This window comes from Xenopus laevis, chromosome 6L (genome assembly GCF_017654675.1).
Source record: "Xenopus laevis strain J_2021 chromosome 6L, Xenopus_laevis_v10.1, whole genome shotgun sequence".
NCBI classification, from domain to species: domain Eukaryota; kingdom Metazoa; phylum Chordata; class Amphibia; order Anura; family Pipidae; genus Xenopus; species Xenopus laevis.
Window position 1 is genome coordinate 32,778,148 of NC_054381.1, and position 55,168 is coordinate 32,833,315.

The following is a 55,168-nucleotide window of genomic DNA, read 5'->3' on the forward strand; positions in this document are numbered from 1 at the left end:
TGTGCATGTGTGTGTGGCTGTGTGTTCGTATGTTCATTTGTGGGACTATGTGTTATGTGTACATGCGTGTGTGGCTGTGTGTTAGTATGTACATTTGAGGGGCTGTGCGTTCGAGTGTGTACATGTGTGTGTGGCTGTGTGTTCGTATGTTCATTTGTGGGACTGTGTGTTATGTGTACATGTGTGTGTGGCTGTGTGTTTGTATGTACATTTGTGGGGCTGTGCATTCGAGTGTGTACATGTGTGTGTGGCTGTGTGTTTGTATGTACATTTGTGGGCCTGTGCGTTCGAGTGTGTACATGTGTGTGTGGCTGTGTGTTGGTATGTACATGTGTGGGGTGTGTAGGGCTGTGTGTTTGAATGTAAACTTTTGGGGCTGTGTATATATATATACATGTGTGGGGTGTGTGGGCTGTGTGTTGGTATGTATGTGTGGGGCAATGTGTTTATATGTACCTGTGCATGTGTGGGGCTGCCTTAGTTGGTGTAAGGAGAGGTAGACAGTGGGGTTGCCACCTTTTCTAGAAAAACATGTCTTCTATGCCTCCTTATATTCGTCCTCCTTATAAATAACATTGGCATCAAGCAGCATTTTTACAGGCCAGGGTGATACAATAGCTGTCAGGTGTAACTCAACAAGACAGGTAACCTGCAGCAGGTAGGACCCAGATAACTCCAGCAATGAGCCCACCAGCACCACCCCAAGCACAGCAATGTAGCTTGGGGAGAACCACTTTGGGAAGGGGGGAAAGAGACAGTTATTTTTTTGACTGGTGTCCACGTCTTCAGAAGAATGGAACTAATTTAACAACAGCGCTTCGTCATCACTTCCCTTGTCCTGCCAGCATCAAGCTGAGGAGATGGGGAGAACAAGACCTCCCGCCAAGGGTGCGGGTGGGCGGAGCTGCGGGCGAATGCGCTCTGCCATTGGCTGGGAGGCTCCCGATGACTCGCTGCAGAGGGAACCTCCTGCCGAATAAATGGGTGCAGACTGTTTCATGCGATTAGAGTCGCGGGCGGCGGGTTTGCTGAAGTTTGGAATTACCCGTTAAGAAGTGTATGAAAGCACAGCGCAAGCCTTAAGAACCACAAGGAGTCTGCATGACTAGCCGCTAGCCATGCTCAGCTTTGTGGATATGCGGACTGTGCTGCTACTCGCAGTCACCCTATACCTAGCAACATGCCAATGTAAGTGCCCGCTGTATGTATGTATGTATGTATGTATATGTATGTATTAATGTATGTATATTTATGTATGTATGTATATGTATGTATTAATGTATGTTGCCTATACAATAATGTATCCCAAATAATTACTCGCTAAAGTGCTGTCTGGGTGTCCAGCTGCACCTCCCACCAGTGTTTTCTGGGAGTTATAGTCCAACATTAGCTAATAAAACCCATTAGTGGGTAGGGGAGTAGGTGGGTGTATGGCCCTAGTTTGGGCAGTAGGGTGTCAGCTCAGGGCAGTGGGAGATGCAGCTGGGACGTTATTGATGTCAAACCCCAGGGATGCACAGAACAAAAGTTTTTGGTACTTGGCTCCTCTTGGAAGTCAGGGCGTTGCACTTGCATTGTCTCTGCCTCAAGCCATAGAGCGGGCGCCCTCTTGTGTCTCTTACACGACACTGCACTGGGACCTTGCGCTGATGCTTCTTGTTCCATATATGGACACATCAGAGTGGCTTTTCTTTTTTTAATATCGGATGTTTGATCAAATGACTCCACTGAGACTTCTTTTTCTATAATAACACACGTACATGGATGGCCTTGATTCGTGTGTTTTTTTTTTACATATCCCTGCAAAATACAAACAAGATACAAGGAAAAACAGAAATGATTGGCAGAGAGAGAGAGAAAAAAAGTAGTAGAGATGTTTAGAGAGGCTGCTGGGTAGAAAAGCTAACAGCCCAGAATGATTTTTCTATTAAATTACTATATTTATAATATATAACCCCCATGGATTCCAAATGTTTTTCAACTTAACTTAACTTAAATCACTATATTTATAATATATAATATGTTTTTGAAATGTTTTTCAACTTAACATAACTTAACTGTCAGTGTTAAGTTATCATATCTGTGCCATTAGATGGGACCTCTGCTACTCCCCCCCCAATTTTCTGCCTTGTTCTTTTATAGAGGCTTATGTCCTCTTTTATAGAGGTCTGTGTCCAGTCTCACCCACTATGTAATATACAGAAATTTACATTATACTTAGAGTGTCTTTAAATGACAATGTACAGGGACAACCCAATGCTGTAGCTCTTAATGGGCATTTTGCCAGACATATCTTTACCCCCTGCTAAACTGCCAGGTGGGCTAGCGTTGCAATGACCATGGAGATTGGCTGCGCCCACTGGTGGCCAAATCTCATAATAACATTGAGTTTTCCTTAAAGGGGGTTGTTCACCTACAAATAACTAGTTGTTTTCAAATAGATCACCAGAAATAACGACTTTTTCTAATTACTTTCTATTTTCTATGTGTCACCGTTTTTCTAATTTTGAATTGTAAAGTGTCATTTTTCCCCTTCTAAAGCAGCTCTGGCAAAGGGAGTCGCCGACCCTGTAAACTGTTCTTAACTGATACATTTAGTGGATACATTTCTTGTCTTTGTCCCTGCTGAGCAGAATCTCTGGGTTTCATTACAGAATTGATACAATAGTGGCAAATACTCCAGAGATGCTGCTGAGAAATGTATCAACTACATGTTGCCAAATTGTAACAGTTCAGAGTCTGCACCTGAATTACTGAGCTGCCAGATTCAAACACCAGAGACAGGAACATTCAACTTTAAACTTACATTTTGGAAAAACAGTAAAAAATAAATAATGGGAAGTAATTGAAAAAAGTCTTTATTTCTGGGGAACAATCTGAAAACAACTGAACTAAAAAAAAAGTGTTTGGAAGGTGAACAACCTCTTTAATAATAAGTTTCCGTTTGCCATTAGAAACATTTGTACAAATGATGCCACTTTTTGATTTTTTGTGATTAATTATTGTAGTGGAAATTAAAGTAGTGTAATTTCACTACTCCATTTAAGTACAGGTCCCATAAAAGGGTATTCATTCCTTCTGGTTGCTGGCAGATTCTTATTTAAAGCCCACTGCATTATTAAATATATCAATGAATTTATGTAGTGCAAATAGAACAGCAATAATCACTGATAAGTGCAAGTACAGTTTGCATTAAGGCAGTAACGCGTCAGGCTGTAGACTGTGGGCTTAGTATATTTTAATCATGTTATAATTATAATTGTAATATTTTGCAGTGCGGAATGTTTTTGTGATTTTCATAGTAACTCATAGAAACCAATCACCTATTAGCTGTGGTCAGCCCAGTGATGCTAGGCTAATAAAAGCAAACTTCTGATTGGTTCTAGCAAGGTGTATTGGCTACATAATCCAGCAACATGTTGCTGAGTTTCGGGCAGCCCAGGGGTTACGCTGCTTACAATATCCAATGTCTTTGTTGCTGTTGAACCAATATAGACTAACAGCAAGTGTCCTTTAAAGAATGCTGGGAGTTGTAGTGCACAGTGGAAGCCAGGACAGACTACAGTACAGATCTGAGGAATATAACCATAGCAAAATAACATTTTAGCCTTTAATATAAATATCATGATCACGGAATGATTACATTTATATTTTAATTTGGGGATCATATACTCATTTTATTTCTTTTTTTTTCTTCTTCTTCCTATTTTTGTGGCTTCCTCCTCTCCAGCTGTAAATGAGGTCAGTATATTTTCATTCTTTTTTACCCACTTTGCCTGGCCCGCTTTCCTGCAATTGCGTTTATTTACCTAGTGTAACTGAATGAGTGTGTTATTGTAAGGACTTATCCTGTTAGCAGACTCCATGCGGCATGAGCCCACCCAGACTTCCTGAGTGGGCCGGCTTTCCATGTGGGGCTTCCCTCATAAGGGGGTCAACATGGCAAAGTCACATATTCCTGATGGGAAATCTGGGAACCAAGTTCTGTTCAGCACAGAGTGGACTGTACTATGAGAAAATAAGGGAAATGTGGATTATTACTGCCTATGGATAATCTCAGGGCTGGATAAATCCCGATCGGCCGAAATGGATTTTATTCCTGAAATTGAGGACACTGATATATATATATATATATATATATATATATATATATATATATATATATATATATATGTATTTCTTCCCATTGAATGGGTTTCCAGATTGCTCACTTTGGAATGATAAGATAGACATTCTTGGAAAAATCTGCTTGCAGAGACATTAAGCAATAGATGCAATGCAATGCCTGTGTTATGTAATGGAAACCATGTGTCAGTACAGAGCAATGTCTGTGGAATTTATTAATTTTAGATTTTTTTTTTCTTTGTGTTTCTGTTCCATAGGTTCAGAGGGTAAGAACTTCTTGTGTTTGTGTTCTGTACTAAAGCGTGCATGCTGGAATCTGATTACTAATGTGTACTAGTGGACTTTTTAGGGTGGTGGGTGGTAGTGGTAGCAATATGCACATCACAGAGTAATATAGATTACTCAGACCTCTAGATGTCGCTGAGCTGTAGTTCAGCAATAACCGGAGGGCTGGGAATCTCTAATACTGAAGGTTGGAAGTTTCCATTCTATGCAAAGGAATGTTGATTCCTCTCTAGTTAGTATGTATGGTAGGAATAGGAATGCTAAGCAGGGAAATATTACAAGACATGGAGTTTGCCATGGTGTAATGTCACCAGTACCCGTCAGGGGTAACTCATGTACTAGGAGCTGCTTTAAGGCTGCCTGTTTAGCTACAGAGCAAAAGAATCATACTGGGGCTAAAAGCAGCCCTTCTCAATTGCAAGGCATGCACTGTGTACCTTCTTATAAGAGAAGATATTCTCATGTTTTATGCTATACACATGTAGATTTCTTCAACCTGTACTAGGAATATACCAAGCACCCCTGCCTCTTCTGGTGGCATGTCTTCCATATATGTTATTGATAATACAGGGCAAGGTTTATACCTGTGGCCCTACATATATTACAGAACTACAGCTTCCAGTAGCCTTTATCCATTGAGGAATTTTTGATTGTAGTTCTGCAACATCTGGAGGGCCCAAGCTTGTCTAAGATTCTACTTCTTACATAGTACTAGCAAATTCAAGTAGGTCGCACTTGTAGTTTTCTATCTGTTTGGAACCACAACTAACATTACCCTTCATGGCTGATTTCTAATTCTACACCAGCTGGAGGGTCACAGGATCATCACAGGGAGAAACCCTATGGAAATGGATTAGTATATCCACCAAAGAGTATCTCCAAATCTATTTGGTTACATATGAAGACCTGTTGTTCATAATGCTGGAGTAGATCTAAGCCAAGAGAGAGAGAGAGACAAGTCTAGTAAAGAGAAAGGCAACTCTAAATAAGTTAAGAGAACAATGTTAGACAAGACATGCAAAGCGAGAGTCAACTCTAGATGTGACTTGCTAAGGGAGAGTGAAGACTAGCTGAAACAAAGACAACATTAGGTAAACTGAGCTAGGGATATAGCATTTGACTGTAGGTGAGTTGTGATTCAGTAGCAGCTGGAGGGCCCCAGGTTGAATGTCTCTATATATATAGGCATTGTTACTGGGATAATACAGGACAACTGCATGTGCTTGGTGATGTAGCAGCTTCCAATGCATACAGGGATACAGGGAGACCCAGTTATTGAACTACAGATCCCAGCATCCCTCTATAGCCAAAAGCTGTCTGTAGATTGGGGACTTACAAAGGCAGGAGGCGGGAGCTAGAAGTGCTTGGCTGTTATTGTAATGTCTGCATTCTTGGTATGAACAGCGAGTAAGTGTGTTACTTCCCCACAGGGGCCCAGAGGAGACAAAGGCCCACAGGGAGACAGGGTAAGCAATGCTGCTCTTTTATCCTCACTGCTACGGCAATAGGAAAACTGTCAGTAAACACCAGTTACACGTTATACACATAATTACATTCATTCTTTTACTTGTTATTATTTTATTTCTTTTTTATGTGTACATTCTTTACCAAATAAAATAACATATTGCCTCGTTTAGAGGCTTTTTTTTATGGAAAATTTAATTTGTTCTGTCTAATAAGCCTGTAACCAACCATTTATTAAATATGTATATTTTTTTTTGTTTTATAATTATAGTTTTTTTTTTCTGCAAAGTTGTCATTTGTAAATGGAGAATTGTGAAATAAAATTAAACTTTTCCACTGGTGGTCTATGTGATTTGTTGGCCAAATCGGTCAACAGAGACTTTGTTTTACTCACGCAATCATTAGTTCTCGTTGGACATACCGGTATGGGATCCGTTATTTGGAAACCCGTTATCCAGAAAGCTCCGACATACGGAAAGTCATCTCCAGTAGACTCAATTTTATCCAATTAATCCAAATTTTTAAAAATGATTTCCTTTTTCTCTGCAATAATAAAACAGTACCATGTACTTGATCCCAACTAAAATATAATTAATCCTTATTGGCAGCAAAACCAGCCTATTGGGTATATTTAAGTTTACATTTAGTTTAGTTTTTTTAGTAGACAAAGTATCAGGATTAAAATTACGGGACAAGATCTGTTATCCAGAAAACCCCAGGTTCCGAGCATTCTGGATTACAGGTCCCATACCTGTATTATTCCTCCAAGGGTCAATATTTACTGGCACTGCTTAAATATATGTACTGTATATCTGGCAGTTCCTCCAAGCTTCCCGCATAAAACTTGCCTTGTGCCCATTGTCATGGTATTTAAAATGAACATGGATGGCTAGTTATATTGAATTGCAATGACCAGCAAATGGCTCCATCTGTATATGGTGGGTAATATATTTTTGCCAGATTCCATCTGATGAAACAATTTCAACTGGGAATCACCACTGATGCCAATGGGGAAACCTGGAAATTAATTAGGGGACAGGGTTTGTTTCATTGTATTGAATGTGCCTCTTTATTCTATATGGAACATTCTGTAGATCTTGGTAACCAAAGGTTTAATTGAGTTAAATATCAAGAAAATAGTGGCTCTGTACAAGGCCATAGACACACATAATGATGCGTCTTAATCCAGGTCGGTAAGGAGGATGCAAATTCCATTAATAAAAGATTATCATTTTAAATCCAGGGACCAGCAGGTCCTCCAGGTAGAGACGGCATTGATGGAGAACCAGGCTTACCCGGACCCCCCGGCCCCCCCGGCCTTGGCGGAGTAAGAAATTCTTATTTTTATACTATATATAAGATTCCAGCCATTGGAATAAATTGCATGTAGACAATAAAAAGCCTGGTAAATCTGGTATATAGCCAAGGCAACATTCAAGCATGGTTTCTCAGGTGTATCATAATCATACATTTTGACACCCCACACCATGTTCTTTTCCCAAATCTATGACTAGTTCTGGTCCAGTCACTGCACCAAGGCACAGCAAGTTACCTATTATTCTCTGCTAATTAAAAATATCTCTATTCAGTTTTCAGTCTGCATTACTACTTGAGCTCTATCTTGTCCCCTTTAACATGGCCAAAGGTTCTCTCTAATTCACATATTACAAGATATGTGATTAGTCTGAGATCTAGGACATACTTCTTAAACCCCCTGACATTGAACTCGAACACCCCATTGAATTAATAGGTCCTAAAAAATTAATGAGCATTACATACAGTGTTATGTAGTGAAAGTTAATGGGACACCAATCCTTAGTAACTGGGCCCATTAGTGTCTATTTGCCAATCCAAATTATGAGCCTTTCCCTGTAAATTTTTCATGGAAATATTCTTTATGTGTATCTGAACAAAAAAGCAGTTTCTCTTTTAAATTATTTCACTCATTAAGCTATACTCAATGGAAAGGGTAAGGGGGAGTTAAAAAAAAAAAAAATATAATAACCCTGCGAATTTGGGAAGACACATTTTATGTTTTAGAACAAGTCTGATTCTGCCATTAATGTCACTGATTTTGTCTTTGTAGAACTTTGCTGCTCAGTATGACTCATCCAAATCTGGCGGAGAACCTGGCCCTGCTGTAGGTTACATTTTGACATTCATGTTATAGATTATATAATGTTTTTTATTATACCGTGAACATCACATACACATATTATTGTATTCATACATAGCTGAAATCCTAGGCTTGGCTGGCAAATCAGCATTGTGGCACACAATTTAGTCTGTGATCATAAATGACAAAGCCATGTCTATCTTATAGCTATTACTCCAGCTGTGCAGACAACCTGTGGTGAGAAAAGGAGACTACTGCCCACAGTGCACCATTTCTTTATTAAGTTCCTTGGTCAAGTTGAATGTTTGCAACCAAACTAGCTAACCGTTGCTTTATGTGTAAGGGCCTAATCTATTCATTTGAAACACATGTTGTGTGATCCTATTAGATATATATGTTCTGGGCTGAATGCCTGCTATAGACACCAGGCCAGCACCCAGATTCCATTATAATCCTATACTTTGTTTTAGTTCACTGGCCATCTGATCTGAATCACACAGGGATCTGAATGTGTGGTCATGCTTAGCTTATCTCCAGCTCTCACAGGAAGTACACCATTTGTTGATAAGCACATATGATGCAAAGCTCCTTTCTAAAATCATATCCCATACTGAAAGTATCCAACAGAGAATTATTATTTGTGAAAACAACATACACATAATACATATTGTAGGCTAACAGACAAATAATTCATATGCAGCATAATATCCAAGGCTATAACTTCAATACAAAACAACCATAATGTATATTGTTATATGTGTTCACTCCAAATCTCTGTATAGTTGACCTGAACATTTGGAATATCTAACTAGCAAGATCTTCCAGACCTTGTCCTAACTTGTCCTCAGTTTTGGCCTCTTGTCATTCCTCTAATGGACACACATTTCATTTGCTTTAATGGTCATTAAGGGATAGAAGACCCCAATAATAAAGCAAATGCAAAGTGTAAAAAAAACTTGTGCAAATTGCCATGTTTTATTCCACAATGCACTATAATTAATCAGAAATTCAGTACTGTTTGGTTCCTAGTTGTATGCCCTTCTTATGATAGAGAGCCCTATACTATTCTATATGTAGAATTTAGAATAAAATCATTGCTTAGTCATTATTGTTCTCTGATGCCCGTAAGGCATAGACAGATTACAAATAAATGTATCTGCAAGTATAATCAAACATTTACTGACAGTAGAGATTTAATGATCAAATGTTCTCTAAAAAATAGTGTACTACCTTCATTCATCTCTACAATACTGACCGCTACCAAACTTCACCAAAAACACACCACACAGAATATATATCATATATTCAGATTGAGGTAGTATGTAATCATAGAACTACTGCTTAGGAGAAGAAAGGAGAATGTGTTCAAAACTGCAGAGTGATACAATTTATGGAGTTTGATGTACATTGTTACAGTTTTCAGCCCTTGCTTTACACTTATATGTCTTTCAATGATGCCGTTTTTATAATGCAGCATTTAATTTATTTTGCAGGGTTTAATGGGACCAAGAGGACCCCCTGGAGCACCCGGATCCCCTGTGAGTATTAATCAAGCATTTACTTGAGCGCTGTTATATGATGTGTATTAAGCTTTTCAGTGAGTGGATGTTACAGCCTGGCCTTTAATCTTCATACAAGACTGATGTGTACCTTATGCCTCTTTTAGGGTGCTCAAGGCTTCCAAGGACATGCCGGTGAACCTGGTGAACCTGGCCAACCTGTAAGTCATGTAAAACTGTGTTATGACAGTGACATTTTGGGTGCTTATAAAATATCATATTATTAACATCATATTTCTGTCTCCACAGGGTCCTGTAGGATCTAAAGGTCCAACTGGTCCCCCTGGAAAATCCGGTGAAGATGTAAGCTGGTGCAAAATAACAATGTTTTATAGGTTTTTAGGGTATGAATGTGTGGCTTTAGGTTTCCAGGAGACATATAAGGGCCTAACACTGTAATCAGCACCTGTTGAGTGGGAGCAGCGTGAAAAACAAAAATATTTTGTTGTTGGGCCCGGTAACATGGTAAATTATATACAGCATAAGAAAACATCACATTCCTTATCCCCTATTCCATGTGCTACAAGTGGCCCTTGAAGACATTTTCATGTCCCCAGGCTTATCATGAACCCCTTGACACCCCTGTATGATATTATACATTACACTCAACAAGTTGGACCGCAAAGTCAGTTTTTTGCATCACCCCAAGGTTTATTATGTAGCCTACTGCAAAATAGTATAGTTTTTTTGACCTAGTATGTGAATAAATAAAAACCTTTGTTTTATTTATTTTTAGGGTCACCCTGGCAAATCTGGAAGACCCGGTGAGAGAGGAACTGTTGGAACTCAAGTAAGTAGATGTGCCCCTTTAGTAATAATTTAAAAATGCACCTTTTATACAATAAGAATTTGTCCAAACAATTCAGTGCATTTTCCATATACTGTATTTTGGGACTTCAGATATAAGTGTCTCTTTATGATGTCCAGTAAGCAGAAGTTCCCAGGCTGAAGAGCAAGAGAGCTCACCTTAGTGTTAATACAGATAGCACTTCTACCTGGGAAGTGGCTGCACCTGGTACTAAATGGTGTGAGGTGAAGGGCAGACCTGGGCCAGCCAAAAAAATAGGCATACATAATGTATATACATGCATGTCCTTACAGTCTGCTATATAGCAGACAGTAGGTGCAGGGCACTGTTGTGGCCTCCTAACTTGCATGTCTCAGTTCTGTGTATTCGTAGGGGCAGATAATTAAAATTAATTTAGGAACCCTTTGCAAAGCTATTCCAGTCAGATAGCTGGCATTAGACAAAAGGCAGGGATGCTTATTGAAAAAGACAAATCCATCAGTGCTATTATTATAAGGCTCATGGCACTTGGGTCCTTTCTTCTCATCAGAGAAGCACCCGCATCTGCCCCTTCAATTTTACTGGAATCTGAAACATCTGACAGAACCAATACTGGCACATTTGAACCAAAAGAAAAAACTTACTATGGTATTTTTGGGTTAAAAAGCACTAGTACTAGTGTTGTCATGCATTTCCTTTTTAAAACAATCTGAGACGGCTGGGGCGCCAACACTTCAGCAGAGAACATGCCTCATGTGCTATAAACCATAGACTGATTTATAAATTACTAATGAGAAGGGAGGATGAAGTTGAAAGTCCCACTGGCCACACTTAAAATATTCCCAGATATGCCAGCCCAAATAAAAAAAAAATGGAGCCATATTTACTAGGTCACATAAAATTACTATTTGAATATACCATTCATTAAAAAAATGCATAATACACCAAGCACTTAGGTCAACCTGTTTCTGACTTTAATGTATTATGACATTATATGTATAATGTATATATTGCCTTTCAGGGTGCACGTGGTTTTCCTGGAACTCCTGGTCTCCCTGGATTTAAAGGAATTAGGGTAAATTTTATAAATATTACCAAAACTGTCAAAAATCTAATCCTGTAGATGTATGCTTGGAAAGCCCTCAAGATCTAGAGCAGAACAACATTACCATGTGAAATTAATTAACTATTTTGGATTTGGGCATGTTGTCATATAAACCATATTGCTTGGATAAAGGAATGCTATTATATGAGCCAAAGATTTTTGCTTTTGTCTGGCAGCTTGCTTGGATCCAGACATGCTCTCATGAGAGCCATTTGTTCGTATCCAGGCATGCTGTCCGATGGTTAGTGCTGGATGGTTGCATGAAAGGCTAATGCAAGATGCCTCACTAGACCAGGGTTCCTGCACTAATGCAGAAGATATGTATTAAATGTATGTTTTAGATTATGAGCCCTTTTACATTGATACTTAATCTAACATACAGTATAGATACCCCTGATGTAAAACTTTATTAATATATAACATGTGAAAAATTCAAGTGCCAGTGGTCCTAGTAAAAGCTCATGGCATTTCAGAAAAAGGTCCAAGCCCCATTTAGCTATTGCAAAACACTCAATGTCTGCAGACTATGAAAGTTGTTTAGAGTATTATACAAGTTTCTTTCTGCCACAAAGGTGTAACTACACATTCCCAACAAATCACAGCAAGTTTTCCCCAGTATGTCCTCTGGGTTTTCTATGAGGCCCCTTTGTGTTCCAATTACATTGATGTAGCAATAACAGAAACAGAACAGAGTATGAGACATGACCATTTTCTAATAGAAGTTTCTGAGCTATGTGAATATATTATTTTAATTTTTCTCTTGTTTTTTCTTGTTTAGGGTCACAATGGTCTGGATGGTCAGAAGGGAGCCCCAGGTGTTGCAGGTGTCAAGGTAAATATCTAATCCAGATATCCTTATCCATTACCCGAAACATTTCTCAATTGCATAGGCAGAGAATAATATAGGCAAAGGCACTGTTAACAATTTTTCATTGGCATATTTCAGCCAGCAGAGGGATGCTTAATGCCTATCTGTGTCCCTGTGATTCACATTTCACTGTGGAACAGACGTTATCAAGCATTTCTGCATGCCCCACTTACTCTTATATATAAATACCTGGACATAAGTGCTTGGAGGTGTAACCTACCACTCTATATTACTAACCAATTAGATCAGATGGAGGGTCATAAGATTACAGACATTAATAGTGTTTTTGAGTTTGGAAGATACAGTCTCATTGCACTATCATAGGGTTCTTCTTTTCTAGAAGATAACCCCCACTTCAACGTTGAAATAAAGATTAAATGATACTTGGCCAGGCATGTGTGGCACCTCAGTGCAGTTTTGACAGACCACTGTGCTGTTTCAGTCAGCCTGTCTGTCTCTTATTTAATTCCTGTCAAATCAGCTAATATTTGAAATTTGGCTTTTACCAGCCTAGAAGTTCCAACAGCATGCAGCTTCCTCTAAAGCATTGTAAAAGCATTGAAAAATCAAATGCCCGTGTATCTTATATCAACACAATGAAATATAATTAACTAACAGAACAGAGTTACTAATATTATAATATTGTCAGGGTTTTCTTAATCAGAAACTGCAGGGCCAGGCACTGTAATATCCTGTGTGGATTTTTGCCGCAATTATTTTAACTCAGTTCAACATTGGATGAACCAATCCAAAACTAATAGATATACAAGTGTATCATAGAAGTGATATGCTTCATATAAAACAATTAGAAAGTCAGTAATAAAATCCGAAAATAACAATATTCCATAAACTATATGAAATGTGTTATCTAACATTAATACATTTAATCTTTTTTACATTTATAGGGAGAAACTGGTGCTAATGGTGAAAACGGATCCCCCGGTCAGGCTGTAAGTACTTATTTCTGATATTCGCATAACCAGTATGGATATGTACATACAGGGTGGCATATTCATAAAGGAGATGTTTGGGAAAGCTATTGTACAACATTTTCTGTTCAGGAAGGGTACAATCCCTTAACTGAATTGCAAATAAAGTAGCTACAACTGAAGGGTCCTAGCAGACATTATATAGAAGATGGAGGGAGACGATAAAGAGAAGCAGGAGAGTTGAACTCATCTATGGACATGTGATATAATAGGGTTTAGAAAGGCAGCTCAAAAATTAGAAAAAACAGGAGGTGAATAAAGTATGGAAAAAGAGTAAATATTATGTATATGCAATAGCCAGTTCTGATATTTGATTTATAAATTAAGATTTTTTTTTCTTCTAAGGCCTAATAGCTGGTTTCTCAATTTTATTCTCTATTTTTAGGGTGCACGTGGTCTCCCAGGTGAAAGAGGGCGTGGTGGACCTCCTGGCCCAGCTGTAAGTGCATTTCCCACAACACTGAAATACAAACCATATATTTTTACCACTTAAAAATGTACCATGGTAAAAAATGCAACAAACAGAGGTGTATCCATATTCAAAAGAAAGACTTTAAAACAGAAGAGCCTGTAATTATGGATTACTTCTCATTATCTGTCATGCAACAAGAAACTGAAATATGCGCAGAATGAGATTTCTATATAGAAGGATTTGCATCATGGGACATTAAGCATATTCTCTATTTATAGCATCCATTTTGTGTATCCTTAGGGTTCCCGTGGAAGCGATGGCAGTGGAGGCCCCACCGGCCCAGCTGTAAGTAAACGTTTGCCTTTTCCTCTTCCCAAATCAAGAAAATCTAGAATATTGTTGTGTTCATCATGGTAGCTGACTAATTACAGCAAATAAATTCTCTAAGCAAACTGGAAATTTGTATGAAGTGGTTCAGCGGCACAAATACTGAATCATAATAACATGACTTGATTGTTAAAATAAATCGTACAGCAAACACATTGCTAAAAATAGAATTGTTGTATTGTTGTAATAGAAATGTCTACATAATCCTTAACATTTTACATATTGTATTTTTTTAGGGTCCTATTGGTTCTGCCGGAGCTCCCGGTCTTCCTGGTGCTCCTGGTGCAAAGGTAAGTTAAACAGTACGCCTTATCTCTTGTTTATTTCCTGAACAATCTTGATGAGACCTGGAAGTGATTATTATGATCCCATATACTAATATGGGCTGATGTGAAGGACTAAATCAGCAGTTAATATCTACTGCCTATGTTTTAAAACTGAGAAGAAATATTATATACTTAACCCATTAGCCCAATCTCAAATTTTCTTTAAAAAAGATGCTCACTTAATATGCCACTGTTTTTAAACATATTTTATACCATTTTTCACAACAGAAATTAGCTGCCTGAATTTTTCCCATTCCCCCATTGCTTACACCGGGTTTAGAGTGGTGTAAAATAACAATGCTATAAAGAGTGGTGTTAAATAATAATGACGTTATTTTAGGTGTTAGCCACATATGCCACACACATCATTTATATAGTGCTCCTAAATTTTGGATAGGTTAGATATTGAGGGGCAATAATATTATTGTCAGATATGTAAATGAGCAAATAATGTGGGTGACCCTGTGGAGCCGTAACTAATGTTACCTATTTAGCAAGTAGTGGACAGTTATTAGTGGACCCCATATGGGATTGATTATTAGGAAATGGTGTGCAGCTTCATTGCTCTATTATGATATCCGGCTTTGCAGCCTCTACTTGTGGCTTTCAAGTAATCAGTTTCTAATTTTGTTTCATATATCAGTACTTTTGCCCTTGCTATGATGGTCATTTGCAATGTCAGGATCTGATTTATTATACTCATATTTAAAAGGACTAACCGTTACTATGGATTTGCAATGTGGCTGTCAGTATGTGCACTTGACAGGGGACATGTTTTAAAAATAGGTGTTTCTAACCGATAGCCCTTTCACTGAAACATGTTTTTGACCTGATATGTACTAGTCTATTCTGCTTGAAAACTAAAAACATTTACCGTGCTAGATCTAAAAGATGTTCTCCTTAAAATGGGGTTATTGGCTACAGCTAGTAATTACTGTAGAAATAGTAATTCTGTTTGCATTTTAGGCAGTGTTTCATTCTTAGCAATCTATAATTCTCCTCTATTATTACAGGGTGAAATTGGATCTGCAGGAAACAGTGGTCCCACTGGTGCTGCTGGTCCTAGAGGTGAACCAGGTCCACCTGGTTCTCTTGGGCCTGTTGGACCTGCTGTGAGTAGATACATTCTTTTATCTGTTTTGGAAATAATTTGCCTACAAATTCTTACTAACGCAACCTTGTTTTATATTGATTAGGGTAACCCTGGTGCTAATGGAGTCAACGGTGCTAAAGGTGCAGCTGTACGTATCAAAATCTGACAAATGAGGTTTTTTTGACCAAAGTCATTTATGGAAGAGAGGCAAAACAATTATGTTGATCTGTCTCTACAGGGTCTCCCTGGTGTAGCTGGTGCTCCTGGTTTGCCTGGTGCACGTGGAATCCCCGGTCCCCCAGGACCTTCTGGTCCAGCTGGAGCTAGAGGACTTTCTGTAAGCAAACTTGATATGGTTTTATATTTAAAGAATACTGACTCAGAAATATAGGCACTAGGAGAGTTAACAGGGTTTTTTTATCAACTCAATTTTCTTTTTGATTAAAATTTTAATGGGATACAAAGGCAAACCAAATAATTTGATGATTTTGTGGTGATCTTAATAATTGTGTTCTTGGTGCAGGGTGATCCTGGTGTTTCTGGTGGAAAAGGAGACACTGGTGCCAAGGGCGAACCTGTAAGTCATTTTTACCAAACTCTTACCTGCTGTATGGTTGTTTTTGGTTTGCGGTGTAGGCATGTAGCTTAATATGCATTCTTTTTTACAAAGGGTTCTTCTGGTCCCTCTGGTCCTGCTGGTCCATCTGGAGAAGAAGGCAAGAGAGGTCCCAACGGAGAAGCTGGATCATCTGGGCCTGCTGGCAATGCTGGAATTAGAGTATGTTCTCCACAGTCTCATTATTAGTTCAGAACAGGTGTCAAATGCAGGACAATGCAAGGCAGAAATCATTATATATATATCAATTAGTAAGGAGACAGTTAGCCCAAAATGCCAGTCATACATTACGAGTGCACCAAGTATTTCACTACGTTTTTATTGACAGATCTTTGCCTTGAGTCAGTGCCATGGCAAAATATAGTATCTAAAAATTACACCTTTCTAACTGGAAGAAAGGTTCGGGTTATATCTATGTATGTTGTAGTTTACAGCAGTGTTTCAGGCAGCAGCCCCAAAGCCGCCCCCCCCCCTCCCGTTCCATGCTTTCAACTTTTAGAGGCCCATTTATCAAAGTCTGAATTTATCTCAATATTTTTTGAAAAATACTCCAACCAAATCCGCACAGGTTTTTCCCCTTGTTTATCAATACATTTTCTGTTCAGGGAAAAAACCCCAAAAAATCATTAAAAAACTTTTCCACCCAAAAACTCTGATTTTTGCCTGAAAACCACAAAATCTATTAAACAAAGCCCAGCAGGGATCAAGATATCTTCGGGTTTCTCCCATTGATTTATATGCAACCTTGGCAGTTCTGAAATGCTGGATTTTCGGATTCTGACTTTTTCCATCCTCGATGTATAATAATTCCAGAAAAATTTGTGGTTTTTTTCACTAAAAATTTGAATTTTATAGTAAAAAAACAATTTTTTCTGTTTTTTGGCATTCAGAATTTAATAAATAACCCCCTTAGTGTTGGAGTGGGTCCAGGGGCGGGCCACATTGCTAGTGCAGTGAGCGCTATTATGCTCACTGCACTAGCAGAGCCAAATTTCCGTGTTAAAAAATGAAAATTCTGCTCTTAAAATTACCGGAGGCTGCTCCATGTCGTCTGAGGCAAGGTTCTGGCGGCCCTGGTAGTTTATCACCATTTTCCAAAAGCATTGTGCCATAGTGTATAGCATGTAACATACAGACACACCAAGAACAAAAATAATGTGAGACCCTAAATGTACTCTGTTATGTCATCTTTGTGAATATTGACATAGTTCTGTTTATTCATTTTAGGGTGTTCCTGGAACTCGTGGTCTGCCAGGCCCTGACGGTAGAGCTGGTGGAATGGTAAGTGATTTGTACTTAAGTCATTGGTGGATGTTACCTAACTTGACTATTCTTTCATCTGTTTTAAAATGTCATTGTTATTCTTGCCAGGGTGCTCCTGGTAGCCGTGGTGCTTCTGGTCCTCCTGGTACAAGAGGTCCAAATGGTGATGCTGGACGCCCTGGAGAGCCTGGTCTTCTTGGTGCAAGAGTAAGTTCAATGTTATGCAAATGTAAACCTTTAGAACACTATTAAGTAAATTCACTAGTCCATTTAGTCACTGCTTACATCAGTTAATGTCATGGAAAACGGCAAAATGATCATCAAAATGTTAGAAGTGAAGAGATGCACCAAAGATAAGAGAAATTGTGTTCACACTGAAACAGAGAAAGTGCCTAGTTAGCTGAACCAATGTGTTTAACATTTATCAACTAGCAGAACGTATATATTTGTTTCTTAGATTTGTCTTTATCTGTAGAGCAATTCTGTACAGACTGTAATATAGAGCCCAGTGTCAGGCAGTAGCTGCAAACTATTGTGGAATAAAAAAAGACGAACCTCATTCTACATTTTTTATATAAATATTTAACATCATCTATACTATGGGGTTAAGTATTGCACCTGTGCAAAATAAGTTGTTCTTGAAGTGGGAACAGTTCAGGAAGTGGCAACAAAGGTAATGAAGGAGGTTGGTTTTTCATTCAGAGCAGGTATGTATAGGGAGTTCTCAAGAGAAACCTTAAGGAAATTCAAATATTGACAAAGGGAGGGGATGTATTTGCAGTGTCATTGTGGAATTCTTATATATGTAGCAGTGGATGACGTATTAAGTTCTGCCATGAATTGAAACCTGAAATATGCAAATTATATATATGTTTTTGTTTTGTTTATCTCTACTATAGGGGCTTCCTGGTTTATCTGGCAGCCCTGGTCCTGCTGGCAAGGAAGGTCTTGCTGTAAGTTCAACATTCTACAAATATTACATAAAAACACATATTGTATAGACATATATACAATTCTGGCATATTAGGGAACTTAGGAGGTGCCCCAGGGCACTCATACATGGAAGAATAGAAAATGATAGCAGCTATTTCATTACTAATAACATAGATTAGGATGATGTTCCCCTGCCTTCTGTATAGTTATTCCATTATTTGGTACATACTTTGGAAATATTATCCCTATACTATACCTATTTTACTTTAAAAGTGTGGTGTTAATGCACATACCCATCCTAATCATTTCTAACATATTGTCAGTAAAGTTACAATAAACACAATTTATATTCATGACTAAAAAGCTGCAGTAATACTTGTGATTTTCTACAGCAGTGTGTAATCTAGTGTAACACTTTTTGTATAAATGTCCTTTGTAATGTTCTAAACATTTTTAGACCTAAAATTAAACTTATTTCAATTTAAATTATTGTGTTATATTAAATGTGCTACAAAGTAGCAATTTAATCAACATGCCCAAATTAGACCCAAGATAAGATATGGACTGTAAAAGAAAATGGTAGCTAAAAATCTTTATTCTTTCTTAAGGGTCCTCAAGGTATTGAGGGTCGTAGTGGTCCTGCTGGTCCATCTGGCCCAAGAGGTGAACCCGGTAGCATTGGATTCCCTGGTCCCAAAGGTCCATCTGTAAGTGTTAAGACCATTTGTTTATTTGCAATGATATACTAACTAAGGACACAAATATAAAAATAAAATTAATTTGCATTTGTCTCTGCAAACAATGTATAATATTTAATAAACTTTTTTTTTGGATTTAGAAATATTGATTTAATTTGTTTAGACTTTATTTTTTAAATAGGAATGGGTATCTAATGGTTAAGTCTCCTTTCCTTCTTTATTGATAACAGAATAGTAAGGCCAGAGTTCTTTGAGATCTGGTCTGAAACCCACTGTTTTCGTCATGGCAGGATCAATGAGAAGAGAAAACTTCACATTCTGGGTCCCTTTCAAAAAATAAATATATATATATCTATATATATATATATATATATATATATATATATACAGATCAGCATATCAGCAATATTAATTTAATAGGATACTGACTATGTCTGCAAAGCCATCGCCTGGACCCAGTATCCTAATGTTAGCTTTTTTGCCTAAGAAGAGCTTTAGGGAGCCTACTTACTGCAGTGCCATGTAGTCCTGAAAATTTTGGAGAAAAAATGGCCACCCCTAGGATATCAGGAACTGGGGAAGGCACTGCTAAAATCCTATCCATATCTTTTTTAGTCAAGGCAGCTGATAATTGCTTAATTCAATTACTGGTGTTACATTGGTAGTAAACAAAACATATGATTCACTTTATCTTTTCAGGGTGAGCCTGGAAAGAATGGAGATAAGGGAAACCAAGGTCCTGCTGGAAACAGAGTATGTATAATACAAAACATAATGTGCTATTGTATGTACAAGGTGTAATTCATGGCTATTTTTAGTATTTATGTCACAGGCAGTGCCACTCCTGCCATGATACAAGGTGAGAACCTGGGCTCAGGCAGCACTTTTACAAAACTGGCCCAAAGATACCCGTGGTTGCTTTAAGAGACAATAGAAAATTGGCTCTTCTAGTGCACAAAATTGAGTTGCCCACATTATGTGGGATGGGGTTCAGAAAGGCCCCTGGCATGGGATGTCCAAACGTTTCAGAAAATAGAAGATTTAGCAAACTTGAACTTTTTGACAGCCATAGGTTTGTTGAATTGATTTGCAGGTAGGAGATCTCTAATCCCATCCCATAATATAATATTAAAAGCAATGGCAATTCATAAAAAGTCGTATTGATTTTGTATGTCTTTCCATTTTGCTATTGACTTTTAATGCAGTGTCACATTAGTTTATTCTTTGTTAACATATTTATTTAGTTTACATACACTAAGGTTAATTTAAGAAGAAGCACAATTTTGCTAGTAAGTAGCAGCCATTCAGATGTTTGCTTTAAATAACCAATAGTAAATGCTACCTTCTGAGTGGTTGTTGCGGAGCAACAAATTTTGCACCTATTACTACAATACTGCTTATTCTAGTTTTGTAGAACTGCTGTCTTCTAAACCTGTAAATATGGCAAATGTGCTATTATTTAGGACAATAACTTGTTCTGCAACATAATGTTTAATTTTTAAGGACCAACAACATCATTTAAATGTTCTATGTTGAATCTATTTAGGGAGCCCCTGGACCCGATGGTAACAATGGAGCTCAAGGACCCCCAGGAATTGTTGTAAGTAGAGTCTCCTTTTTTAATTTAAATTATTTTAGTGTGAAGCTAGCCGGCAATATTTCTGACTAATGTTCTTATTTAACTCCTGCTTTTAATCTGCAGGGCAATAATGGAGACAAAGGTGAACAAGGTCCTGCTGGTGCCCCAGGCTTCCAGGTAACAATGCACTCTATGCAAATATATATATTTGTTCAAACAAAGATTTGTCTATATATTGTTTAAGCTTGTATCTTGGTGCAAAAATGTCACCCATACATATATGAGAGAAAAATAATCTAAATCCTCTTTCATTTCATTTGTTCTCATGTATAGGGTCTTCCAGGCCCCGGTGGTGCTGCTGGAGAACTTGGCAAACCCGGAGAAAGAGTAAGTTATACCCACCACAGGCATAGCCTTAAGAGCAGAGAAGCTTTAGATATGTATGTTTGAAAGAAAAGTGGCATATCAACCTGTAGGAGTACTACTGAGATTTAATCATAGCCCCTGTTAAATAATTCCCAAGTCCCTATGCTCAATTTAAAACGAAAAATGCATTAATTTAGGCATGTCAATTAAAACTAGATTCCTGGGAGAACCCTGGTTTCAATATGTTTCCTCAACTGGATTAAGCCATGCCATTCTCTCAAATTGTAACAAACAAGGGAAAGCTGTGCTCACCAATAATTTTTAAACCATTAAGCGGAGGTGCAGTGAGACTCTGAGCTCAATCCATTATATCTTAAGGATATTGATAATGGGTTGAGCGCAGAGGACTTTTTGTAATCCTCTGACATTGGTTATCTTTTAATTATCTATGAGCAGGGTAGCAGCTCCTAGCCCCACTTGAAATAAATATATATTTAGCTGACACTGCGAAAGGCAATGACGCCTATCACTATTTTTGCCCCCCCACTTACACTTCAAAAATAACTTCCTTTAACACTGTTGAGATACTGTTGAGATACACTGGACCTAGGAAGCTGGAAGAAAAGTTTGGCTCCCAATTATTTTGTGGTTAACAGATGTATGGTTCATTAAAAAAATTTCTTAGGACTATGATTTCTATGCCTAAATCTAAGTACAATAGGGAACCTATACTTCTCTAACCCATCACCCTACCTTAACTCAAAATCACCCTTGATATAACAGATAAATACATATTCTGCATTTATTATTACTTTATTGAATCATGAACATAATGTTTATATCTTGTTTAATATGGAAAAATGATATAAATATTAAAAAAAACAATCAATATACCACCCACTTCCCTCTGTAGTCGCATTGTTTAGAAAATGTAAGGGAAACATTAGAAATTAGAACAGTTCTGTTTCATTTGCTATTAGGAAATACTTGTCACTGAGCTCATAAGCAGACTTTCTCTTCATTTCTTAGGGTGCTCCTGGTGACTTTGGTCCTGCTGGCCCAGCTGGCACAAGAGTGAGTATAAATCATTTGTGGAAAACACAGGTTATAGTAACTTGCACACAGATATGTGAAACACAGATTGGTACAGCTTACAGATCTACTTTTGTAAATAATAGCAAAGAAATATAATGAAGCACAGATCTCCAACCTGCCACTCATTAACTGTTTCTATGCAATTCCCAGCACCTTCTAATAGCCAACATCTCTGGCCAACATTGTCCAGCCAACATTGTCCATCTCTGTTGGATTCCCACAGGCCAGATGGATTTTATATGATGGATTTTTTATGATCCTCAGTGCCCATAAGCTCATAAAGTTGTTTGACATTAATTGATGAATAAATGTGGCCAATCACATATGATTTAACTTATAACAGGCCCAAATATTTGGGCAGTACTTTTCTAGATATTAAAGACCATGCACTGATTTATCAAATATGTTGGGCTCATTTACTAGCACAAATGCAAAGGCTTAAGATTGCCCTCAAACAACATCCATTATAACCCTATTCACAAAGTCATTTATATCTGTCCACATTCCTCTATATTTTCCCTTGCAATTAAATTGCAATTGCAACTGGTATGCAAAGAGTCTATGGACCCAAGGCAAGGGAACCCTGTAATTAATGCAATTCATACCTTCATACCCATACTGACACCAGCAAAACACTAAGGATTGACCAATGTGGAAGCCAATTAGTATCCATTTTAAAAAATTGGATATGGCACTTATTTTTTAGCTACAATCAGACTGGAATTCTGGAAAATAATGCTGCTTTGTGGGTAAACAACACATATTTGGGTCCACTTCTGTACTTTGCACATTGTTCTTACTATTGTAAGTTAGCCCCAGAGAGAAACATTTTTTAATATGTGGAGTATGCTTGACGCCAAATGCCCACAATATTCCATACAGATTTATTATAAAATTTATCCTAGAAATTTCAGAACTGTGTGCCATACTAAAACGGACACATTATATCAAGAATATTGAGAGTGAAGGCTGCGGGGGATGCCAACGGACTACCAAGCAATGAAAATAGCATATACTAAAAGCCTATCTATGGCTTCTCTGGAATTCTAGCTCATCAAATTGATTAGGCTCGGAGGTAGAAATAGAAACAGAAAGTACTGTTGTATGAATCTCACTTAATTGGATTGCATTCCCATTTAATAAAAGCTGAGAGGTCAGGCTATGTAAAACCTGTTGGCTGAGACCTTCCAACAAACAAAATGATGTACTGTATTTTATGATAATAAACTATAAAGCAATCATTTAAAATGTGTATTTATCCTATGCATATTGTAGTTTATCAGTCTTGCCTTAAATTGACATCCGTACTATTTGTAATTCTAGGTTATAACATGGATGTGTTATGTGCTGTGAAAACAGAACCATAGATTAATATTATTTGCACATATCAGTATATATTGATTGTAAGCTCTTGTGAGCAGGGCCCTCTGATGCCATTTTATTCTCTAACTTCTGATTAAATATTCTTTGATTTAACTTTTAATTGTTCTTTAAAAAAAACCTAGGGTGAACGTGGTACTCCTGGAGAGAGTGGTGCTGCAGGTCCATTTGGACCTCTTGGACCCCGAGGCCCAACTGGTGCACCTGGAACTGATGGAGCCAAGGTATGGTTGTGTTCTTTGCAAAATCTGTATTATATAAATACACAAATGCAATTTCAAGCTTCTGTAGCTTCCACTTAAAATGCTGCAGGATTTTTGTTCAGACCCTTTCCTGACACTTGCTTCATTTTGTTAATAATAAATTCCCATTATTACCTGAGTTATACAGGTTTAGGAGATATTATTTGGAATACATGGGGCATGGGGTTTTCCAGAGAAGGGATCCCATACCTGTATTTGTAGTTAAAAGTTTTGGCTGCATGGGTCATACATCTGTAGTTTGTGCAATATAATGTTTCTGTCTAGTAGAGAACTGATTGGGCTTTGCTGTGATGTTCTAGGGAGAACCCGGTGTAGCTGGATTAAATGGTGCTCTTGGACCATCTGGCCCTGGTGGAATCCCAGGAGAGAGAGGTGCAGCTGGTGTTCCTGGATCAAAGGGAGAGAAGGTACCAACAATGACCATTATGTATTAAAACAAATATGGTTAATGTGCCCCATAGTATAGTATAAGCCATAGACATATATTATTCAGTGTTCTGCTGTGTTATTCCTAAAGGTTACTACACATATCATATTTGGACTGTTAACACATAATAAACATTTGTGAGGTGCAAATTAACATACGTTTCTGATCTTTAATATATTCCTTTGTTTCAGACTTTAATTTGCATCAAATCAACCTAAATTTAAGGATGCTAACATTTTATTAGTTACGCTTTGCATGCTTATTCCATAAATTTACAGGTCATATTTTATTTAGACACAATTAATCTTTCAGGCATGAAAAGAGCTAGAAAACCAGACAAGGGACAGACAGACAGACAGATAGATAGATAGATAGATAGATAGATAGATAGATAGATAGATATGGTAAATATAATATGTAATCTTTTTCTGTAGGGTGACGCTGGCCATGCTGGAGAATATGGTAACCAAGGAAGAGATGGTTCCCGTGTAAGTACACTGCATTATTGAGATTATCCCCATTCCAATGTTATATGTAATCTTTTTTTTCTTTTTCTTTTTTGGTATAAGAAAATATGATATAAGAAAATATGATATCAGGCTCTACTTTGCTAAACCAAGACACACAAAATCCAATCCGTTGCGTAATTATTTGAGATTTATAAACTGGAAAACAAAAATATGACAGCATCTCTGTTGTATTATATAATTGTTTTTATATATTATTATTTTGGCTATTAAATTCATTCCATCCAATATTTCTATGCACCCATTTATGAACACATGCCTAAGTGTGGTGCTGTAAAATGAACCAGTGAAGAGCACACATTGGTGTCAAGCCATTTATTGATTCGGCACATGCTTCTGCACTTCTATATGTTGGCCAATGGGTCCTGCCTCTTCATATGAATCGTGTGCAACTGCACTTATTGACACTGGGGAACCCTGGAGTCACCCTGTATCTGGCAGTAGCACCAGGGAACCCACAGCCGATTGTGTTGATAGCTGTACTAGACTTACTCCCAGTGAATAGGATGAAAACACAGTACTGTCCATTTTGACACATAGGGCACAACTGCAGCCACAATTATTGTGGTATTTTGGGGGGGGGGTGCTGCGTGTGGGTAAAAAACAAGCATCTGATGACTTTAAGGTAAAATTATTCTCTTCTTTTTTGCATCACTGTAGCGGGAAGATACATCTAGTAGGGGTCTCCTGGTAGAACTTAATCCTCGTTGAACATTTTTTTCCAAGTCTCTGTTAAAGTCAGAGTTTGTTTATATTTGCCCACTGGATATTTGCACGCACTAAGACAGAAAATGACTAGATGCAGTTTATCATTTCTACTGTCTACTCTACTCCTGAGTATGTAAATTACCCTTTTAGTGTTTGGGGTCAGCAAATGACAGTGACTTGGGCAAATGAAAAGAGCTATTTCTCTAAAATATAATAAACGATGAGTCTTTTAGTCTGACATTGTTGATTTAATTGTAGTTTGTTATTGTTCTGTGGCTAAAATCCATATTCTATTTTTTGTTATTCCTTAGGGTCCTGCTGGTGCTTCCGGTGCTCCTGGTCCTGCTGGTGCTGCTGGTGATCGGGTAATGATAAAATACATTTACACCCTACTACTTGATGGACAGTAACCACAACATGAAATGAAGGCAATATGAACCAGAAAAGTTATTGCTGCTATAATCCATTTATTTATTATGGTATAAATTGGAATATAGCACAATAAACAACAGATTTTTGTTATGACATCTGCCAAGTTAGCTCCTTTAATGTAATGTTTTTAAATCATACCAACAACATGTATCAGTCTTATCCCTCTGTTAATAAGACCTTTGTATTCAGCATCCCTGCCTGCAATATATTTGTCTAAATATTGTCTGTTTTCTATTTTAGGGTGAATCTGGCCCTGCTGGACCTGCTGGTATTGCCGGTCCTCGTGGAACTCCTGTAAGTAATACTGTAATTAACAGCAAAAGCATTTAGCAATGTGGACATAAATAATAATCTTGTACATTATGCTAATTCCTCTTTCTTTTTTTTAAGGGTGAACGTGGTGAGGCTGGTCCAGCTGGTACTACTGGTTTTGCTGGTCCTCCTGTAAGTAACTGACAGTGAAACAGGCAATATAGTTTGCTGAATCCAATCTATTATGTGATTATAAGATTATAAGTGTCAGTATCACTTTAATGCTGTACTTGTTACCCAATAGGGTGCAGCTGGTCACACTGGTGTCAAGGGAGAAAGAGGACCAAAAGGACCAAAGGGTGAAGGTGGTTCTCCTGGCGCTCTTGGTGCAGTTGGCTCTCACGGACCTGCAGTAAGTAACACTACCAATACCGAAAATGGAAGAATTACCACAGAACATAGGGATCTATGCTTGGTTAGAAATTTGCGTTGCAACAAGGAGTTCAGCCCTTGATGGACAAGCCACATTTAGTATTAAATCCTTTGTTTTCTGGGTTTGGCCCCATGCCATTTCTGGGCAACATTTGGTTTAACTTAAAGCCTGCATACACAGAAACAGAGTAAATCTCTGTATTCATAGAAAAGCACTATTACTGCTTTTTTGCAGTAATCGGTTACATCTAGTAAGGATTTCCTACCAGAACATTACATTATGAACACTTTATTCCAAGCCTCTGTAAGGGGCAGATTTATTAAGGGTCGAACTGCATATTCTAATTCAAATCTTTTTTTATGGTCAAAACTCTCAAACTCGAATTGTGAATTATCCAAACTTGATTTGAGTTTTAATTAAAATTTCAAACTCAAATTTGACTATTCACCACCTGAAACCACCTGAAACCTGCCAAGTTCATGTATAAGTCAATGGGAGAGGTCCAGGGACCAATTTGGACATTAAGAGGCATATTTATCAAGGGTCGAATTTCGAATTGAAAAAATTTCGAAATTGGTCAAAAAGACCAACCAAAATTAAGTTGAAGGTTTTTTTTTGGTTGAATAGGTCCATTTCAAACAAATAGGTCCGTATTCGGCAGCTTTTAGGTGGCGAATGGTCGAAGTCGAAGTTTAAAAGAGACAGTACTTTTCAAAGTTTTTTCAAATTCGAATTTGGACTATTCCCTAGTCGAAGTACACAAAAAATAGTTTGAAATTCGAATTTTTTTCATTCAAAAATTCACCTCGACCTTTGATAAATCTGCCCCTAGTAGTCATCCAGACATTCAAGTTTTTTTTGGAGAAAAAACTCGAATCAAGATTAGTCGAGTTCAAGTTTTCGAGTCGGTAAAATTTGTGTGAGTTTTAGATATTCGGGGTTTTTTTTTAATGAAATAACCCCCAATCAAATTTCAAGTATATTCGAATTTAAAGGTGTTTAACAAAACTCACACCTTTTATAAATGTGCCTACTAGAATCAGAATTTGCTTGGATACACTTTAATATTTGCCTACTGGACATCTGCTTGCACTAAGGCAGGATATGATTAGACACACTTTATCATTTGAACTACATGTATGAATGGTTAGAAGGAAAGTTCACCTAAAAATTAAATGATAGCATGTTCTAAGCAACTTTTCAGTTGGTCTATTTTATTTAGCATTTTTTTACATGTAAAGCCTTCCCATTCAACTAAAAAATGTTATCTGGTTGTAGACAATGGAAACATTTTTAATTGGTCTTCTATAAAAGCTGTTCCCTATTGATTCGCCATTCTGACTTCCTGGTTGCTGCATAGTTGCTTGGGTAATAAAACAAATCTCAGCCAGATAACAGTCTAAATCTCAAGCCTGAGGGCTGTAGAAGAAAAATAACTTAATTTAAAAATGTAAAACATTAAAAAATGAAGACATTGCAAAATGTCTTGGAATGCTAACATACTGTATACAAAAAAATGTTAAGGGGGAGACGAATTACAAAACTGGGGTCTATATACTTTTAGAATTCTTTACTACTGTCTACCTGCAGATGTCAGGGATTTTCCAGCCCATGAGCAACCTGGCCTGAGGCTTTCCCATGCCTTTTTATACCAGCACTTAAAGGGGAACTGTCACCCAGACATAAAAAGTTGTATAATAAAAGTTATTTTCAAATTAAACATGAAACCCATTTTTTTTTAAATTAAAACATCCATACCTATTATAAACTTGTTTAAAAGTCTCAGCTGTCAATCATATATTGCCTGTCCCTCTTCCATGCGTATAGGCAATTACATTCACTTTCCATTCTGCACTAGTTTTCACTGCACTCCTCACATTCCCCCTTCCTCCTCATCATTTAATTGTGTAGCCAGTCCATGGACATGGACATCACGTGACCCACTCTGGCACATGAAACAAGATTTTGGCATGATGCAAAGCTTGTCTTAATAATAGTGTCCGCAAAAAACAAGATTTAAATAATTCTTATAGTGCAAGTGAAGTTTTGTTTGACTTACATCATAAAATCAGATTTGAAATAATTTGTTAAGGTGACAGGCCCCCTTTAAATCACCTCTGATGTCATAATTAGGCATTGTGTAGGAGGAGAGGTTACCAGGGGACAGGTTTTGCCTGTTGATGTCACAGAAGAAAATGGGATGTTTGCAAAAACATGACAAGGAGGGCAAAAGCCCTGGCATACCACACTCCTGTGTACCAGTCCTATTCCTGGTTATCAGCCCGAACCCATCTGTGGGTTTCAGGCCAACCTGCATACAGTGTGCTTCTCTATCAATTTTAACAATTTTTTTTGTCCTTCGTTCTAGGGTCCCAATGGTCCAGCTGGCACTACTGGTCCCCGAGGTGATGGTGGTGCTCCTGTAAGTAAACAACTTTTATTTACTCTCCATTCCTATCATAAAGAGGATTTGGCAAGTGACCTTTATACTGATTTGCCATATATCTCTATTTCAGGGTGCAACTGGTTTCCCTGGTCCTGCTGGAAGAACTGGTGCTCCTGGCCCTGCTGTAAGTCTATCCAGTCTCTGATACTGCTTCTCAGCTAAATGTATCTCTTTAGAGAAACACACTATGGGGGTTATTTACTAAACTCTGAATGCCAAAAACCCGAAAACAGAATTTTTTTACTATAAAATCTGAATCTTTAATGGAAAAAAAACCCCACTGATTTTTCGGGATTTATTATACTCTGAAGATTGAAAAAGTCAGAATCCAAATATCCGGCATCTCGGACCTGCCGAGGTTGCATATAAATCAATGGGAGAAGTCCCAAAGATCTGCGCTGGGTTTCATGCAATAATTCGAAGATTTCGTGTTTTTTGGCAAAAATCTGAGTTTTCGGGTGGAAAATCCGAACAATTAGTCCGATTCGTTTTTTTTCTCAATTGTTCCTGTTTTTTTTCCTGCAAACAAAACTTTCGGGAAAGTGTATTAATAAATAAGGTGAAAACTGATTTGGTCTGAGTTTTTTTCAGAAAATATTGAGATAAATTCGGACTTTGATAAATGAGCCTCTATAATTCCAGTGGCACATAGGCCATGTAGGAAGTTGTGTGTATCTACAGAAAGACAAACCTCTATACTAAAAGCTACTTTAGGAAGGATATCATGGCTCACATCCTGTACACCTTTATAGTACTTGGTTATTTCGACAGAACACTGTGACAGAATACTGCACAGTACATTGTCAATATTAGTCAATATTATCACCTCATGTCCATTAGAAACGTAAAAAGCAGTTTGTGCTTTATTTTGACTGTTAACTACTTTCCATTAAATAATACATGGCTACATTACTGTTGTTTTGTAGGGTACTGTTGGTCCTTCTGGCCCTACAGGCCACCCTGGCAAAGATGGTCCAAGAGGTACTCGCGGTGACAGCGGACCAGTTGGCCGCCCTGGAGAACAAGGTATGGGTGGTCCACAAGGTTTGAGTGGAGAGAAGGGTCCATCTGGTGAATCTGGTCCTGCTGTAAGTCTTTTATTATTTGTAAAATAAAGAGGTTTAAAATACTAGCCAGATGTTTATTTTGCCATGGTTCTGCCTGTAAATGGGAAATTCCAATTAGTCTTCCCCTTATACATTCCTGCACCAATCACTTATTGCTTTAGGTTGTGTATGTGACTGACAGAGAGGCCTTGCACATGTCCTTCCCCATAGTTGCAATGCTTAACCCTTGTTATTAACTCAGTTAATATTGTATATCAAAGTAAAACTGACTATGTTTATAACATTTCAGTACTTGAAGAAAAAGTTACTTTAACCTGATTTTACATTTTCCCTGATTTTACATAATATTTGCCTGGTCCCCCTAAAAAAAACATAAAATGGGGGGTTCTACTGTAGTTAGTTGGTGTTAATAACCATACGTTTCTGTCTTTGTAGCAACTACAGAAGTAGAGGAAAGCCAACATGCACTACAGGGATTGTTTAACATAAAATATATATTTCTTCATTGTGAACAATTCGATTCAAATATTTCCCTTTTCATTTCAGGGTGCTCCTGGCGCTTCTGGTCCTTCTGGTGTCCTTGGTTCTCTTGGTTTCTCTGGTCTTCCAGGATCAAGAGGTGAACGTGGTACCCCTGGTGGCTCTGGATCTAATGTGAGTACAGATTCTCAAATAGAAACACTAAATGGCCATGCACTGGTCATGGGTCAAATGATTCCATATCAGTGGCAATATTTCATTGTCCCCTTTTTTTTGGCTGAAACTGCAAAAAATGAAGAGCAGCCATAACCCTTCATTATCTTATTTGCCAGTGTACCATCCACCTGCCAACGTGGTGCAATGGCAAAGAATATTTTCAAACCATATAGATCAGCTATAATCTGAGAGGGTTGCAAAATGGCCTGCCAAAAACAAACCCTGACCTGCCATACATGCCCAGGTGGTAGGGAAGTATGGTTGAAATTGCCTAACCAAATCTTGGCAGCAGCTGGACGTTGCCATTGTCACTTAATTTAGGAAAACATTACTTAGACAAAACACTATGTAGAGCCTATTGCTTGCTTAATTATCTATTCATTAAATATTTATTAGACTAAATGATATAAATATTTTATGAAAAGTTGATTTCTGAAAAAAGGAAGCCCCAATATATGAAACTGTTCTGTTTCAATTTCATGCAACATTCTAAACTACAGCAAACAAAGAGCAACATACCCATGATTTAGTAGTTCTCGACCTCACAGTCCTATCACAGTCAGCACCTAGGCCTCATACATTAAAGTATTGCCACAAAAATTACAGTTAGGTGTCTGCAAAAAGTACTGTCGCGTACATTTCTGACGTTCATAGAAAAAGTAATCCCATCATAAACAATGCCATTTTAGGCTCTATTATAGATTTAGTAGCAGCTGCCCCACAATTTGACAAATATCAATTTAGACTGTTTTCCACTGTTAGTATATGGCATAAAACAACAAAAGTTTAGTTTTACATTTTCACCAACTAAAACTTAATACCTCAAAAGCCTTTAAATTCTTCAGAATATGATAGTAGTTAAGAAAATGTGTCTTTTTCCTTTACAGGGTGAGCCAGGTCCTTCTGGTCCTCCAGGTGCTGCTGGTGCTCGTGGTCCCTCTGGCCCCATGGGCTCTCCCGGTCCAAATGGTGTTCCTGGTGAAGCTGGCCGTGATGTAAGTTACAGCCACAATGAGTTCAGCCTCAGCCAATCAGATCTGGTTTAATTTAATGATACAAAGACTTCAACTAAAACGTAAAAGCCTGTACAGCATCGAGTTAGTTTACTATTTTTTTTTTTTAATTTTTCATATAGGGCAATCCTGGTAATGATGGTCCATCTGGTCGTGATGGTCTGCCTGGAAATAAGGTTAATATCTGACCACTTTATTGACTTAATGTCATCTTATTGTATGAACTGTGTATGTGAAAGTATTTGCAGCCCAGTTCTTCTAGGGAACATAATTAAAAGCATGACTACTATCATTTGTGTCTTAATGTAGGGAGAGCGTGGCTATCCTGGAAACAGTGGCCCTGCTGGATCTCTTGGTGCTTCTGGAGCTCCAGGAGCTGTTGGCCCTGCTGGAAAATCAGGAAACCGTGGGGAACCTGTAAGTGTGCAAACATTACAAAAATACACAGATATGTGATAACAGTTATTTAATTTATTGACCTTTAGTCGGTCATCAATTGGCTGAGGGGCTGGAAAATTAGTGCACATTTGCCATTGCGCCATGTATTTAATAAAGCGTCTTACTGATAAAGAAGTTAATTTGACAATAAAATGTTGGTTCTACCTTCAAAATATCTTCTTGCTAGTCTTGAAATGAACAATTAAAATTTGAAGTGTAATGAACTGTGTGTATTGAACATTATTACACTGCGATTTTTATTCTTATTTTTGCATTTTTTTTTATAATGCTCATGTTTTTTTTATTACATAATGATTTTGTGTTAGTTTACTTCAGTGCTAATCTAAATGTGTTTAGCATTATATTTATAACAAATATGTTCTGAGTACATAACTGAGATTTACAGTAGCAAGCCTGCTATATGCATTTCTAATATATTTTCATGGTTTTCCTAAGGGTCCTGTTGGTTCTGCTGGAGTTGTTGGTCCTGCTGGCCCCAGAGGCCCAGCTGTAAGTATATTTTGTGACACCAAACACAACTTGTACACCAAAAATAGAATTAATGAATTAATTACATGAACTTTTTCCATTTTACAGGGAATTCAAGGTGGTCGTGGTGACAAGGGTGAAGCTGGTGAGAAGGGAGCTAGAGGTTTGGATGGACGCAAAGGACATAATGGTTTACAAGGTCTCCCTGGTCCTGCTGTGAGTACAGTGTACAACAATTAATACTAAAACTATTTAGGATTGTCTGATATGAGTTAATAGCATATAATAATAACATAAGTTGATTTGAAGCAGCGTAGGTGATTCTTCACAGTGAGGGTTGTGGAATGCACTGCCAGATGATGTTGTGGTGGCTGATTCTGTGCCTATTAGAGAGGCTTGGATTTTTTCTCGCAGAAGCATAATATCAAGGCTATTTTGATACTAAAATCTACAATTAGAGAATTATTTATTAAAGGTTGAATTTTAGTGGTTTTAGAGGTTTTGGAAACACCTACTAAATTCACAAACTCTAAAATCACGAATGTCATGGATTTAATTAAAAATTCCTAACCTGAAAAAGCATGAACGGGAAAAGTTGCAAAAAAGTCGTGAAAACTGTGACTTCTTGTATTGTCCCACAAAAGCCAACCTCAAAAAATATCTGAAAACCTCTAAAATCATGAAGCCATCCTTGGCTTCTACGTGTTTTCAACAGGTTTAAGCTGGAGTATTTTCCTATTCGGATTTGTCGTAGTTTTGTCAAGTAATAAATCACCGAAAATAGTTGCACTTTTTTGGTGTCAAAAAGCCTGATCTGAAAAAGTTGTAGCGTAATAAATTGGCCCTGTAGTATAGATATTGCTTTATATAGTTTATGTCAGTGTATTGAGGTGTCAGTGTGAGCGTATGGATGGATGGATGCTGGGTTTCATTTTGATGGGTTGAACTTGATGGACTTTGGTCTTTTTTCAACCCGATTTAACTGTGATTTAAATGTAACTATGATTATTGAAACAAGGTTCACTGCAACAATATACTCTGCTTAAATGAACCCCATAAAAAACCCATTAGCAGTGATCCATAGCAACCATAAGATGTTTGCTTTTAAACAGTTGACCAGTAAATCCTACCTGCTGACTGGTTGCTATGTGTTACTGCTACTGGGCAAACTTAGGGGCAGATTCCCTAAAGGGCGAAGTGACTAACGCTATCGAAAATTCGCCAGCAAGAAATCATTTCAGAACTTCGCCGATTCCCTAACGGGCACAGGGGTCACTTTGCTAGCGGACGTAACTCCGCAAATTCACTAAGAGGCAGATTTTACTGAAGGTTACCTCATTCGCCAGACTTGCCTTCGTCAGCTCAGACCAGGCAAAGTGCAATGGAGTGCATAGGACTTCCTCAATTTAAGTGCAAAAAACACTGGCGTCTTTTTCTGCAAAGGTCCATAAAAATATTTTTGGGTAACCGGGTTCCCCCCAACATTTTCTACCGTATGGAACATAATTATATACTGGGCTCATATGTAGGGCATTATAACAACTCTATTAAGGTTCCCTGGACTTGTGTAATGAAATGTATTTGCTGCAACATATACGTCCATGTAACATTATCATTTCCCGCCGTATGCAAATTAGGCAACGCTAGCGCATCTTCACTTTGATTGCCACAGTAACGCTAGCGAAAATTCACCAGCGTTCGGCTCCCTGGACACAACTTCGCACTTTAGTGAATTGACGTAGTCGGATCGAATTTATGCCTGGCGATGTGTTGCGATGGCTGCGAAGCTGTCGCTGGTGAATTTTCGCCGCTCAGGGAATTTGCCCCTTAGTGTCTTATGTTACATACAGGCCCAGACTGGCAATCTGTGGGTTCTGGCAAATGCCAGAGGGGCTGCTGTAATTTGCCTCAGACAGCACTATTTATTGGGCTGGTGGGGGAACTGTTTGGCCCTCTATTTTGGCGTCTGTGTACCTACGTGGGCTGTGGGCTGTTTTGGCGTCTGTGTACCTACGTATAATGCCAGGGCCTATTTTAAATCTCAGCCCAGACCTGATTACATAACCCCCTTAGATCCATAAGTCCTCATCCCAATGCCCCCCCTAATTACTGTATGTTTCTTTTACATAAGGGCAATGATGTGCAGTCATCGATCAGTTAACATCAATAACAGAGATTGACCTTGGTTTCTTGATTGATGGTTCTGGAAAGCCCTGCCAAAAAGATCATTGAATAAAAACGTACTAAATATAAGCGCTATTGTTGTGCCAGCAGATACCTAACTGCCTTTCTCCCTAAAAAAAAACATAATAAACATTTACCAAATCACTTGAAATAAAAACATTTTATAACCCCCAACAATAATTTCTAGAATGTCCTCCCTTTCCAAACAGTCAACTTTATGGTGTTTTAACACACCATACTAGTATAAAAGTTTAGCATTTCATGCCTACAATATAGTTATTTAAACACTGCAAGGAATAGCTTTCAACAGATGACCTACAGAGAGCTTGTGATATTCGTCTACATGATAGGGCTGTTACGCTTTCACAAAAGGAATTATAATTTTTAAAAATCTGATTTTTTTATGTTTACATATATGCAAGAGATTGATCGTGATCATTTTTATTCCCCAATCAGGGTTCTCCAGGAGAAACAGGTCCTGCTGGTACCAATGGTCCATCTGGCCCACGGGTATGTAAAATTGCCAAAATGTAGTAATAGACAACATAATTATATTTTTTATTGCCAATATGACTGATTGGTTATTTTATTTAGGGTCCAGCTGGCCCATCCGGCCCTCCAGGCAAAGAAGGACGTTCTGGACACAGTGGTACTATCGGTCCAGTTGGTCTTCGTGGTCCTGCTGGTCACCAAGGTCCTGCTGTAAGTGACATTAAAATACCTGTTTCAACATACTCTAAAAGGGTATTGCTTGGTAAAATAATTTAAGACACATATTGACTGTAAAATGTTAATCTTAAGAAGTACTCTATCAATAATAAGGACATATAGAAGATGGTTGCTGCAGAAACCACTGTATAGAAGAAATATCTATAACCATTCTACTGTTAAAAGAAAATAGATCTCTCCAATATTTTAGATTGTATCTTAATTGCTCCAATAATATAATGTGCTTCATGTTGCTGATTTGCCCTCTCTCAACTGTTACTGTTGAAAAATTCTAGGGTCCTCCTGGACCACCTGGTCTTCCTGGTCTTCCTGGCTCATCTGGTGGTGGATATGATGGTGGCTTTGGTGGTGAATTCTTCAGAGCTGACCAGCCTTCTCGCAGACCAAAGGATTATGAAGTGGATGCCACTCTGAAATCTTTGAACAGCCAAATCGAGACAATCATGACCCCAGAAGGCTCAAAGAAGAACCCTGCCCGCACTTGCCGTGACTTAAGACTCAGCCACCCAGACTGGAGCAGTGGTATGTTGTTATTCCCATTTTATACTTTTTTTGTGAGGTAACATTTGTATAGAAAGCTACTGAAATGCAAACATTATGTTAGAGATCAGAATATATTAGTGTAATTTTACTTTGAATGAAATTACACTAGTTGGACGCCGCTCAATCTAACTACACGTTTGACATTAATAACTAATTTTAAAAAAAAAACATTTCAGGATTCTACTGGATTGACCCTAACCAAGGCTGCACATCTGATGCCATCAGAGTATTCTGTGATTTCTCCACTGGTGAGACCTGCATCCATGCCAACCCAGAGAGCATTTCACAGAAGAACTGGTACACTAGCAAGACCACGGACAGGAAGCATGTATGGTTTGGTGAAACCATCAACGGTGGCACACAGGTACAGAGAAACAGCAAAACTGATAACGTTTCCCACTGTTTTGAGGTTGGAATGTAGACAGAATTAGTCTAAATAACTTCTAGTTGCAACATTAAAGTATCATTATGAAAGCTTTAGTGGTTAATGGGATTTAAAGTTAGTATCTAACTGCAGTGGAGAGAATGAAAAGCTGAATCATTAGTACAGTAACAGTATCAGTAGCGACACTGCAGTAATCAGCACCAATAATCACTAAGCAGTAGTAGTGAAAGAATATTAGTAGTATTAGGCTGGGTCCTTATGTGTGCCACCTGAAAATCTCTAAAAGTTCTACCAGATAGGATAGCATGAGTAGAGACACTCACCAAGCCAACACTTTTGAGTTAATTTATCAACACTGGGTAAATTTGCATGAGGCAGTAACTCATGGCAACCAATCAAATACTTGCTTTTATTGCTCTGCAGCTGTTTCCAAAACACTCAGTGTTGGCTTGGAGCACTGGGAGCCCACCAGGGCTGCGATTTCAAGGGCCCCCCTTGCAATCTTCAGAGCCCATCCTCCAGACGTCCACCCCCCACACATATGCATCACCAAATGTTTACCTCCTTCCCCTTTGAGAGGGGAGCAGGCCCATGATAGCATTCTCTTGGTGTCCTGCTGGCCCAGTCAAACCCTGTCTTGATTTATGGCATGACCTTTGCCATTGGTAGTCTACTGTCCCTTGAAGGCAAGCCACCAATAGTTGTTTCCCAACCCCACTTTAGTTGCAGGATATCCCAAGCATTGAAGAACAAATGTTGTGTTTTCAGTTTGGTGTTAGACATTGTTCTTTTACTTTGATTAATATGTAGTGTTTTGCACAAATTATGTAGTATAATTCTTGGCTTCTTTCCCTTAATTAGTTTGAATACAATGACGAAGGAATCACTTCCAAGGACATGGCCACTCAGTTTGCTTTCATGCGTTTGTTGGCTAATCACGCATCTCAGAATATTACCTACCACTGCAAGAACAGCATTGCCTATATGGATGGACAGACTGGAAACCTGAAGAAGGCCATCTTGCTACAAGGATCCAATGATGTTGAACTACGCGCAGAGGGCAACAGCAGATTCACTTTTAGCGTCCTTGAAGATAGTTGCACGGTATGTGTAAAACTAAAAGTCTTAGAAATGTAATGCTTTATATGGTGGACTTTAATTAAAGTTCAACATCATTAAAAAAAGGTCAACCTGAAAACATAGTGAAAACATCAAACTTTTGTCTGAACCCAAACTGAATCAAGACTAAATAGAGCCCCAAGTTTATATACGTTATAAGAATTAGGCCCAACCTTAGCTACTGTATAGAATACATGATTCTTCTAACTATATTATGTATATACTAACCCTTTGTATTCATCATAAAAAGATTTAGCAGCCATATGAAATATACTGTGCAGTTAGTATTTCTATGAGATTATGGGAAATATATCTATAAATATATATAACTAATGCTTTAAACTTTTTTGTAGTGAGATATTCATATTGAAAGGTTCGATCTCCTTAAAAATATGATGTTAGACAGCATTATTCTACAATACTATACAATACAAAGTCTTTTAGTAGTTTTTTCATTACTTTCATACTGTTTGATGGAGAAGAAGTAATTATACTACCACTACAACAGTAGAGCAATACATACAAAATAAATAGAGAAAACTTCTTATTGAATCTAAGGAATCATTTATCCAAATCCTACTTGTCTGGGTTTTTTTTGTTTGTTTGTTTTTACAGTTTCTTACACTCTTTGTTGTTTTTCTGTTTCAGCAACACACAGGTGAATGGGGAAGAACAGTCATAGAATACAGAACAAACAAGCCATCTCGCTTACCCATCCTTGACATTGCACCTTTGGACATTGGTGGTGATGACCAAGAGTTTGGTTTGGACATTGGCCCAGTGTGTTTCAAATAAATGAACTAAAATGAACTTGAAAATATCCTCTCTTTGCCCTTTCTTTTTTTATTACTGAAAGCTGACTCCTCCCATTGTTTCATGCATCCACATGCAAACAACCTGGGTAAAAGAGATGGACTGAATCGAGCGTCGTGCAATGCAATTAAATACACACCAAGGAGGACTCTCAAATCTTTCACAAATTTAACATCAAGTTGTGAAAAATGTCAGCTTTGTTTTACAAAAAAAGTACAAAAAACCAAAATAAAAACCGTGAAAGCTTGCACCGTTTTTTGGCCTTTGAGTATCTTCCATGGAGGAAGTTTAAAACCACAACTTCCACAGGTTTTGACTACTTCAGACAAAAGCACATCTACATCTCCATCAAGCAATTACGAAAATACTGTGTCATACAAAGGTGCTAATTAAGGTGCTCGAAAATTCCGTGGTGCTAATAAAGCTTACGGCTCACTTTTCTGTAAAACGTTGTATTGCGTGGTTTATTTGGGAAAGGTGTGTTTACATCTAAGCAAGTTGTAGGAAAGCCCAGGAGATCCTTGTGGATATCTTTCTTTATAATCAGGTTCTCTCTCAGTGGCATCATCTTGATTGGGCAGAAAGAGGCATATTTTTTCCAACAAATTGTGCTATTTTTGTATGTGTGATATGTTTAAATAAATTATGGAAAAACTGAAATCACTTATGTCCAGTGTTTGAACTTAGGTAATTAGACTGTAAGAATCCTTTCATCAACCCTAGTGGAAATGTGACCATTTCTTTATTTAGTCTAGATATAGAACAATTCCATGGTTTAGCCACTGCTAGTAATCCTGTGCCACAAGGGAATAATGGATAGATTAAGAAATTGGGATATTGCTCTTTTTTGTATTATAATGCAACATGTAATACTTCATGCCCAATCTGTAGTTTGTTTTGTCAAAAGATAATTTTCAGAGCATCTCGTACTCTTGGGTCAATCTGAAATACAAGAGGGGAGGAGTACAGAAACCAAAATAATTCCAAATTACAAGAGAGTTTAGAGAACACTGGAAGATATTGTGGGAACATACACAGGCCCGGATTTGTGGAAAGGCCACCTAGGCCGGGCCTAGGGCGGCAGGATTTTAGGGGGGCGGCATGATGCCTAACCACACCCACTTTGGTTCAAAAACACTGGGGATGCGCTGGAGATACAATATTTTTTTAAATTTCCCCATTGATGATGAAAATTTGAACTAATAAAGGGGAGCGGACAGGGGCGACGAACGGCAGTGGGCCTAGGGGCGCCCTCTATGTAAATCCAGCCCTGAACACACAACATTAAAGTTTCTTTACACAAGTTTAAGGGACACATTACCTTAAAATAGTTCTGCATAGTACATGCCCTGCTTAATATAGGGGAATTACCTTTGTTGCCAAGGTTTTAAGGTCTCTCTCTCTGCATGGACTATGAACAGACTTGTCCCTTATTGTTTAGCCCATAGGATATTGATACCATCCAGTAGAGGAGCAGGGAGTGGGAGGACAGCCCCATTAATATGAGGTGACTCCCAGTACATAAAGGGAAGGGGAGGATTGAGTCACAATGAACCATTTGGAATTCCTGCATAAAGGAGGTTGAATGTATGATATCCAGAGCCTGTGGTTGGAGTCCTCAATAAAAAGTAAGTTCGCAGTAGGGGACATCAAGAAGAGCCCAAGATACAATTTGATGATCTAGAAGCTAAAGGTAGCATTGCCTTATTTACTTGATAAAGGGCCTAGCCTGAAACATGTTGTGTTCTTCACATTCCCAATAAAAATGTTGCAGTCAAAGAAAAATGCTGTGGATTTGTCCTGCACTTGGATTTCTTTTGGGGGATTGACACAGGATACCCCGCAGGATAACCAGAACTAAGCAACTAAACGGTGAGCTGCAGCCCATTTATATTCAATAGCATTGCCTTATTTAGTTAACCTACAGCTCGACCAAGGTAACAACCCCTGCCATCTTAGATATTAACTGAAAGCTTTCGATCTGAAATGTGAGGGGTCAGGAGTGCAACCCCTGAACTACCTAGGGTAAAACATAGGAGGTGATTTTGCAACCAAAATGCCATTACAAAGGGTTGATTTATGACAGAGCACAGGTTGACATGGGTTGTTCTGTGGGGGCCTATTCATAGGTGTGGGAGCAGTCAAGGTTGCTTCAAAGAGGTAACCTTTTCCAAGGATCCTTATAAAACATAGTGCTCCAGAAACAAATTATCAAGAACTGTGATAAAATTGTACAATATTGCTTGGATTTTCATTACACATTAAATAAAGTCATGGGAGTTGCAGACAGCATTACTTGCTTACAAAACCCCAATTACAACAACCAATCATAGACACGGACACTTGCATGGTGGAGAATGGCCGCAGCTGTTGTTTATTAAATATCATATCAATCAGAACATTAATATTGCTAATGATACTAATACCTGTTCATACATATCTTCCCAGCCAGCCTCTGCATCAGATCTCTGCAGCGGACCGCCTTAAAGCTTGACCACAAATATCCTTAAGCCCCGCCAATTTTTTTTTACCTAGCCAGGAGCATACCTCCACGTCAAGGCCAATTAAACCATTACATTGGCCTTGGCCATTCCCCACACATGTAAAGCTCTTTCAATTGCACTTTGGAATCCCATGTTCAGAATGTCAAAACCGATATCTGACAAATGTACCCTGTCCGCACGATACAGGCCTTCAAAACCTTGCTCCAACTCATAGTGCCTATAAACCAAAATATTAACTGTCTTGGAAAATTTTGAGATAGCAAAATTGAGTTTTTTGCGGCATCTCTCAAGGGGGTGAAAGCCTGCATCTTGAAGCCAGACTAATCTGGGCACAACTTCAGACCAAATTATCACAGTATTGGGAAAAATAAATCTGATCTGAGCAAGGTCTCTTTTTATATTACGAATTAAATCAATGTTTCTACCCTTTCCAATGTCATTTCCAGCTAAATGGATCAGAATAATTGCTGGGAAACCCCAACGAGATTTCATTTGCAAAATTATTGGTAATAAATCTGGCCATTTAAGGCCTCGAATGCCCATCCAGACAATTCTAACATCTTTAATGCCTAAATTAGTTGTGTAGGTTCGTTGTTCTGCTCTAGCTCTCGCTCTGTGGACAAAAGAGTGTCCAATAATCCAGACCAAAGGAGGAGAAACTGTAACGAAAAAAGGTAACACTTACTAAACCAGGGTAGGTCTGACATAAAGTTGATACCTAGAGGAGTTCCATCTGCCAAGCCTTTTGATGAACTCTTCTCCTAAACCCATCAATGAGGCTTGTGTGGCAGCTCCAATGCGAAAAGAATGTGTGTTATAATGGTCAGGTGGTATACCTAGCTTACTGACAGCTCCTTTGAGAATTTTCACAAATTGAAATCTTGTAAGGAAAGATCCATCACTGTGTATAAAGAAAGGGCCAGGAAGGCAGGGTCTGACTTGCTGATAATGTCTAAAAGCTAATACTGGACATATTGACTGTTCCGTGCTATTACCAAGCCAAATGGTTGTCCCTCTTCCTACTTTATCCGTTTTTGATTTTTTTAATATAATCTTTAATTTGCCCTCAACCAGATGAATGTCTTCACTCCCAATACCCCCTGGGGATCTTTTACTCTGAGAGACCGACTCACTTACCCGAAGGGCACCAAAGAACGACACAGAAAATAACAACGTAAACAACATTGTTTCAAACCGAGAATAGCATATTTGAGGTAGGACCGAAACGAGATCTTTCAACAATGATAATGTGATGGGTCTCCTAATGTCTACAGATCGTGTAATCCTACCAACACCCCGAAGAATTTGTTTAACCAAAAAGGATTTAGTTATGTCAGCCTCACCTTGAACCTTTAAAAAGAAAGATATGCCTGCTAATTTTTTAGTTATAGCTGAAAGAGAGTACTGAGCCTCAACTTGCTCCAGTACAAAAGACAATAAGACGTCACTGTCCCTTTGATAATGCTCTTTAGGAAAACTTGTTTTGAACTTCATCCACTCATTCCAGCTTGCGATGTAAGCATGCCAGGTTTTGTCTGCCAATGACATACTTAACCATTTTGAAATTCTGGCAATACTAAATTCCACAGATGTTGGGGGCATGGTGTTCCTTCTTTGTCCAAATAATTGGCGATTTCCCAGAGCTCGTTGAACTGAAATCGAGATAATGCGTCAGCCACAACATTGGTACAACCAGGGATATGCTTTGCTTGAATCAAAATGTTAAATTTAAGAGCTCGGAATACTGCCTGCCTAAGTAATCTCAGTACTGGGGGGGAGTTAGAAGATAGATTATTAACAACTTGCACCACACCCATATTATCGCAGTGCCAAACAATACGTTTGTTAGCCAATTGGGGGCCCCACACTTCCAAAACAACTAACAGTGGAAAAAATTCCAGTAACACTAGATTTTTGGTAAGCTTGAGTTCTACCCAGAAAGATGGCCACGCATCCGCAATCCAATGTGTGCCAAAGATAGCACCAAACCCAGCTGAAGCCGCGGCGTCTGTATACAGATTCAAAGCTGCATTCTCGAACAATTCTCCTTGCCAATAAGAAATGCCATTGAAATTCTCTAGAAATTCCTGCCAAACAATCAGGTCATCTTTAACCACCTGAGGGATTCTTATGTGCCAGTTAGGATTATCTAGGCCAGACGTAAGTGCAATAAGTCTCCTGTTAAAAACCCGACCAATAGGAATAACCCGTGTAGCGAAATTCAGATGTCCGATCAAGGATTGTATGTGTTTTAATTTAACCTTTTTAGATTTTAAAGTTGCGTTTAGAATGCTTCTCAGCTTAGCTACTTTTCCTTCGGGTAAGCGAAATTCACGATTTACAGTATCTATCTGAATACCAAGGAATTCTAAAGTTGTAGTAGGGGGTATTGTTTTTTCAACAGCTAGTGGAATGGCAAATTTCCTAGCAAACCACGTAAAAGTACTTAACAAAATTCCACATGAACTAGAATCTGCAGGACCGACAAATAGGAAATCATCTAAATAATGAATAACCCCCTTAGAACCAGTTTCCCATTGAACTACCCATTGCAAAAAGGATGCAAAGGCTTCAAAATAAAAGCAGGAAAGGGAACAGCCCATTGGGAGGCATCTGTCAAAATAGAAACTGCCTTCATAATGAAAGCCTAAAAGCTTATAACAGTCAGGGTGTATGGGCAGTAGCCTGAAAGCCGATTGAATGTCACTTTTAGCCAATAATGAACCTTGACCAAATTCTTGAATTATCGATATTGCCTGGTCGAAAGTCGTATATGAAACTGAAGATAATTCCTGACCAATTCCATCATTGACAGATGCCCCCGAAGGATATGATAAATGGTGAATTAAGCAATAGCTTCCTGGCTCCTTCTTCGGTACAAGTCCTAAAGGCGAAACTCTGAAATCCTCAAATGGAGGATCATCAAACGGGCCATCAATTCTGCCCAATCTAAGCTCCTTCTCAATTTTTTCCTTAACTACTTTTGGGTTTAGCTCAATTGATTTTAAATTCTTGGGAAATGATATGAGGGTTACAGGATCTGCTGATGGTATCCAAAAGCCAACTTCAAAACCCTTCTCTAAGAGGCAGGCCATCTGGCGCTTTGGATATAGCTCTAGGTATTGGCGCATTTCTGGTAACCTCACTGGGGTTATCTGACTTACTGGAGTCCCTACCACTGTGCTTTGTAGCAAATCGTTTGATGCAACGAAAGGCAGGATGGTTGCCAGCACAATGAGCACATTCATGTTTATATCTACAGTTTGCCTGAAAGCGGCAAGTTGACTCATTGAATGCCCAGCAAGCATTGTATTTCACAGGAGTCTTGTTCCCCGGTAATGGAACTAATGGCTGTTTGGGAATAAGCATTCCCATCCAAAGGTCAATATCCTTTGAACCCCAAGATATTGACTTCTGAATGGACATTTTCTGTCTGAATCTATCATCATACAAAAACCAGGAAATACCCCCATAGGCTTTATATGCTTCCAGAATAATGTCAATGTGTTTAAATAGGCCTGGACCTAATTGTGGGTGTTTTTCACACAATACATTTGAATAAATACAAAATGCCTGTAACCAATTAGTGAATGTCCTTGCCACAGGCCTGCGTCTGTCCATTTCAGGATCTGACTGCTTAACTTGCTTGCCTAAAAATTCCTTTGATGATGGCAACAGTGAGAGCATGTCAATATACTCCCCTTTTGTGATTTTTTCCTTTATGGCCTGTGGCAAGTGCAAACCCAAAGGTGTAGCATCACAGAGTATTGAATCTCTAAAAGCAGTTTCAGCTACTTGAGAAGACACAGCCCCTGTGCTTGTATGCGTTGACGCCGCACCAGGGGTTAACAAAGCTAACAAAGATTTTATGACATCAGTGGCAGCATAGTTACCAATCACTTGGATGGGTTGACTCTCCTCCTGAGGGGTAAAACCAGCAGGCTGGGGTGCGCTGTGGGTGACAGATGGTGATGTATGACCCCTGATGGCAGGTGGCAGAACCGGGTGCCCTATAGTGTTACAGCTGGAGGGCCCCGGTTCTGGGCGGCTTTGGGGGCCCCTGCTGACCTGGTGCCCCTCATAGGAGCTGCCGGCTGCCGGACCTCCCCCGGACCCTGTGGAAGGAAAGGGCCCTGAAGTGTTAAAGCTCTTTTGATGGAGCGGCCCACCACTTGCAACAGCGGCGGAACTCACTCGCGATGAAGGGGGGGAAGCCGACGGCCAAACTCCTGTCTGCGGCGGGTCAGCGACGATCCTCTTCTTGGCGGAGACCGCTGACGTCATCTGGGTTCTCTTCTTCGCCGCTTGTTTCCCTCTGGTGTTCCTCTTGACGGCGACGATCCGCCTCTTTCCTGGTCCGCGTGAAGCTGGGGTGCGTTGGATGGCGACGTCAGATGCGGCTCCTGAAGATGACGCAGCTTCCTCTGACGGCGATCCTGGAGGCTCTGCAGTCGGAAGTGATGTCACCGCTGTCGTCGTCGATGATGCGAGCTGGCACTGCTGAAGGAGCGTCTGGATGTCTTCATGTCCCGCCTCCGCCTGGATCCATCGAAGGATGTCGCGAAGTCTGCCGTCGGGATTCTCTTCAGCCATTTCCAAGACGATCCTCTCACGTCGGCTGCCGGCGAAGAATGAAGAGTGTTCGCCGGTTCGTCCTTTTATAGCCGGTCTTCGGTGAAGCCACGCCCCTTTTTTTGAATCGACCAATCAGAAGGCTTGGGATTGAAAATTGACCAATCGGAAGAGAGGTAAGTTTTTTCCACAGAACTACACGAGGTAAGTAAAAAATACATCAAACGGGGGGAGCTGCCGCACTCCCATGTTAGGGGAGGTTAAGTCACTCCCCGTTCACTCTCACACAAACACATACGATTGTTTTACTCATCAAGAGAATACTTAAAGGTATATATAAACAGTATATCCACTTTTACAACATGAGTGCAATGAATAAGGTTTGTGCTAAACATATGATTTGCCAATTGTTTTAATCACAGAAATCTGTGTTTGTTTTGTTATTTCTTGAGCTAAACAGGGAAACTGAAGCTGCACCATGTTTGGTCCTTGCAAGGAAGATAATTAGATTAACAATATAACACCACTGCTTTGTTTTACAGATGAGCAGGAGTCTATTATGAAGGCAAATGCTGTACAATGAGTACAACATGAACTAGAATTCAAATTTTTTTTTTGTACAGGTATGGGATCCATTATCCGGAAACCTGTTATCCAGAAAGCTCTGAATTACAGGAAGCCTGTTTCCCATAGACTCCATTTTATCCAAAAAAAAATAAAAATGTTAAAAATGATTTCCTCTATAATAATAAAACAGTAGCTTGTACTTGATCCAAACTGAGATATGATTAATCCTTATAGGATGCAAAATCAGCCTATTGGGTTTATTTAATGTTTAAATGGTTTTCTAGTAGACTCAAGGCACCAAGAGCAAAATAACCATTATCCGGAAAACCTCAGGTCCCGTGCATTCTGGATAACAGGTCCCATACCTCTCTACATGTTAAATGTGGTACTGCTGTCAGGGTAGAATTATCCATACCACAACTTTCCACTAGAGGTTAATCCTAACCCAAAATATCATTGAGAGAAACTATCATTGAGCAGAAAGGAACAATTAAGTTATAAGTATAAGCAATAGACCAGAAATTCAGTATATTGCTTCCCAGTACTGATAATAGAATGAACAGCGAAGTGATTGCAATGACAGTTTAGGACCCAGTTTGCCCAGTTTTGTTTTCCTAAGAAAATCAGAGCAAAGTAGGTCACACCAAGGAGTATCAGTATAAAGGCATCTCTATTCAAAAAGGGATCCCGTTCTCAGCCTCAAAACTATAGGCCGGTTAGTCTGATGTCCGTGGTAGGAAAGCTTTTCGATAAGATACTGGACTTCATAACAAATCATAATACTATGAGTTTGTGCCAGCATGGCTATATGCGTAATAGATCTTGCCAGACTAACATAATTTCTTTTTATGAGAAGGTAAGCAGGGGCCTCGATTCTAGGGGGCAGATTTACTAAAGGGCGAATTGTCGCCAGCAACCACTTCCCACCCATCGCTTCACTTTGCCAGGCGCAAATGCAGAGTTTCATCGTGGGCGCCAAACGCTTAAGCATTACTTCGGCAATGTGAGCGTTTTATAGTGAAGATGCGCTAGTGTTCATTTCTGCCTAGCAAACTTACTAGGGATCTTTCGCTCAGGTCAATTTGCATAGGGAGGGAAATATAAAGTTTTATGGATGTCTTTATGGTAAATGGTGCATATACTTACAAATTACACTTTTAAAAACATATGTCCAGGGAACCTTAATAAAGACAATAAAGTTATTCTAATGCCCTACACATGAGCCCACTGTTAAATGAATGTTCCATATGTTAGCAAATGTATGGAGCAAACTGTTTACCCAAAAAAAAGTTTGTTAGGTCTTTTGCAGGCAATCAGGCTGAAAAAGGGAAAAGACGACAGCGATTTTTGGACTTAGATGTATTTTTGGCTAACAGAATATAATGTAAGTTACAGAAGATTGAGAAAGATCTAGCTAATTTAATGCACTTCGTCTGGTCTGAGGTGGCGAAGGCAACTCTGGTAAAAGAGGTAACGTCAGCGAAAAGTCCTTTTTACTAAAGTACTCGCCATTTAGTAAATCTGCCCCCAGGATGGCAGTGGATGTGATTTACTTAGACTTTACTAAAGCATTTGATACAGTGCCACACAAAAGGTTACTGGTTAAATTAAAGAATGTTGACCTGGAACAAAGTATTTGGACCTGGATAGAGAACTGGCTAAAAGATAGACTACAAAGAGTGGTGGTAAATGGAACATTTTCTTATTGGACCAGTGTTGTTAGTGGAGTACCGCAGGGCTTTGTACTAGGGCCCTTGGCTTTTCAACTTGTTTATTAATGATCTGTAAATAACTAGTTGTCTAATTCTGGGCAGTGTCATTCTGTGGCTACTAAAGCAAATAAAGTTCTTTCTTGCATAAAAAAGGGCATTAACTCAAGGGATGAAAACATAATTATGTCTCTTTATAGGTCCCTGGTAAGGCCTCATCTGGAGTATGCAGTGCAGTTTTGGACTCCAGTTCTTAAGAGGGATATAAATGAGCTGGAGAGAGTGCAGAGACTAAGTGCAACTAAACTGGTTAGAGGGATGGAAGACTTAAATTATGAGGTTGGGGTTGTTTTCTCTGGAAAAAAGGCGATTGTGAGGGGACATGATTACACTTTACAAGTGCATTAAAGGACATTATAGACAAATAGCAGGGGACCTTTTTACCCATAAAGAGGATCACAGTACCAGAGGCCTCCCCTTTAGACTAGAAGAAAATAACTTTCATTTGAAGCAACGTAGGGGGTTCTTCACAGTCAGGCCAGTGAGGTTGTGGAATGCACTGCCGGGTGATGTTGTGATGGCTGATTCTGCTAATGCCTTTAAGAGTGACTTGGATGATTTCTTGGATAGACAAGAATATAGTTAGTATAGATATGGGTATATATAATTTATGTGAAAGTATGGAGTGGTGTGTGTATGAATGCTGGGTTTTCATTTGGAGGGGTTGGACTTCATCTGTTTTCAACCCGATTTAACTATGTAACTGTAACTAAATATACTGAAGCAAAAATTAGGGACATCAACAATTTACTAAAGGCAAAGAACACAATTTGTTCATGTAGCGCTAGAGAAGTTGTGCACCGTTTCGCCAGGTGAACGATTGTTAATCCACAAATTTATCAAAGTGTGAAACTTTTTATTCCTTCATCCTTTTCTCCAAAGTCTATTTTGCCAGGTTCTACCTGATGAATTATCACTGGCGAAAGTACTCCAGTGTTCTCTTGCCGAGACAAAATTTTGCTTTTTGATAAATATAGTGTATTTACCATGAAATGAGGTCTGATGTAGTTGCATGAAGTATGGCAGAGCCTTCCAAAGTGAAAATTTGCATGTAAGTAAATATGCCCCTTAGGGTGTTATAGGGGCAAATTTACTAAAAGGCGAAGTGACTAACGCTGGAGAAAATTCGCCAGAGTGATGTCTTTCAGAACTTTGCCGATTTACTAATGGTAGCTGGCGTAACTTTGCTAGCGAAGGAGATAAACTCTAGCGGTACTTCGCTCCCTAACGCCAGGCGAATTTGTGGTTGTAACTACGCAAATTCACTAAGATGCGTATTTTACTGAACGTTACCTCTTGCACCAGACTTGCCTTCACCATCTCAGACCAGGTGAAGTGCAATAGAATAGATAGGAGTTCTAAGTCCCAAAAAACGATAGTGTCTTTTCCTTTTTTCAGGGTGATAGGCTGCAAAAGAGCGTAAATTTTTTTGGGGGTAACCGGCTCCCCCCCTACATTTCCTAACATATGGCACATAAACTATATAGTGGGTCATGTGTAGGGCAATATAACAACTCTATTTTCTTTTATTAAGGTTCCCGGGCCTGTGTAGTGTAATGTATTTTCTGCAACATATACGTTCATTGAACTTTAACTTCCCGCCGTATGCTAATTAGCCAACGCTAGCGCAACTTCACTTTGCTTGGCGCAGTAACACTAGCGCAACTTCGCCAGCATTCGGCGCCCTGGACGCAACTTTGAATTTTAGTGAATTAGCGTTGTCCTGGCAAATCTACACCTGGTGAAGTGTTGCGCTGTGAGAGAAGCCGTCGCTGGTGAATTTTCGGAGGTTAGTAAATTTGCCCCATTGACTGAAACAGGCCAGGATTTAAATGCAGATACACAGGCAGATTTAAGATTCCAATTCAGCTCTTTCAGAGTCATCAGTTTATCTGTCCATGTATGGGGCTAATAATTACAAATGTAATCTTTGTGTTACAGCCGTTTATACAAAACTTCTTTTACATTTCCTTTAAAAGAAGTAATAAACCTCTGATGAATAAATGCACCCAACTTATTTCATTATTGCTGCAAGGAAGAATGGGTTTCTTCCTTGTTTCATTTGGCAAAGTAAGCCTGTGCAGTGTGCCAGTAAAGTCTAAAGGGCAATCAGATATTGTCACATCTCTGTATGTACCAATGCAAAAATAACCTACCAGGTTTTACTCTTCATAATCTGTTAAAACAACATGTATTCGTTCCACCTGGTGCTGTAGAACAGACACATTGGCTGGCTTATACAGTATAAAGGTGGCCATACACGGGCCGATAAAAGCTGCCGACAGACCGTGTCGGCAGCTTATTAGCCCGTGTATGGGGCCCCCCGACGAGCTTCACCGATCGAGATCTGGCCGAAAGTCGGCCAGATCTCGATCGGATGGGACAAATAATCCCGTCGGATCGCGGCCGCATTTATTCGTTGATGCGGTCCCGCGATCCGACCACCCGTTAGGATCCGATCGTTGGGGCCTAAATTCTGGCACATATGTAAGAAATCCGCAAATTTGAGGAAATACATGCAAAATCCTATGGATGACTTGGCACCCATGGTGCTTATATATTGAGAGACTTACAAAATGTTGTTGTAATATACATTGTATTACAGTGACTTGGAACAACTCCGAATCAGGCTCATAACCTCCTCTTGCTTTCTATTCCCTCCTTCTTTCTTTCTTCCCCTTTATCAAAACAAGTTCCAAATACATTATTAGCAAACTAGCCTGACAACAGGTGAGGTTTAATTGGAGTATGACATATACTTACTGCTATTTATGTTAAGCTAGTTTAGCTAGTTCAGACAGGTAATACTGCCTAAATGACCCTTGGACCTTTTCAAAACCAAAACAAACAAGAAAGTGCAAGGAGCAACATGAGATTACTGATCGCCCTACAGCTATTACCCCCAGGGCAGTACTACAGAGGGATCGCTGATTAAATTGTTCATAGGAAACAGTAGGGGGCAGTCTTGAGAGCATTTAGCTTTGTACCCAGGAAAAGCTCCATGAAAAAGGCAGTGCTATTCAGAAGTGGGCGACTCTGAGACTGAATTTAGCTTTGACAACTGGGTTAAGTCATTCCAAGAAGTTTAACACTCCCATGATTATTTTTTTTTTATATATATGGTCAGTATACAGCAACTTTTTAGACTTGTTTGATATAGAGGCGTTGTGCTGTGCTGTACATCTCATTACAATGTGGTTCCACCAGCTACCAATATACATAACTGCAGCCTTCAGGGTGTCTCCAAAATGCTGGATTTCAGATTTAGAATTCATTGGTAAGGATTATATGACATAGGAGTATGAAATGATGGTTTAATAATAGGTGTGGCAAAAAAAAAAAAGACCAATTGCGGTGACTTAATACTGACTTGTGGCCCTTGTACCAGGAAATAATACTGACAAACAAACGTCATCGACTTTAGAGAAGCAACAAAACTGGCAATATAAAGCACAGGACTCATTATGAAGTGTGCTTGAAAACAGCTTCTGCAGAGTTGCTAAATGCTCCCATGTTTGTGGTCGTGTTATTTTTTCATTCTGGGACAACATAATAATAATAAAAATAATAATAATATATTAATGCTGCTGATTATGATAGTGACCTGTGCACCCATTGACAAGGTGACCTTTGTAGTTATAAAAACATATAATACTGTGCATAATTGTATGCCACTCACAGAGCAATGCCTACATTAACAACTGAGCTATAATAAATAGGGCTAGGCATAATTATTATCTTTTTGAAGGGGAAGATCAGCCATAAATTACCTCCATATGCGGTAAAAGGCATAACGTTTGCACAGGTGCAGAAATCGATGGTGCTGGTGACCAGAAAATGCTGCCTGCTTATTGGTTGCTATAGACCTGTATAAAATTTTGCACATCTTAGGACCGATATGGGATCTGTTATCTGGAAACTCGTTATCCAGAAAGTTCCGAATTACAAAAAGGCCCTTTCCCATAGACGCCATTTTATCCAAATAATCAATTTTTTTCCTCTTAAATAGTAAAACAGTACCTTGTACTTGATTCTAACTAAGGTACAATTAATCCTTATTTAAAGCAAAACCGGCCTCTTGGGTTCATTTAAAGTTTAAACGATTTTCTGGTAGATATGAAGATCTGTTTAACCTCTGGTCCTGAGCATTCTGGATAACAGGTTCCATACCTGTATATAACCCCATTAACCTGTTATACTTGTTCTAAGCAACTTTTAAGTTAGCTTTCAGTCATTATTTTGTATGCTTTAATTATTAGTATTCCTATTTTGCCTATTTCTAGCTTGCATGTGACAATGCTATACGGTTGTCAGGGTCATTGATTGAATGTATGGGATTAATGTTATTGTCATTCTATTTGTTTTAACTCCTATTTCCTTTCCATTGCAATTTCCAAACTGCTGACTGGTTAGTAAAGCAATTACTCGCTAGAAACCAGATATCAGCTCAGATTCCAAGCCTTAGGGTTTACAGAACAGCTCTACCCCTTTAATAGAGGAATAGAATGGCACAATTAGGGCTAGTCCACACGGGGAGATAGCCCTGCGTTTGCGGTCGCGGCGACAAAGCGCCGCGCCAGTCGCCGCGACCGGCGCAGGGGACAGTTTTGTATGGGCGCCTATGTAAAAACGCCTGTGCTAACCACACGAGGCGATGCGCTTTTCAACAGTCGCCTGAAAAAGCCTGGCGAGGCATTTTCAGGCGACTGTTGAAAAGCGCATCGCCTCGTGTGGTTAGCACAGGCATTTTTACATAGGCGCCCATACAAAACTGTCGCCTGCGCCGGTCGCGGCGACTGGCGCGGCGCTTTGTCGCCGCGACCGCAAACGCAAGGCTATCTCCCCGTGTGGAATAGCCCTTAGGGGCCGATTCACTAAGGGTCGAATATCGAGGGTTAATCAACCCTTGATATTCGACTAGGAATTAAAATCCTTCGACTTCGAATATCGAAGTCGAAGGATTTAGTGCAAATACTGCGATCGTACGATCGAAGGATTATTCCTTCGATAGAACGATTAAATCCTTTGAAGGATTTTAATCCAACGATCAAAGGAATATCCTTCGATCAAAAAAACTTAGGAAAGCCTATGGGGACCTTCCCCCTAGGCTAACATTGACTTCGGTAGCTTTTAGCTGCCGAACTAGGGGGTCGAAGTTTTTTTTAAAGAGACGGTACTTCGACTATCGAATGGTCGAATAGTTGAACGATTTTTACTACGAATCCTTCGATTCAAAGTCGTAGTCGTAGTCGAAGGTCGAAGTAGCCCAAAAAAAACTTCGAAATTCGAAGTTTTTTACTTTCGAATCCTTCACTCGAAGTTAGTGAATCGGCCCCTAAGAGTTGATGTAGGTATGTTCACATGGAAACCCGCCAAAAATATGTTATAAAGGTAGAGGATATTGTTAAAGAACAATAGGGGGAAATGCCATAAGTGAAAGATATCTGGAAAATAATCTATATAAACCGTCTGTTATGTATTTGAAACCTCACGATCAACTGGAATTTCCAGCAATAACTAAGGAAGTAGAACAAATTTATACATAGATTCCTGTTTACTTTTTCCAGATTCATTTCAGGCTTTCATGAAACATTTGAAGAAAAGCAGATAAACAGTGATTATATCTGAGTGATTAACCCGTAAAACCTGTTGTGGATCCACACAAAAAAATTCTTTGGGGATGCCAAATAAGGGCTGGGATAGGCTAATTGATAGCCCCATGTAGACTGCTACCCTGCAGGAGGCTCTGTTGGAGAAAACCTGTATATATTTAAGCCAGAGATTTAAAAAAATGCCACTAGGAGCAACATCAATTTTAGTATAGAACAACATGTTGGGGATGGTTGGGGATCACTCATCTGAGTGAATATCCTTTGGTATTTAAATACTATAGGGGTAATTTATGACCACATGCACAATTGCGCTCAAACACATTTCCCCGTTGTGAGTTGTGTGTTAGGCCACATTCATTAAAGTACTTCTGTTAAAACAAGCTCTCTGCACTTCTGTATATTTGGACTTGGTGCCGCTCAGTCCTTCCATTCCAAATTGAGCACTGCTCAACCTATTGGCACAGGGAACCCTGGAGCTACTGCCACCCCTGACCAGGTGGTGTTTAAAGGAGAAGGAAAGGCATGTTAGGGGTGCCAAAAGTTAGGCATTCCCAAGTGATTGTATTAACTTGCCTGAAACCCTGGGCCGGTGCTCCTATTAGCAGAAAACAGCACCAGCCTGGGATATCCAGCAAGCACCACGGAGCGATCGTCTTCTTCTTTCTTCTCGCTGCTGCAAATGTGCAATAGACCCAGGGGAATTTGAAGAAAGAAGAAGCAGGAAGATGATCACTTCTTAGTGCTTGCTGGAATAACCCTGGGCCGGGGCAGTTTTCTCTTAATAGGAGCACCGGCCCGGGGTGTCAGGTAAGTAGATACAATCACTTGCGGTGACTAACTTTTGGCACCCCCAAGTAAAAATGCCTTACCTTCTCCTTTAATAGGTAACAAATGTAGCTATCAAAACACATGTTCTGTGCACTCAGTGCCCCAACTTAACTTTGCCTTGCATCGCAATGAAAATAATTACACAGGACGCAATATAACTCCATATACTGAAGGCAATAGTATACCAAAAAATATACCAATAATTAGCATTGTTGCAGTCCTTTCACTTGAGAACCAGATAGGGGGTCAACAGTAAAGGGGTGGTTGACTATAAAGTTACATTTTTAGTATATTATAAAATGGCCAATTCTAAGCATCTTATCAGTTGGTCTTGATATTTTACTTTTTATAGTTTTTTAATTATTTGACGTATTCTTTGGATTCTTTCCAGCATTCAAATGGGGGTCACCGACCACAAATAATAAAAGATGAAAACCATATGCAAATAGTCTCAGAATATCACTCTCCAGATAATATTAAATCATAATTTAAAGGTGAACAACCTCTTTAATGCAGAGGTTCCCAAAATGGAATTTAACCCCTTTACACCCCAGATGAGGCTAAACCCGTGAACAGGACCGGATTTCTGGCGAGGCCATGTGTGAAGAGTCGCAGGAGCTAGGACCATGAAGCCTAGAGGTGCCCGACACTGAAATCCGGGCCTGATCCAGAATGGGATCCAGACTAAAGGTCAGATAGGTTCATATCAGTGGGGATACATCTTTGCATTTTCAACACTCTGTAACTGTTATGATTTAAGATGTCTAATGATATGTTGGACCACAATGTTTCTTGAAGCCAAAAGTCTGAAAAAAAAAAATCTGTGCCCTAATGGGTATACTCCTTGACAAAATTAAATTAGATCAACTGGATTTGATAAGTACAAACATTGAGCTGCAGTGATAA

At 39.0% G+C, this 55,168-nt stretch overlaps 2 protein-coding genes across 4 annotated transcripts; one reads left to right on the top strand and one right to left on the bottom strand.

Moving 5' to 3' along the window:
* Positions 1-995: 995 nt before the first annotated feature.
* col1a2.L (collagen type I alpha 2 L homeolog) lies at positions 996-38,858 on the top strand. 3 transcript variants are annotated; one of them, XM_018266288.2, is made up of 52 exons: positions 996-1,188; positions 3,731-3,741; positions 4,383-4,391; positions 5,841-5,876; positions 7,118-7,201; positions 7,961-8,014; positions 9,484-9,528; positions 9,657-9,710; positions 9,799-9,852; positions 10,286-10,339; positions 11,358-11,411; positions 12,220-12,273; positions 13,215-13,259; positions 13,684-13,737; positions 14,011-14,055; positions 14,334-14,387; positions 15,437-15,535; positions 15,620-15,664; positions 15,755-15,853; positions 16,040-16,093; positions 16,187-16,294; positions 17,360-17,413; positions 17,504-17,602; positions 18,295-18,348; positions 18,937-19,035; positions 19,726-19,779; positions 20,573-20,626; positions 20,729-20,782; positions 20,939-20,992; positions 22,001-22,045; positions 23,572-23,670; positions 24,009-24,116; positions 24,571-24,624; positions 25,683-25,736; positions 26,044-26,097; positions 26,194-26,247; positions 26,360-26,467; positions 28,857-28,910; positions 29,005-29,058; positions 29,861-30,022; positions 30,548-30,655; positions 31,585-31,692; positions 31,833-31,886; positions 32,020-32,127; positions 32,605-32,658; positions 32,746-32,853; positions 35,278-35,331; positions 35,416-35,523; positions 35,826-36,072; positions 36,270-36,457; positions 37,340-37,582; positions 38,246-38,858. In XM_018266288.2, exons 1-52 carry the CDS (start codon positions 1,119-1,121, stop codon positions 38,390-38,392), a joined length of 4,077 nt encoding a protein of 1,358 aa, XP_018121777.1. In that variant the 5' UTR covers positions 996-1,118; the 3' UTR covers positions 38,393-38,858.
* Positions 38,859-40,758: 1,900 nt separating this feature from the next.
* On the bottom strand, positions 40,759-45,599 carry LOC121394539. Its single transcript, XM_041565897.1, has 2 exons — positions 44,808-45,599; positions 40,759-42,566 (listed from the first exon to the last, which is right to left on the bottom strand). The coding sequence occupies exons 1-2, from the start codon at positions 45,505-45,507 to the stop codon at positions 41,599-41,601; spliced, it is 1,668 nt and encodes a 555-aa protein (XP_041421831.1). The 5' UTR covers positions 45,508-45,599; the 3' UTR covers positions 40,759-41,598.
* Positions 45,600-55,168: the final 9,569 nt, after the last annotated feature.

Coding starts and splice junctions, on each gene's coding strand:
- col1a2.L (XM_018266288.2), top strand. CDS start 1,119: ATGCTCAGCTTTGTGGATATGCGGACTGTGCTGCTACTCGCAGTCACC. Junction 5,877..7,117: donor AAGGCCCACAGGGAGACAGG/GTAAGCAATGCT, acceptor TTTTAAATCCAG/GGACCAGCAGGTCCTCCAGG. Junction 14,056..14,333: donor GAGGCCCCACCGGCCCAGCT/GTAAGTAAACGT, acceptor GTATTTTTTTAG/GGTCCTATTGGTTCTGCCGG.
- LOC121394539 (XM_041565897.1), bottom strand. CDS start 45,507: ATGGCTGAAGAGAATCCCGACGGCAGACTTCGCGACATCCTTCGATGG. Junction 42,567..44,807: donor TCAACCCATCCAAGTGATTG/GTAACTATGCTG, acceptor TCTCGATTTCAG/TTCAACGAGCTCTGGGAAAT.